At 40.7% G+C, this 66,572-nt stretch overlaps 3 protein-coding genes across 4 annotated transcripts; all 3 read right to left on the bottom strand.

The window, feature by feature from the left end:
* Positions 1 to 15,803: 15,803 nt before the first annotated feature.
* On the bottom strand, positions 15,804 to 19,773 carry LOC147800048 (small ribosomal subunit protein uS3). The gene is made up of 6 exons (XM_087133145.1): positions 19,695 to 19,773; positions 18,391 to 18,615; positions 18,022 to 18,116; positions 17,414 to 17,601; positions 16,675 to 16,946; positions 15,804 to 16,052 (listed from the first exon to the last, which is right to left on the bottom strand). Exons 1-5 carry the CDS (start codon positions 19,722 to 19,724, stop codon positions 16,696 to 16,698), a joined length of 789 nt encoding a protein of 262 aa, XP_086989271.1. The 5' UTR covers positions 19,725 to 19,773; the 3' UTR covers positions 15,804 to 16,052; positions 16,675 to 16,695.
* A 627-nt stretch (positions 19,774 to 20,400) lies between these two features.
* On the bottom strand, positions 20,401 to 50,935 carry eif5b (eukaryotic translation initiation factor 5B). Its single transcript, XM_087133480.1, has 24 exons — positions 50,718 to 50,935; positions 49,992 to 50,099; positions 49,553 to 49,664; positions 48,752 to 48,783; positions 48,127 to 48,268; positions 46,604 to 46,829; positions 45,870 to 46,010; positions 45,071 to 45,196; positions 44,457 to 44,623; positions 43,421 to 43,625; positions 42,774 to 42,986; positions 42,282 to 42,538; positions 41,563 to 41,670; positions 40,349 to 40,459; positions 29,318 to 29,527; positions 28,681 to 28,812; positions 27,737 to 27,919; positions 27,231 to 27,392; positions 26,215 to 26,346; positions 25,405 to 25,536; positions 24,900 to 24,976; positions 24,264 to 24,567; positions 23,465 to 23,629; positions 20,401 to 22,923 (listed from the first exon to the last, which is right to left on the bottom strand). The coding sequence occupies exons 1-24, from the start codon at positions 50,765 to 50,767 to the stop codon at positions 22,816 to 22,818; spliced, it is 3,603 nt and encodes a 1,200-aa protein (XP_086989606.1). The 5' UTR covers positions 50,768 to 50,935; the 3' UTR covers positions 20,401 to 22,815.
* A 1,151-nt stretch (positions 50,936 to 52,086) lies between these two features.
* LOC110984117 (transmembrane protein 144-like) lies at positions 52,087 to 65,662 on the bottom strand. 2 transcript variants are annotated; one of them, XM_022243943.2, is made up of 10 exons: positions 65,069 to 65,662; positions 64,326 to 64,544; positions 62,542 to 62,664; positions 61,189 to 61,288; positions 60,449 to 60,529; positions 59,805 to 59,937; positions 58,749 to 58,840; positions 58,253 to 58,350; positions 57,182 to 57,399; positions 52,087 to 56,303 (listed from the first exon to the last, which is right to left on the bottom strand). In XM_022243943.2, the coding sequence occupies exons 1-10, from the start codon at positions 65,145 to 65,147 to the stop codon at positions 56,169 to 56,171; spliced, it is 1,278 nt and encodes a 425-aa protein (XP_022099635.2). In that variant the 5' UTR covers positions 65,148 to 65,662; the 3' UTR covers positions 52,087 to 56,168. The 2 variants fall into 2 exon arrangements, with proteins under 2 accessions (XP_022099635.2, XP_022099637.2); XM_022243945.2 differs by lacking the exon at positions 59,805 to 59,937 and adding an exon at positions 60,010 to 60,094 and having other exon boundaries at positions 65,069 to 65,653.
* Between the last annotated feature and the right edge of the window lie 910 nt (positions 65,663 to 66,572).

The raw sequence follows: 66,572 nt of genomic DNA, 5'->3' as shown, positions 1-66,572 counted from the left end.
AATTTTAGACGCTGTTCAAAGAAAATAGATACAAGAATAAATTAGTTTTCCCGAATTTGGTTTGAGTTTGGTGCAGGGTACAGGATGTTTCTTCTGTTTGAAAATGACCTGGGTGGCCACAGAATTGTCAGTGACATTCATCAACTGAGTAAATCTTCAGCCCTTAGACATACAAGGTGCACATATGAACAGGTCATTGTCATATTAAGCGATCAGTTGCCTTGTCATAAAGTATACTTCACTTTTTTGTACTACTTTATTAAAACCTGATGAATGTTTCTTCCTCAATCATGTTAATTTCCATTTTGAGGATTTAATTAATGTTGCCGACAGAAAAATAGCCAAGTTTTTCTTCATGTAAATTTCACAACCCATTTTGCAATAATCCTGTACCCTGCCATGTCTCAAGTTCCTTGTCAGAAGAAATGAAAAAAGTTACTGTACAAATAATCATCAAAGTTGTACTGATCCAGTTAGGGCAAATTGTTAACTCGTTGTGATTTGCCTTTGCTATGGATCCGGTATGTGGACGACACTTTCGTCGTCTGGCCACACAGCCCACAAGACCTCCAGCTGTTTCTTCAACACCTCAACAGCCAACACAACGACATCCAGTTCACCATGGAGCAGGAACAAGACGGTCGCATTGCATTCTTGGATGTCGAGGTTTCAAGATCACAAGATGGCACCCTATCCCGCACAGTGTACAGGAAGCCAACACACACCGACCGCTACCTGAACAACCGGTCTTTCCACCATCCCAGCATCAAGGCCTCCGTCAACAGAACCCTCGTGCGTCGAGCATACAACATCTGCGACCAAGACCACCGGCAACTGGAACTTCATCACATCTCCACAGCACTACAGCGGAACGGATTCAAGTCAAGACAGATCAAGACCCAAGACCCTAGACCCCCTCCAGACCAGCGGGTCTCCTATACCCAAGGTCAACCCATTAGGCACATTAGTTCTGTCACCCTCCCCTACATAGGCAATACCTCCCACCGGATCCAGCGCATCCTTCTACACCATGGCATCAAAGTCTTCCATACCGCCCCCAACAAGATCCAAGCAGCTCTCCAGTCACACAAGGACAAGCAAGACCCCAAGACCAAGCCAGGCGTCTACAGGATCCCCTGCGAATGCGGCAAGGTGTATATCGGCGAGACTGGCAGAGATCTCACCACCAGACTCAACGAACACCGAGCCCATGGACGACGGGGGGATCTCGAGAAATCTGCCATCATCAAGCACTCCAGCACTGAAGACCACCAAGTCCACTGGCAACAAGCCCATCTCATTGCCAACATAGAACAATGGCATCCACGCCGTGTTCGTGAGGCAATTGAGATTTACAAGAACAGAACAGTTCCGCAAGACACAGGCTTCATCTTCAGTGACATCTGGCGCCCCATCCTCAACCCTTCTTAGCTCGCCTTATGGGTCATCTATACCCCTTGGCACCCTGCCCCAGTTCTTCCTTTAGTCTGCCTATGGGTCCTCTATACCCTTAGCACCCATGTTTACCAATCCACACCCCCAACAGTACTGCCACACCTGAGTAAGTTTACCGCCACGCATCACCGAGCCAGCCTAATCCCTTCTCCAGAGTTCCCGCCTTCACGCATCATCGGACTAATCCCCTGTCTCTAGAATCCTCCACCAGACTACTTAAGCTCCACTCCCAGTCAGTATCCGGCATTCTCCTGATGACGAGCAGAGCATACTGCTTGAAACGTTGAGTACCACTGGTTCTTTTCAGAACCGCAAATACTCACAAAAGAGATACGTCCATGGTGCTACCGCAAACCTACTTTCTATTGTGCCTTTGCTAAGATGAGCCTATCCAGTCTTGAGGATGACAGTTCCACGCTGAGGTCAGCAACTGCCCAAGACATCACCGATCAGAGTCGACATCACAGACCAGAGTCGGCATCAGGGTTGCCCAAGAAACCTACATCATAACAGTCACTCATTGCTGAGTGTGCATGCAGGAAAAAACAAGAAGAAAATTTCATTCGTTTTGAAGCTTAATTTTAAAAGTGGCAGGGTGCAGGATAAATGATTGGAAGCCACTGTGACCAAATGTAGGATTAATGTACGCAAGCCACCATAAATTCAACTACAGCCACAAATTGAATCCGGAAGATGTTTTCAAAAATGGTTACTAACTTTAACATTTCATTTGTCGTAGATGCAAAATGGTACTTAACGTATCAATGGTAAAGGGGCTAAATCAAATAACATATTCAGTACATGTATATTGATGATTTCAATTGGAATAAGTTCCAATGCGAATGTCTGGTTTGAGAGGCTGCTAGCTTGTTACTTTATATTCATCCTGCACCCGGCCTGATCCACGGAACAATTTTGATTATCTCCTCAAATCAGTGTAAAATTAAAGTTAAAATTTCCCACAAGAATATAAACCATGTTCTCTTTGTTTTGGTCAAATCAGTAAACACTTCAACGCAAAAATTTGATCCAGTTGCAGTAAAGTTTCAGGATTCGTGGATGGAAACCCTTACTCACTTGAAGTACCTTACATTGGGTGGAATTAATGTAATTGGTAAACTGCATTAGTTACCATTTACAATATTTAATAGCTAAAATATGGATTTTTCCAAGAGTGGGTGGTTGGGGTGGTGGGGAGCACTCGGCGGTTTTCAAGATTGAGTTTGAAGAGACGTGTGTGTTTACAAGCACTTTTTTCCAAGCAATGTCTTATTTCATGGCTGAATATCATAACTAAAGAGTAAGAGGTGTTGTCATTTAAAGAACAAAAGACTGAAAAATACTTTTGAGTGTTAACTTAAAAAACCTGAATGATCCAAAAGCATAAACATGTTCAATAAAAGTACATCAATGGACGTCATGGACAAGAAAAAAAAATTGGGCAAGCGAGAAATAAGCACAAATAAGAGGTATAAGCAGAAAAGGTGTCTCTAACAGAAAGAGAAGCTGGGCAAGTGTATACAAGTTAAGATAAGCAAGATGGGAACAATGTCAAGAATATCTGTCAGATCAGTGTTAATAAAGACACCATGACTAAAGACTGCAGTCTAGGAAGACAAAAAAGCCTGGACAGGCTTATAAGAGGGAAGCCAGTATTAGAAGCATCACATGTCCAGCTCTTGTGATATTTGAGGTGGATGCTCTGATGAAGGTGGTAGAATTTGTTTATGAAAGGATCAAAGATACATGTACATGTAGTTGGTTAGGCATCAGAATCTAGAATCGTCCTATGTCTGGAAAGATAGCTCTCAATATGAAAAAGAGAAATCCAATTCAAAATGATTCTGTGTACCTAATTACATGTATGAAGCTGTGAAAGACATTGGTCATTCAGCTGAAAAAAAAATACTCAAAGCTTCCACTTCACTGGGAAATTTTCATCATTATTCTGCCTGTAACAAACATGATCTTGAGGTTGCGAGCATCAACATCTAAGATGAATACCTGAAATAGCAACCACCTTCAATAATTGCTTCAACATATTATATCTTGTACATACAGTCAAACCTCGTTAATAAGAGGTCCTTTGGACGTTGCAAATTACCTTGTTATAACATGAACCTAGTATTATCAGGAATGAAAACAATGAAAATGAAAGGATTTGGACGTGACAATTTCCTTGTCTTAAGCAGAATCTTGTATTAACAGTGCTCTTGTTAACGAGGTTCGACTGTATATAAATACTCAAGTTACAACACTTGTCACTTTTACAAAGGATGAAAGAACATTTCAAGGTGTGATACACTCCATTCCTCTGCCAAGCATGAAATCCACTTATTTTCTCCCTAATTTGACCTATTAAATGGCCACCCTCCACATATTGAAATTGGAGGATTTGGGATTGTTAGGGTTTTAAAGCAATAAATCAACATTCCGGTCACACTGCTTCACTACCCTATAAAAATAAATGAAACATTTATAAACATATACAAATACATGCATATTAGATTTACTTCAAAGTTGATGAAGGTTTTCTTTCCACCTGAACAACTGAAATAATAGACTTGTTTTTTTAATATTGATGCATGATTCAAAAGAGGTATTTCAACCATTTAACAAGGAGGAAAACTCTAACTCCGCCAGCTGAGCTGACACCCTGAAGTGAGGCTATTCCAAAGAGAAAGAGCATTCCACCTGTTCCTATTCATGTAACACAACTGATAAAGCAATGATGGTTGATCCTGTGAAGCCCGAGTCACTCACTTTCCCTCATGAAAAATGTAAAATTCAAGCTGAACACACATGCTAGCCCCTCAGGCCTACAGACACAGAACCTGTTACTCTTTAGGAGAAGCATAGCATGGTCAACTCTCACAAGCTGGGTACTGAGATGTCAGATGGAGGCAACTGTTAAAAGTCCTCATGCGCTTGCTACTATACTGGATAGAGATGTCACTGAGATGAAGCACTGCATACAGCTAATTGTCTTCATTTGCTACTGGGCGAAGAGACACCACTGTGGTGAGTGTCATGGTTCTCCATACACTGGATGAAAAGATGGCATTGTGATCAACTGTCACAGGTCTGTGAGTGTCACTGGGACGAGAGATGCCATTCTGGTGATGAATTAAGTTTCCTGGCCAGTGATGGACAAATCCCCAAAGGCTTGAGAGCCACTGCATCAGAGTGCATCCATCCCCTCCTTCCACCACCCAGCAATGAATGTTGGAGGGCAAACTTGGATATGACATGTCTTCACCTGCTGCTGCAAAGACAATCTACTGCACTTGGTGTCACTATCCAATGAATAATGCCATCATGATGAATACTGCATGAATACATCTTCCTTCTCTGCTCTGACTGTTGACACCCCTCGGTAGTTGTGCAGATTCTGATGAAGTTGTCCTACCTCTATGTCTCCAGTGCAACAAGATTCAACAGTACTCAGACTATCATATAAATAACTTTCTCCAAACAGCTAGTTTTAAAGGGCTCAATTTTAAAGGGCTCAGGTACATGTACTTGTTTCAAAGTAAATTCCTGAATGTTAAAAGTTAAGTTGAAACTACTGAGTTGCTGTTACAAGAGGAGTCCTACTACTAAAGATATAGTTTCTAAGGATCTTTCAAAAGGCAATGCTTTTTTCAGATTCTACATCTCAAAAAACTAAAACATAAAACAAAGTACAATTTTTCAAACACATTTTTGCAGACTTTTTGTCATGTGAGGTCAGAGATCTCATCACTACCCTCCATTAAAAACAGACAGCACTGCATAACTCACAAATGGACTCAAAAACAGTCACATAAAGAAAACAGAGTGGGTAATTAAAATGCAGAAACTGTGCATGCCTTATGTCAATTTTTAATCAAAATTCTAAACTGAGTAATACATTGAGAGAAAGAGAGCTCAGTTTGCTCTTTCTAATGCAAACAAATCAAATTACCCAGAACTGCCCTTTAGGAAGTGTAAAACAGCATTACTGTAGCTCTATCTTTTCTAGTATGGGTATTTCTTCTAATTAAAAAAAGACCAAAAAATGAGGTTCAGTTCATTAAAGGGAACTTTGTAAAACGTTTTCATGAAAATATTCTAAAATACAGCACTTTTTTTACAAACTCTGACTCAAATACATGTATATCACCAGAGTATTCATGAAAAGACAACTTGGCTCCAAATCATGTTTACTCATATTTGTTTTGGAAAAATCAAATAGGCTATGTGATGCCTTCCACTTGGTGTTTTCATTTTTACCAAATCTAATGAAATCACCAAAATCATGATGATCTCAGAGAGGCAAAATTCAACTAATCTGCATTTTTTGTTTTCACCAAGAGACCAGTTGTCTTTCATAGATACAACATTAGCAATAAAAGGCAAAACCATTTTCACAAAGACAATTTTGACCGCGGAAATGTATACAAATGTACCACTTTGCACCTAGTATGTGCCACAACAAAAGCATGTACAGTATGTACTTTTTCAAGACGAGACAAAAGTCACATGAATTTTAGCATTTCACGAACAGACAAATGTGTTTGTTTGGCAAAAAAAAGTTCACTTAACTTTGAATAATATTATTTTGTATACCCAGCAAGAAATGAGACCGAGGGGTACCCCCCAACATGTCCAATCCCTACACACATTCCAGACTATTGTTACTTAACACATCCCCCCAAGATGTCTGAAAGGAATTCCCCAGATTCCTGCGATACAATGACCAACACAAAGCAGGGGGGTTCTCTCCGTCTCATACCTTGCTGCATGCTATTTTGGTAGTTTTTACTCATTTACATGTAAGATCCCATCTGCAAGAACCCATGGAGTAGCATTGGTTAAATCAAAGGAATGCTAATTGTATATGAAAAGAGACCAACTTCACATTCAATTTTCTCGAAACCTTCATACTCTGGTGAAACTTTTGTCTCTTCTTGAAACCGGTGACAATATGATGACCAGAATTTGGAGTCATAAGAGTCTCACCAAGACTTTGCTAACCACTTGCATAACAGAATTGATGGTACATATTTGAAATTCTTGGACAGTGATATAAGTGCTACTTCCAACTGAATATGGATAAGAGGTTTTACATCATAACATAGTCACCACAGCACATCACAATGTTGTCATTACATTGATCGATAAACCTTCTTCAACCATCCACTCCCCCAACAAAAAACTTTCTGGTATAACCTCACTGATGGCAAAATATGAGCTGAACATCAGCTGTTCATACATATTTTCTTTTTTTTGTCAGACCAGAAATACTCCAAATAATCAGGATTACTGACCACCCATTGAATTACAATCATAAAACAAAACTCCCGTCCATTTTTTGGCGATCTGGTTTCTGTTGGTCCTTTTCATGAGTATACAAAACCAGACAGGGAAGGGTTTACAGTCAAAGTGTACTTTTTACAATCAGTTGTCATCCTTTTCTTGGATGCACATACATTTCCTTGGGGGGAATTAGGTCACAGGAAAAAGTATGTTTTGTGCACTCATGAAAAGGTTTCATATAGTTATTAATTAACAAGCAATGATTTGCAAATGTAGACATTTATATGCACGCTACTTGTTCAGAATTCATCATATTATGTTGAATCAAATATTTGAAAACAACATCATTACGTCTCTTTTTGAGACAACCAATGATAATTTGAATATAGCTTCATGTGCACAGCTAAAGGCAGATTTAATGATTTCCTGAACTAGGAGATTCAGTGGTAATTTCGTTTTGGTTTGGCTGGCAATCCCAAGGCCAAGAGAGGTAACAGGTGCATGGAAAATTTGATGCATGTTATTACATGTACATGTATTTGTTAAAACTTTGTTCGACAAAGAAAGCCAGACATGCTTTAGATGACATGGTTTCAGGAAAAAAGCCAAAGTATGCATTGAGACGGCAGAAACAATTTTAGGATGGGATGCTATGTAGCATAGACAAATGTGTAGATGGAAGTGAAGCCCTTAAGTGATAGAGAATGAAAGAACCTTTGATGGTTCATGAAAGTGAAAAAAGGCAAGATGTTTGTACATGGAATGAGTAGTATAAAAAAAAACAGATTGAAGAATTTCAGAGATAGTTCAATGGGCTGCTAAGTGAGTATGGTCCCCAAACTTTCAAGTCAAAAGGTCCCAAATTGTGAGAACTGAAAGAAAATGTCGCAGTGCAATAGAAAAAGACAGAAACAGGGCAAAAACACTGATAATTGTTGGTTTTTGATATTAGTGTCTTGCAATATTACTGCAAGTTGGTGAGTGGACTTTGCTCCCATGTACAAGATAAATTAAGGAAATAAAGGAATAAATAAGTCAAAATTTGAAAAAGTGAACAATGTGGAGAACTGTCTTGGTGGATAGCACCATGAATTGATTTTGATACATCATGTAAATGCATTTTAAACTTTTTGTCATACAGAAAGACCTGGAAAAAAGGATAGCCCAAAAGGGTCTTTTTTTTAATCTTAAAATATTCAATTTATGGTAGACAAGGCATCCTGTGTAAGAATAACTCTATGGGAAAGTTATTACATTATGCTTTGTTGGTACGCATTCTAAGAAGGAACTTGAAAAACAGGGAAGAAATCAAAAAGATTTCAAAGAGGTATAGCATGGCAAAATGTGTGAAGGATAAGTTGACATACAAGATATAAGACAGAAGTGGTTTGGGAAGTTTTGTGAAAGCATCAAGTAAGCACATCGTAAGTCAGAGAAACTCAGTTGAAAGACAGTGACAATCAAGTAACTGTGAAATGATGGAAAGATATGAAATTAAGGGGCATTTTGCACCCATATTCAAGTAGATCCATGCACAGTGGGAATAACCACTATGTAAAATTAATTCAATTGAGAAAAATTGAGCAATTTTTGTGCTTTAACTGTGGTGGATTTAGGCTTTTTTTGCTAGGACAGTGGGGCCATACATCGATAGATTCAGACAGCGCATAATTTTATGTGCATTCATTTGAGATGTTTCTTGGGCTAATGATATATGAGCAGAAATCAGCGGAATTCCACGGTGACAGATTGAATGTAAAGAGCAGATCTGAGACATCACAGCATTTTTAAAGAGCGAAAAACTGGATCAACTTCAATTTTAATATATCAAGAAATATGAAGCATCTGTAGGTATATTTCACATCGATCACAACAGATCGAGGAATTTCAGAGATAATTTAATGGGTTGGTAAATGAGTGTGGTCCCCAAACTTTTAACAGAGGGACTGATTAGCACAGAGCATAGAAAATGTGTGTTTTTCAAAAGATTTATTGGGAAGAAATCTTTCCTCGGCTTGACTCAAATATGGAAACTCTCTAATTTGGAGGGTTTGGATTTTGCAAAGAGTCTTTGAAGTGATGCCATTTGTGAAATTGAGTTCCTCAATATACAGTGAAGCTATCATTTAAGAGACAGTTCACAGAAATTGTAGGATGGTGATGAAAAGAAAAATATTCAAAGGCTTTGTGAGGTTTTCAGGGAGCAACTGGAAAATGTGACATATATGAATTCTGTGGGAGATGGTAAGACAGAAGCTGTACATGTAGGACAAATTGATCATTTTGAAAGAATAAATAAGAACTTCTTTGAAATTTGTTGAAAGCAAGAACTGATCATTTCAAGTCAAAAGGTCCCAAATCGTGGGAACTGAAAGGAAATATCGCATTGCAATAGAAAAGACAGTAAAAGGGCAAAAACACTGATAATTGTTGGTTTTTGATATTAGTGTCTTGCAATATTACTGTAAGTTGGTGAGTGGACTTTGCTCCCACATACAAGATAAATTAAGGAAATAAAGGAATAAATAAGTCAAAATTTGAAAAAGTGAACAATGTGGAGAACTGTCTTGGTGGATAGCACCATGAATTGATTTTGATACATCATGTAAATGCATTTAAAACTTTTTGTCATACAGAAAGACCTGGAAAAAAGGAGAGCCCCAAAGCGTCATTTTTTCAATCATAAAATATTCAATTTATGGTAGAAAAGGCATTGTGTGTAAGAATAACTCTATGGGAAAGTTATTACATTATGCTTTGTTGGTACACATTGTAAAAAGGAACTTGAAAAACAGGGAAGAAATCAAAAAGATTTCAAAGAGGTATAGCATGGCAAAATGTGTGAAGGATAAGTTAACATACAAGATATAAGACAGAAGTGGTTTGGGAAAGTTTGTGAAAGCATCAAGTAAGCACATCGTAAGTCAGAGAAACTCAGTTGAAAGACAGTGACAATCAAGTAACTGTGAAATGATGGAAAGATATGAAATTAAGGGGCATTTTGCACCCATATTCAAGTAGATCCATGCACAGTGGGAATAACCACTATGTAAAATTAATTCAATTGAGAAAAATTGAGCAATTTTTGTGCTTTAACTGTGGTGGATTTAGGCTTTTTTTGCTAGGACAGTGGGGCCATACATCGATAGATTCAGACAGCGCATAATTTTATGTGCATTCATTTGAGATGTTTCTTGGGCTAATGATATATGAGCAGAAATCAGCGGAATTCCACGGTGACAGATTGAATGTAAAGAGCAGATCTGAGACATCACAGCATTTTTAAAGAGCGAAAAACTGGATCAACTTCAATTTTAATATATCAAGAAATATGAAGCATCTGTAGGTATATTTCACATCGATCACAACAGATCGAGGAATTTCAGAGATAATTTAATGGGTTGGTAAATGAGTGTGGTCCCCAAACTTTTAACAGAGGGACTGATTAGCACAGAGCATAGAAAATGTGTGTTTTTCAAAAGATTTATTGGGAAGAAATCTTTCCTCGGCTTGACTCAAATATGGAAACTCTCTAATTTGGAGGGTTTGGATTTTGCAAAGAGTCTTTGAAGTGATGCCATTTGTGAAATTGAGTTCCTCAATATACAGTGAAGCTATCATTTAAGAGACAGTTCACAGAAATTGTAGGATGGTGATGAAAAGAAAAATATTCAAAGGCTTTGTGAGGTTTTCAGGGAGCAACTGGAAAATGTGACATATATGAATTCTGTGGGAGATGGTAAGACAGAAGCTGTACATGTAGGACAAATTGATCATTTTGAAAGAATAAATAAGAACTTCTTTGAAATTTGTTGAAAGCAAGAACTGATCATTTCAAGTCAAAAGGTCCCAAATCGTGGGAACTGAAAGGAAATATCGCATTGCAATAGAAAAGACAGTAAAAGGGCAAAAACACTGATAATTGTTGGTTTTTGATATTAGTGTCTTGCAATATTACTGTAAGTTGGTGAGTGGACTTTGCTCCCACATACAAGATAAATTAAGGAAATAAAGGAATAAATAAGTCAAAATTTGAAAAAGTGAACAATGTGGAGAACTGTCTTGGTGGATAGCACCATAAATTGATTTTGATACATCATGTAAATGCATTTAAAACTTTTTGTCATACAGAAAGACCTGGAAAAAAGGAGAGCCCCAAAGCGTCATTTTTTCAATCATAAAATATTCAATTTATGGTAGAAAAGGCATTGTGTGTAAGAATAACTCTATGGGAAAGTTATTACATTATGCTTTGTTGGTACACATTGTAAAAAGGAACTTGAAAAACAGGGAAGAAATCAAAAAGATTTCAAAGAGGTATAGCATGGCAAAATGTGTGAAGGATAAGTTAACATACAAGATATAAGACAGAAGTGGTTTGGGAAAGTTTGTGAAAGCATCAAGTAAGCACATCACCAGTCAAAGAAAGTCAGTTGAAAGACAGTGACAACCAAGTGACTGTGAAATGATGGAAAGATCTGAAATTAATTTAAGGGGCATTTTTGCACTCATATTTAAATAGATCCATGCACACAGGGAATAACCACTATGTAAAATCAATTCAATTGAGAAAAACTGAGCAATTTTTGTGCTTTAACTGTGGTGGATTTAGGCTTTTTTTGCTAGGACAGTGGGGCCATACATTGATAGATTCAGACAGCGCATAATTTTATGTGCATTCATTTGAGATGTTTCTTGGGCTAATGATATATGAGCGGAAATCAGCGGAATTCCACAGTGACAGGTTGAATGTAAAGAGCAGATTTGAGACATCACAGCATTTTTCAAAGAGCGAAAAACTGGATCAGCTTCAATTGTAATATATCAGGAAATATGAACCGTCTGTAGGTATATTTCACATCGATCACAACAGATCAAAGAATTTCAGAGATAATTTAATGGGTTGGTAAAAGAGGGACTGATTAGCACAGAGCATAGAAAATTTGTGTATTTCAAATGATTTATTGGGAAGAAATCTTTCCTCGGGTTGACTGAACCATGAAACTCTCTCATTTGGAGGGTTTGGATTTTGCACAGAGTCTTTGAAGTGATGCCACTTGTGAAATTGAGTTCCTCAATATACAGTGAAGCTATCATTTAAGAGACAGTTCACAGAAATTGTAGGATGGTGATGGAAAGAAAGATATTAAAAGGCTTTGTGAGGTTTTCAGGGAGCAAGAGAGGGTCTCAGACTCATTGCAGAAAGTCAAAGTGTTGGCTCTGGTGCTATTAGATACTATGGCCCGACCACAATTTCACTGTTTGCAGCAATACACTTTGACTCAATTGAATTACTCAACCCTTGAGAAAACAAGGGAACATTTAATCCTAACCCCCAAGGGTGTACACTGTATATAAAATTGTATTGAAACTGGAGGATTTGGGAGTGTTAGGTGGGAAGTGCTGCTGTGCAAATACAGCTGAGTGGTTGCCAAAAGTACCTAACATACTACTAGGGAAACCACGGCTGCAATACAGCAATGAGTGAAAAGACATGGGAATGCTGATTGGGCAAATTGGAATACTGAATGAATATTCATTCCTAAGAGGTCTTCAAAACCTGCTTAGTCTGAGTTTCCTCCATTTGTAATAATGCCTGGAGCTTTCAATAGCACACTGTGGGTCCTATTTTGAGATTTCAGGGCTTTGGTAATTAAGTTTACTTTCATCTCTGTGGCTGATTCTATGATAATGAAGCACCAAGCCCTGTACTTTGCTGCATGTTTATTTTTAACACAAAAGTTTAGTGTTTTTATCAGTTCCACATGTCCAACAAAGAAGCAAGCAAAAAAAGGAAAAAAATTTAAAAGGTATCTTTCGTTCCAGATTTTTAGCTGAACTTCTTGGCCATTGAAATTCTAATTGATACTCTTTGAACTATCTGGAGGTGCCCATCTCAAGAAATATTTACCAAGGAAAACCTCCTCAAAGTCTTTGTGTCAATTTTAGTCACGCGTAATATTTTCATATCACTTTGCACAATGCACACTTATCCACCATGAAAAGTCACATTTTGTATACTTAGGGCTAGTCATGCGCTGCATCTGCAGGTTACACATAGATGGGGACTATTAACAAGCAGAAGTAATGTTGCAACATGACTAATTTATGGCCATGCATTATCAACAAACTTCATCAATGCTGAACAGATAAAAGGTTCTGAACCCTAGTACACTTGGCAAACACAAGAAAACCAAGCCATCAAGCTCGTACCATCACAATTTTTTCTAAGGTGAACTTCTAAAAAATTGTCACTCAACATGTAAGCATGAGGTCCAGAGCAATTACTGATTTGAGTTCCAATCTTCATGATAAAAACCCCACTTTCTGCAACGGAATATTTATTCTTATCAAAGTTTTGCAATATGCTGACTGCATGCTAGTGGCATCTTATAGTGAATTGGGCCATATCAGATGCTGGACTTACCTTTTGTTAACCCTCATAGCAAATGCAGAGGAGCTGCCCATTACAGCCTCAATCACAAGATATGTTGTCCTGCCTTCAGCTCCTTCTGATTTGGAAGTCTGTCCCCTTTTCTTTTCCAAAAGCAGACAGCTTGTTGCCAACTCCTAGCCACAAACTCGAGATGAGGTAGAGCACACACGGCAGCACCCCTTTAGTTATTGAAGAATCTGGGGGTGAAAGAAACAAGGAATTTGGCTTTCTTAAATTTAGAAGCTGTGATTATGACATTACACAAATTACTAACATGTGTGTTCTTTGTGTAGTCTTGGCTGTGATAAGGGAAAGAAAATTGAACACTATTTTGTTTCATTAGGTTAGGAAGGGTTAACCCTAACACTCCTCAATCCTTCACCTGTTGGAGGACTGAGGAGTGCTAGGGTTAATCATCCCTCATGAGCGTCTACTTTAAAATTTTGAAAAATATACACTGTTACACATTAGAAGCACATGAAAGAAATGAGGTTTTATTTTAAAACATTTAAGGAAAGAATCAGCAAAGAGTTCCATATACAGACTCCACTTGACACCCCATGCACAAATCCCATGAGACTAGTCTGAAAAGTTGTATTTTCTCAGTAAACGACTTGGTATTTTCTCTCCTAATTTGAACTTTTTTGGCTTTCTGATGGCTAATAGGTCACTGTAGGGAATAATTACTGGCGTCTGTCTATGGAACTCTTCCCCTGAGAACAATTAAAATTCATGCAAAGTGGAAAAGAATGACTATTTAAGCGACTGACGTTTGCCAAAGTCCCCACTTCACTCCAGTCTGGGAAACTACCTCTCGGCCTTATGGTTTGTGCGAAAGAAATTAAATCTTTCATATCCAATGTCTTTTATTATCAAACCCAGCATGTTTTGAGGGCATTTATGGTAAACTGAAAAAAAAAAAATATCCAACCATTTAAACATTGCTTGTCGCAATTGCAGGTACTGGGTTGGGCGGGGCTTGACACACTAGTCTAACCGTTTTTGTGGTCGTGATGACATCAATGAGTATTGATTCTTTTCTCTGATTGGTCAATTGGTGGCCATATTTCCCACTCGAAACACAAAGGGGCAAAAATAGTGTTGTGGTGTATTAGGAAAATCTGAATAATTATTGACTGAACTCTTTAACCTTTCCATCAAATAGGCCCTATGCCCGAAATTTCACTGTTTATGCACAACGAATATCTTCCACACAATACCAAAAAGGTTTCAGTTACTTTTATAAATGCAGCCCAAAAAATGAGGAAAACATGCAAATCCCTGTACAAAGTGAATGGAGAGTAGCCCCTTTATCCAGCCCTGAGTGCAATAATTGGAACAACCTTCGACCGCGATAATGCTAACGCTACACCTACAACTTAAGGCGAACTGCAATGTCGTAAATATTCAAGAGAATTTGTATTTGGTTAAAATTATGCTTGGTTATAAGAGAACACACATTTCACAATTTATGAACAATACATGATAGATAATATAGCTCATTCGACTGTAAAAAATTACCAGTTTAATTTGTTTCTCCCTCCTGCGAACAACGTGGCGACATTTTTCCATTTTGCGTCACGTGCACATTTAGCGCCTAAAAATTGAATGCAATGCGCAATGGCATGCACAGTAGAAGCACCCACTATCTGTCCATGTGTATAAGAGGTACGCACAGAATGGAACCAGACTAACATCATATGCACCCGTGGGGTGGATGCATTTTTGAAGAGGGGGTGTAGAGACACAAACGGGCGATTTGATGCGATGCAGTTAATCTTCTAAATCTGTATTAGAAACGCACAGGTATTGATACTATTAGCGACAGAAACTTACTTACCATTGGGATTCAACAGCTGAACAAATCGTTGGTTGGCTGTCCCCACAACATATTTCTTTAATACATGTATACCCCTAAAATTACCGATCGTCGAAAGTGATAACTCCCCAAATGTCATTAATTCATCAATTAAAAGCTGGAAACTCACAAATTGGAATTATACAAACCAAAACTTCTCATTTGCATGAAAAGTGTGTCGGCCAAAAGAGAACAGTTTATTCCAAATTCCGATTTCAAAAGTCTCTCAGTTTTGAGCTGCACCTCTTTTTTACATCAGTACTTTCATCCCTTTTAGGTGAAAGGTTTTGCTCCAGGTGGATCACAAAGCTAGGCAGGGCCCATTTTAGTCCAGCCTGGCGCATGCAGGCCGTCCAGCATGTTTAAAAAGCCCCTGCAGGCGTTTCCATGAGGTTTGTGAAAGCCCGAGACGGACGTCCCTGGTCAATGCCCCCTCCCAACAAATTGGCACTCCAGCTCATAATTCCATTTTCCTTCCACATGCCTGCCCCTTCATATTTGAACGAATTCTTTGAATCAGTAGGGTCTACTTACATTTCCCAGGAACTGTTTTAAAGAAATAGACACTGCCACCACTTATTCTTAAAAGGGTCAAGTCATATTCAAAAAGCCCCCGGAAAATTTCAAACCATATTTAATTATATGCATGGCTGCATTTGTAGACCTTTAAATTTAAACCCTTATTGGCTTTTATGTTTTAGTCCATGTATTGTTTGCTAAATACACAGTACACAAGACATAAGGAAGGAAAAAAAACACTCGGGAGACACTGAATTTACTTTGACAGAAACCTTGTTAATTTATTCAATATTGGTTTGTCAGTCTGCGGCTTGTTCCTGGTACAATCCACTCGGGATTATGGAACCATTATTTCAAAATTACATCGTGGTTCTTGGGTTGAGTTTTTGCTGGTTGGTTGTTGCAAACAAGCATCACATTAAAAGCTTGAGCCCACACCGTCGATACGCTCCAAGTTGGTGATCGGTACTGTTAGCATTTCCAGTTAATATCCCGCGTCTTGATCTGTGTTGAGAAAACAGGAAAAAAAAGGGATCTAAATTAAGAAATACATTACACTCATTGGTCCTTGTTAAACTGAGCGTAATTTACTCACTTTGAAAACTGAGCAATGTTCCTGCTCATCGCAGAGTTTCTGGCCTAAACACCCCCGTGGATCAGGGTTAATGCAAGTTATTAAAATAAGCTTGCCTCAAAGTACTATTACTTGCTCTCTGAAACAAGTAGATTGGTCAAGCAATTTGGATGCAACTGAAGTCTTAATGGGATCCCAAGAGGAACTCCAAAAGGTACTAAACTGTGACTATCATGCCAGGTACTGACACAGTTTCGATACTTAAATATTTCATTATAATTGAATACATCATTATAACAATTAAGGTTAATTTCCAATGACTGTAACAACCATCGACAGTATGCCAATATATCAAGATGCAGACAGACTTGAAAGAGCGACAGAGAATTTTTTGTCCTCAACACCTGCACCACGGGCATCTACATATACAGCTGTCTGTGGGGTAGGGATTTGTCACTTTCATTGTCACAAACCCTTCAGCTTAGAGAACGCAGCCTAGGGTGGGGAATGACGGAAAAACAGGTGCATGAGAGTGAAGTGAATTCTGCTCACCTCAAGGGGCAGGCCATCATCTTAAGCCATCTGGGGTGCTGGAGGCTGTTGAGGGGGTACCATGGCACCAGCCACGGGCACCTGCGGTTGGGGCTGGACTTGGGCCACAGCCTCCATGGGCTTGACACCCTTCTGCTCTGAGTAGGGCTGGGTGGGCAGCTCCTCTTCCTTGGGCTCCACCACACTGACAGCGTCGGGCAGCGGCCGCTTGGGCCCGCTCTTGCCTGTGGCATCCCAGGGCAGCATGATCTTGACCTTGATGCCCAGCACACCTGCAGAGGGGGAAGTATTGGGGTTAAATATTCTGTTAATCTTCGTTACTGGACCAAGTGCAAATCATACAAATTGAAGATCCTGCAAAGGAATGTTTAGATGTTGACATTTACTGGCTATAGGGTCATCTGATTATGTTTCCAACTTACAGAAATTGTTTCCTAACTTCCTCATGGATTTCACAAATCTTACAGGGTAAATTAGGGTAAACAGATACTAAGCTGTGTTTCTGTAACTGGCATGCCAGAGGGATTTCAGAAAAAATGCAGAAATTCCAAACTGCACAAGCGTTTGTAGAGTGCTTTTCAATTTGGAACAGCTTGTGTGACATGTAAAACGAGAAAATCAGCTAGAGGAAAAGTTGAAGGCCTGTATAAACCCCACTTGAAGGTGACAGAAGAGCTATCATGGATAATAGTTCTCAAACACAATCCACCATATACATGTACAATGTACATATACTCACCCTGCCTGAGCATGACGTGTCGGATGGCTGTGTCCACATACTCGTTGACGGGGTCACCGCTGTGAATCATCAGGCCATCCACGAACTTCATGGACTTGGCCCTCTGGCCACGCAGCTTGCCTGAGACCACCACCTCGCATCCCCGAGCATTGCTCTCCATGATGAACCGCAGCACACCGTAACACGCCCTGAGTAAGAACAAACGACAGATGTTAATAGTTGTGACCCATCCCAACATCATGAGTCAAAAGCCACCAGAGTTACTTCCAAGTTCTAAGCGTAACAAAAATTTTGTGCAATGTAAATCACAAAACCTCACAACGAAAGGTTTCTTTAATTCTGAGGACATCACGTCAGGGCTGCTGCCATCATAAAAGATATCAACGTACAAATCTGTGAAAATTGGGGCTCGAAATGGCAAAACAATAATGGTCAAGTAAAGTACATTATATGAATTAAAACATAAAAAGTTGAAACTCTGTTGACAAGTCTATTTCCTGATTGACTTGCACAAGGCTAAGAAATATGAGTGACCAGGTCTAGTCCATATCTTCAAAAGGCCCTCCGCATACATTCCTGGCGTGGGGACAGACCTGTGTAAAACATACCTTCTGACAGCCAGGCCTCCGATGAGCTTGTAGCGCAGTGATTCACACTGTGCGATGGCACACAGACCACGGGTAGCAACCTTCTCAGCATACAGCTACAGTGATAAGACATCAGTTAACTATGAATTTATGAATTAATTAATTCAACAGGTTATTGATTGGGTTTATTAGTTTCCATGCTTTTCTAGAACCCAGAAGTGAACACTGAACAAAAGTGAAAATCAAAACTTGATCCCAGATGCAGACTTGGAGATACATACGGTCAAATAATATTTGTTCCAAACACTATTTCTAACAATTTAAAAGCCCCAACTGTAGCCCCAACACAAGCATTTATTTTGAAAAATTACATCATATTAACGTTCCTACCTCAACAGTTCCCTCGGCAAAGTTGAAGCGCTTCTGCACCACAGCTGTCAGCTCTCGGATGCGACGACCCTTCTCCCCAAGCACGTTCTGAGTCCTAGTGGCCATGATGATGATCTCGGTACGCGTTGGGGTAACACGCACCTCCACGCCGCTGTAACCATCCTCAGCAAGTTCACGAGTCAGGAACTCGTTCAGTTCTGCCTTGAACACTCCATCAGCTACGAACTGCGTGGAACAATTCAATGTATTTCAAGGCTCGCAGTTTGTGAAAATAAGCACTGGACAAAAGGTCTAATATCTGAAAAATCTGAATAGACCTGAGCTAGTTTTACAAGACCTGAACAGGTCACTCTTTAAGCAACGTCTGAGTTATCAAACTACGACTGGTATTGATATAGCATGCCGAAGCGAACACAGCGAAGGGAATGGCCTTTTTCAAGACATGAAAGAACTAAGACTAAGAGACTTCTTGCCTAGCCCCGGCTGTTCCATGTCAAGATAACTAAACTGCTGCCAAAGTTTTGGAAGAGCCCATTGGTACATGTAGTATCTTATTGCTCAGTCCGTGTATTAAATATGTCTTGACATGGAACAGCTGTTGAGACGATGAGGGGTCAAGTGACGTAATGCTCAACGACCTTGTTTTAAAGATGGCGACTGAGAGGGCGAGCCCATTAGATTGAATGGATAAAGGCAAAAAGACTGGAAAATACCTGAATAACGTCAGTGAAATCATTCAATAAATGGTTTTTAGAAAGCGGAAAGGTCAAGAATCGTGTTCGTGTGCAAAAGAAATTGCACCCACGATGATAAGTGGGTGCGCCGGAATGTTCAATACGCTGACTGGAATTTGCGTAGACGGATATGTGGCTAAAGATAAATCGGGAGTGATCCGTGCCACACTAGGCGGGGTTACTTCTTGCCCTCCATTTTATGGACTTAGGCCTACTTCTTTGAAAGTCAACACTCCCCTGCATTTGAAATTCAACACTTGACTTTGTTTGAACCATTCACTTACAAGCAAGAAGAGCTGAATATGCTTTCAGGAGGAAAAAGCATGCAAGGAAAACTTTGTTTCGTTTACAAACTAAAGCAAAGGCTTTACTAAGGCCTAACCTAAGTGAACTTGCAGTCACGTTTAGTGCACTAACGCATGACGAAAAAAATCGCCCAGAATCTTTGCTTAATTAGGATCATCAGTCAAAACAAAAAACACTTTCCAGTAACTAGGTGCTTATTATTTATTTTAGAGCCAGTATTTCTTTTATTTTTGTTTAAGATAATGAGAATTTAGGCCGATTTACCTTTCTCTTTTTAGAGATTTGAGCCGCCATCTTGACAGACGGAATAAAAGAGAAAGATCCCGGATGTACAGGCAGACAGCGGCGCTTAATGCATGAGGGCGCTTTTTACAACGACCGCTTTGATTTGATCAGGAGGGGGCGTGGTTAGGTCACAGGGTAAAACCGCGATCAGGGAGGCTGGGTACGACTGTCATTTTCTTGAGACTTAAAATTCGCATTATGCCCCTAAAAGATGCTTTGATACAAATTTATGGATATGGAAAACTGCTTCACTTCCTCAAACATAGTTAAGGGCGGATCCTGAACTAAATCTGCGAGCAGGTGGAAATCTGCTTTTTTTTGCGGGGGGGAGGGGAATTTTGGAAATTTCATATAGCCTTTTGTGGTCTTTATAGGGAGTTAAGTGAGGCAATTTTTTACACAATTTGGGAAGAAATGAAATGAATTTGAGCTGAAATCTGCCCTTGTACATAAATCATGCATATTGATTTCGCCCCATGTAGTCATTGCAATTTCACTTTGGAATATCCTGACACCTTTAGAGCAGTTGAAAAAAGGCATTTTGTACTTTTTTGTCTTTTCATTTCATTTGTTAAGGAATGTTTCAAAGCCCGCCCCCCAAAAACAATAAAACAGAACATAAATTTAAAGCTCACGAATGGCTGACGGTCAACACAATAGCCCGTTAAGTATATTCAAACACTGATTATTATTTTTTCATATAGCATTGTTTATTATTAACAACTTCTGTCTTAAACTTCAACTTGCTCCTGTCTTAAAAGCAAAGATGCAGACATGTTTCGTTTGCTGCGTCATCTTGAAATTTACAGAAGTAGACAAATGTTTGTGAGCCTGAGGGTTTTAGAAAATATATATCTATCTCTTTGCAGTGTTTAACAGTAAGACACTGGAAGAAGATCCAAGAGGCCTGTGTATTGATGATGTCACACTTCTTTATGTATGAACTTTTCTATGCAGCCACTGGGGCCCACAATCCACAGAGCATCACAGAAAAACACCAAGTGTGGCATCATCAGTAAAGAGGTCTATTAAAGATCCAGGAACGGGGACTATACAATTCTGTGTCACGTTCAATGGAAACCACATAAAGCAGTGTTTCAGCAACGGTTGAAGAACTTTCAACAATCTTCTCAGCTGACAACATGGTTAACATATAACGATTAAAAGCATAAATACCCTAAATCAGAAAAAACAAACGTGGGGAGTAAGGCAAGAGTGGGTAACTTGAGGGGGTGATACATCGAGATAGATTAGCACACTCTCAAACCAGTTGGTTAATTATGATGCTTCTTTCAATCTATTGAGGTTTTAAAATCCACAGAACATGATCGGTTTTGGCGAGTACCAGAATGTCAGGTGTTGGGGGGTTACACGCAAAAATGAAGGAAAGAGAAGTAAACACACTGTAAATTTTTGAATTGGAGGTGTCTCGTTAAAAAAAAAAACCCACCTCATAAACAACAGAGAGATCGATGTGGGGCCTTCCCCTCCACAAATTTACATAAAAATATCATTACACAGTGGTGCTTATCATATCATCCAGTACATGTTTGATCCACTGCTGTCACAGCTCTGCCATTGCACAATTTAAAATGCAAAGGATCTGCCAATGACTACAGGTACAAAAATATGGAAATAAAATTGCCCCCTAGCACCATTTCCTGCAAGAAATCCCTGAAAAACTGGCATTATTATGGTCTGTAGGTGAAATTTTAAGAGCTGATCATGAAATGTTTTTAAAAATATGAAGCCATGCTTGTGCTATCAGAGAAATGACACTGAGAATGTTTATTTACTCGCACAAATACTGTTGAACTTGTTACTTTAGGTTCTGCTTTGAGTAGAATATGCAACTGTGGCTGAACAGTGCATACTGCTGTCATTTGCAAGAAGAGAAAATGAACATTCGACTTGTTCCAAGCTTTGTTTCATCTTTCCTCAATACAAAGGAACTTTGCACTCTTCAGGCATCTTTCCTGTCTTGGTATTCCCTAGTTCCTGCAGTTCACCATGATTTTTGAAACACAATGAAGGAGTGCAATCCATTCATGAATAGGGAATAAACGGCAATACATAATGGCCACTGAATTAAACTGCACACGACAAAAAAATCATAAGACCAAACAAGGTGACAATAACAGGGTCAAGAAACAGACCATCCTTGCCAGAGGTAAGAAAATATCCCAAATAATTCAGAGCGATAAAAACAGGAGAAGACAGAATCTAATTTCACGGAAAAAAGTTCACCCCTTTAGGGTATATCTCCTTGAAAATGTGCATCCAACAATCAAAGACACACAAAATCTCAATGTTGGGAAGGTCGTCCAATCTAAATTGAAGGACAATATGAAGAAACCCATCCTCAATCAGACTGTCCTTACTTCAATGGACCAGAAATACCCAGGTTAAGTTCCCCTACGACTCCACCCATGACTTCTGTTGCGTGTTAAACATGTCTATGTAAAAGTTACGAGCAAAGGACATGCTATTCTGTGACAGGAAATAAACGAAGCCAAATCTATGCTATTTTTTCAGATTATGAGCAGCACACAGTTCTCTTTGCTTCATTTCTGCCCTCCACTGGAAAGCTGGCAGAACCATCTTCCATGTTTCATGCCTGTTTTTTGGTGTTTGCCTCACATAGCATCATCTCCATTCAAAATGTGCCTCCATCAATCTGTCGCCCATCTGACTCAATGCCTTTATAAGTCTTCCAGGAAGCACTGATCAAATGATGGTATGCTGTTAGTGTGATGTTAAGGCTAACACCAAATCAAAGTTGCCCATGATGGTGCCCTGCCTTTTTCTCAAGTTCACAAGAGTCATCATTGTGACTGAAATTTCACTGATCATCTGTTTCACAGGTAGTGTTGTAGCCTTCCTGGGGTTTCCATACAACTATCAAGACTTGCTTCTTTTCATTTCCTATTATCCACAGCTTTACTGTCTCCCCCACGCCTCCTTTACATAGTTCCTGTGTTCAGTCACAAATGTTGTCTGCAGATGTTCTGTACTGCACCTTGTAGAACCGTTTTGATGACAAATCTGTAGCGGGAGATTTCCAGGTTAGATCGGGAGGCAGCACTGAGTCTGTTTTTCTTCATATGATTCCCAAGAGTTTCTTGAGTTCTATCATTGTCTGCCAGTCGGCCTTTTCCAGGTCATCTCGGAAGTATTTCTTGACTGCGTTGATGGACTCGCGGGATATCTGCAAGTTAAAAGTTAGAATCACAGAAATCAGGACATGCTGCAAAACGCACACCTTGCTGCTTGAAATGAGTGGCAAATTTCAAGTGCAAACGATATTGTGCATTTACAGACAAGACAGAAATCAGCTCAGTGTGCAAATTACGGACTTCCTCAATGACTGAACTTCAAAGTAAGAATCAAAGGTGGGAATGAGGGAAGTGCTCAACCACGCCAGCTGGTCTGTGACAAGACTGCTGACTGGCCTGAACATGCTGTCGCAACGCGGTATCTCTGAAAAATCCTCAGGTTCCGAAAGACACTGGTTCATCTCTCTATTGTGTGGTTTATCCATTCCCACTATAAGCAATCCCACAAGAAACCATCATGTTTGATTAAATTAGGCTTCCATTACCACTCGTCTGTTTAAATGGGTTTCCATGCTTACATTTCTAAGCTTTTTACACCTGCCCATATTTGATTGGTAAGCAATTTGTAACTGAGAACGGGGTCCCAACTGAGGACCCAATGTCCTCACACATGTCCAGACCAATCATACCTACCCTGCTGATGAGAAGGTCCTGGCTGTCAAAGTGTCTACCGTACATCTTGGGTGCATCACCGCTGCCTGTGTGTTCAATCTTGACACAGACTTCCTGGCCTTTGTGGGCTAGCTCCACACCCTTGTGATTGACCTCTATGCTTGATATTGCCCCAAGAAGGATATTCTACACAGGTTGAAAACAAGAATAAAGTGTTAACAAACACAAATGCCCTGTTAAGCCTGTGCTGATATTCTGCACAGGTTGAAAACAAGAATAAACAGTTAACAAACACAAATGCCCCGTTAAACCTGTGCTGATATTCTGCACAGGTTGAAAACAAGAATAAAGTGTTAACAAACACAAATGCCCCGTTAAACCTGTGCTTAAACCCGTGACTTTAAAAACTTCTATTGTTGTAACAATTATGACTTCCGTCTACTATGAAGTCTCTATTCAATAGGCTTCCATATGACATTAAAGACCAACCCACATGGCAAATTTGAAGTTGATGTTGAATATTTCTTGACTTATGGAGGGAAAATGATTTCTTATGTTCCAACCATAATGACCTTAACCTTGGCCTTATTAAAAATTCATCAAAACCTCTAGTAATGAACAATAATACGGTCCTTGCCCGTATGGAACAGAAAAAGACAGAGAGGAAAAATAATAGCACACTGATCCATTAACCAGTTGAGTGAATAGCATTCAAAGTCTAAGGAATATATCTAATCTTTGTATGGCCAACACCACAACAAAACCTTTGTTGAAACCTTTGCTCTCCTCTCCACCTAGGAGGGTACCGCCCCAAACTTACGTCTTTGGAAGGCACACAGATGGGTGTGCCCACTTTGCAGATGCCACTCTCCACGTTGACGCCCACCACGATGGGGTTGCGGGCGTTGAAGATGTACTGCGGCAGGATACGCAGCTTGCAGGGGAAGATGGCGATGTGCTTGTTCTCCTCTCGTTGCCGCTGCCGCATCTCCTCCCGGTAGGCCATGAACTTATCAAAGAGGTGGTAGATAATGTCGGCCGTGAAGATCCTGATGCCCTCCCGGTCCGCCATCTCCTGGGCGTCCCGCTCCACCTTGACGTCAAAGGCCAGGATGACCGCGTACCTACACGGTAAAGCAAACCACAATGACTCGGTCACTTTGCGGACTGATCACAGGACTTCCATTACTGCGGTGGCTCTCGGAGCACTGAAGTGGATACGTCACATGCACAACAAAATTTGCAAAAGGTATTAGTGCCAGAACCACCGTGTGAACCAACACATGCATGCATACTCCATTCCCTTGCACTACACTTCCTGGTTCAAAATGATGCCACACTTCGGTGCTCTATACTTATGCATGAGTTCTAAGACTACTTTGCACTGGAGGTCATGTAAACACATGACGGCTATCTGTGTACATAGGCATGACTGACAGGTTCAAAATGTACTTACTGGCTATCGCGTTCCAGCATGACCGATGCTTTCATGACATCTTTCTTGTGAACCGGTCCAATAGAAATACCAGCATACTGTCCGAAAATAAACATACATAAGATGTTGTTTGCATGATTCAAATTCAGGATGCATGGTGCATGAAAAGGATCAGTTTGAAATCTGCTCAATGGGTGTTCCATGTAAAGAATGTCTTCTACACAGACTGTAAGAGAAAACCTTCCAGCAGTGCAGCAGTACTGTATCGCCCATTGCTGGAGCACTTTTGTCCCCACTGATAATCTACGGGCATTGAATGCTGCAAACAGTGGTAAACTGTTTCAAAACAATGACGGATTACCTCCGCTAATGACAGCTGAAAAATGATGGCCCTTCCCAGCAGCTCGGTCTTCTGTTCCGAGTGCAGTCTTTTGTTACAAGGCCCAGCTCCTTTGTCCGGCTTCACATACAAACTCAAGGTACCCCATACCAGAACCCCAGCACCGAGTAGTTAAGCTTTACTCACTGGTATTTGAGAGGTTTTGAGGAACTCCAAGAGAGCTTCTAGGGATCCTAGTGTGGAAGCCTGGACATACACCCCTAGGTCTGCCAGTTTGATGGAAGTCAATGCTTCTTTAAGTAACTGGGCTACCTCGTCCTGAGGAGGAAAAACAACTGAGATCAGAGTTGGCAAGGAGACTTCTCTTGCCACTTCCATTACAAGCACTGCATAGTGCTCGAATGAATCCTCGCTACACCGATCACTGTTGTCTTAAGACAGACTCCGACAAAATGGCTCAGGTGCTATTTCAGTTTTCTAGTTTCAACCTCTTCCAGACCGTGTGCAAACACACCAACGGTACTGCATCTGAGCCTTGATCAACATTCAAGCTGGGTTTGTGTGAGCATGAAACAGAAGAATCCTTATAATTGGTAGTAACCAGTGAAATCTCAAATACTGGCCAATGCCTGTCCTCACTGTATGAAATCAGGGAACCAGTTTAAGCCCTGACAGGTATCAAGGTTTTAACCTTGCCAAATCCATCTGCACACTGTAACAGAATTGTTTATAAATGACACGTAAATACCATGTTGTAACTTGAGGGGATAAGAACTCAAAAGCCCCACTTAAGCTACTACTAGAATGCTTTGACAGGGTACAGAAAGCCCCCCCCCCAAAAAAAAACCCAAACAGTTTAATTTGGAAGAAGTGTGAGCAAAGAAACTGAGGTGGCTTTGGTATTTACCCGCAGTTTGAATATTGGAATTTGACTAAATACGTGGCAGCTAGAAACAAAAAAAGGAACTCAACTAAAAACAGCAGAGGCATCCATACCTTAAGTGCGTCGACTTCGTCGGGATGTTGAGCGACTAGCAGTGGCATGCCAGCTAGAGCCTTCTCCAAGTCCCTGGCTAGTACCTTGACTCCCTGAGCTCCAATCACCTCCTTGAACTTCTTATACTGATTCTGAGGGGCAGAGACATGCAGAATATTGAGAATAAATATCTGACATCGGAAACTGGTTGCAACAATGACAATAACATAATGCTGTAACTTTTCAGGGCTTAGCCCTAACCATGCTGAACCCAACAAGGTTATGCAGGATTTTAATGGTCCCTGGGGGTTAGGCTTAAAGAGCTAAGGAGGCTCAGGTTTTCTTCCATGTGAACCTTGCACTTGGGTCTTTGGTTCAAAGTGCCACAAGACCAGTAAAACCTGGACAAGTAAACCTCAACCTATCCGTGATTTTGAGGTCACCCACAATTTAAATACGGCTGTTCTTTTTGAGAGTTAAGAGTGTCTGACAATGCCCTTTTGACCCCCAGTGAAATTGTTCCACCAAGGTAAAGAAAAGCAAAAGCTCACACAAATGACTGTAAAGCAGTGTGTCAAGTTTGCTAAGTCTTGGAGTGAGATTTGGAAGCATAATTGTTCTTGCAGTCTCAATACAGAGCTGGCCCACATTGCCTTTGAGTCCCCAGTCAAATCATTCAACAATAACATCAAGTAGAGTCAGGCCTGTTGCTTGCGTTGAGTCCCATATTATATTTGGCTTAAGATGAAAATAGAAAAGGTGTTCAATCAATTCTCAACTGAACATTACCATTTTAATTTATGAACATCACAATTCATAACAGAACCTGACAACCATGGTCATAAAAATCATCCTACAATTTTTTAAAAACTTTACAAGTGCTTCTTGTTTTAGACAGCCTCGAGCCTGAAAATGAAATAGTCTGGGTCAGATCACGTCATTTCCACTGATGACTGAGCCATTTGGGGACTGGTGACTTCAGTCAATCCAAGTTGGTGATTGGAGTTATTACAAATGGCTAGAGTCTGCATCTTACCTTCACTCTGAGCTCTCTCAGGGGCTCCGGCATGAGCAAGCCCCTGACTGGTGTCATGATGGGTCCCTCCTGACCAGCTAGAATCACGGTGTCACCTTCGTGAAGCCGACCGTTCACCAACACCACGTCCACCGTGGTCCCGAGACCTGGTAGCGACTTCACCTTGAGAACACAAAGATCACAAGTCTTTTTCTCATCAGGCATTTCTACATTCACTGATAAATATACCATGTCAGGGGAGATTGCAAGTCCATGAGTAGTTAGTGATTTGCAGTGTTAAGTATACAGGATAATGTTCGCTCCTTTGGAGTGGTATGGTTGCAATTTTCATTAGCATGTACATTTGAAAAAACCCAGAAAAGGTAGCCAAGATTTCCAGCTGCGAATACTGTATTGACATTTAAATTGCTCTATTGGATGAAGGATCAAGCCATATATTCCCAACACTGACACCTGCTCCAACAAACTAAACCTTGAAATCTTCATTCAGGTTTAACAGCACCTACCTCTAGTGTTGTGCACTGCAGTTCTTCAGAGAAAGCTAGTCTCTTGGCTAGCTTTGTCTGGCTGAATTCTATCAGGAGGGCAATCAGGTTGCCCATTCCATCCCCTGTATGGGCAGATGTGGGCACCAGGGAGACGTACGTCTTGGTGTCTGGGTTCTCGTAGAACAGGGCGGCATTCAGACCCTGTTGGTTTGCAAAGAGAGAGAAAAAACAAGGGCCTGAGAAAGCCGCAGCCAGATGATCTGGATACAACGCCCGAGGATGTGCGGTTTCAGAGAACTACAAAGCAGAAACTATGGTCTGCAAGGTTCCCACAGAAATCTGAAAACCACATTCTGTGACTTTTCCAGAACTTTCCAGGACTAAAATATGACAATTTTCATAAAATGGAACACTATTTTGCAGAGAAAGGTTGTTTGGTATTATGAACTGGACAACTGCCACAGTTAATACTATTGATTTTGACAAGGACAGCCTGTAAATTTATCATTATTCCATTATCCCATCAAAAGCAACCAATCCAAAATAACCCTTGCATGATCTTAATTTCCACAACTGTTTCCATGACTAAGTTTCCTCTGACAACAGGATTCCAGGACACCCTATTTTTCCCGAATTTCTCATGACTTCTCCATGACTTCCCAGGACCATTTTTTTCCAGGATTCTCCAAAACCATAGAAACCTTGGGTCTCTAAGTTTAAGTGCTTAGCAAGTATCAGCAACTAACCAGTCACAAGCAATACACATGGACTAGTATTCGGATGGTAGCCTGTTTGTACTAAGCAAAATTGTACTTAGCAATGACCCGTGCCTAGTAGCTAAATGAAAATGGTCCCTGTCCTTTATTAGCTCTGATGAGCAGATAACTCAACATCCTCTACAGCTTATAAACAACATCCAATGACACTTAGAACAACAAACGCCTGTGTGAGGATTCACGCACCTGTTCAGCAAATGCCGTGATGGCCATTTTGACCCGCTCCTCGAACTCATCTCTGGTGTGCTTTTTCTGTTTCTTGATGGTGTTGGCAATGTCTGTGTGTGGACTGCTCTTCCATTCATACAGCACATCAATCTTTGTGGAACGATGAAAAAAAAAAAGATTGAATAACAGACCTGTCAAATGTTGGCTGGAAAAAGCACTGCAATCGCTGCGTAATTATGAATGTGTCTATGAAAATTAAACTGCTACATTCTGTTCTAAAAGATTTGAAACAATTCAGAGATTGCTCCAAACAAACTAAGCAATCACCTCCAAACATGTAGTCCTAAACAACTTAGGGTAACTATTCTACAGCAAAAATAAAAATCCCAAGGTCAGCCATCAAAAACTGGTCACCTCATTTCACCCTATTCCCGATTTTAGCTGTTACGGAGTAGCACAGCAGCAAATCTTGACTCATCATCTGTTAAAGGCAATATTGAAACATTCCAGACAGTAACCGTTTTTGTTTTGAGTCATGATGCAAAACCCATTTCCTGCAATCCTTATGATGTGTCTCTCAAAAACATCCTGGGTTTTACACTGGCACTGGCCCGTGATTGGAAATTCAAGAGGAGTGTAAGGACAGTTACCTCACCTTATTTAATGCTACGATAAAAGGCGTCTTGCGCGAGCGGAGGAGGTTGAGGGATTCGATGGTCTGGGGCTCCAATCCGTGCATGATGTCCACCACCAAGATGGCAATATCGCAGAGGGACGAGCCTCGTGACCGCAGGTTGCTGAAGGATTCATGGCCGGGGGTGTCGATGATCAACAGGCCAGGGATTTTCAGTTCTTCCTTGGCAAACTTCATTCAAAAGGGGGGAAGAGGAAAAAACAAATTCATGAATAATATTATCTGCAGGAAGAAGAGATGGTGTGATATTACATGTCTATAGCAATGACGTCCCTTTGGTGAGAGTTCAATGCATGAGGAGAGAGTTCAAATGAAGCATAAAGTGATCAAATTTTAATCAAAAGTTACAACTCATCAGAACTTGTACAGGTTACCCAAGTCTCTGATTTGACGCTAAAGTAATTTTGAGAAATGAATATTATCAACCTGTCAAAACGTACACATTTTGTGTGTATATATATTTTCATTGTATATATTTTTATAACCTTTTAACCCTAAACCAACATTATACTAAAAATTATAAATTTGTAGTAAAATGTAACAAACAGCGCTGTCACTTGTTGGTGTACATGATCTCATTGTTCTCAGAAGCCATAAAATACAATAGTAAGACAATGTACCATACAGTGCTGTGAAAAAATGAATGCATGGAATTCAACGTGTAGTTGATATACTTCTGTTCAATGTTACGTTGTTATGTATATTAACAGTGAGTAATTTTAGCTGATGTCAGAAACTGGATACCAACCAGTCAGCATAAGAACTTACACTGTTTGCTCAATGGTCTAAGCATTTGATAGGAAAGGTAGAAATCTGTCAAGTATATGAAATTGTCCAGAGACTCAGAAGGCACTTTTCTGCAGTGATCACTGAAGAAGAAGATTGAATAGAAAGGTAAGAGCGCACTGGATAAGATTGGTACAAATATATGTAGCTATGTATTCACCTGTGGCTACCACTTTGTGCCTAATATTTTGTTATGTACATATATGAGTACTTATGAGGCCAGTACTTCTATCTGAAATCATATTTAAACGGTTGGTGCTAAAAACTTGTAGCTGTTAAAATTTTAAGGCACTTCTAAGGCCTTTTGAAATGCAGAATTCTGGTTAAAAAATCAATCAACAAATACAAAAATTATGAAACAAAATAGTCCCAGTATTAAAGCCATTCTGTGGTCATTCATCATGGCCTAATCAAAATGTCACAGCAAGAAAGTGCCAAAAAATTTCACACAGCAATTAGTTTCCAACTTGTTCTCTTCCGGCAAATTTTGATGTTACACACTAAAAATCCATTTCTCTGTGCAGCGGGGCTTGCTCATGACAATGGCTGCCGAAAGTGGACACTATGAAAATCTAACAAAAGAAACACAGTGCACTGAGCATCCACCGTTATTGCACCATACTTCTTTTGTTAGATGTTCATAGTGGGACCTACCCACTCAATTAGGAAGGTTGACCAGACACTAATGACACAATAGAAGCGGGAGTAACTAGAGCAAGAAGTTATCTGAATTTAATTAATTTTTACAATCATGGCTGCCCCATTCTCTGATCTATGCCTTGCATACTTTTTGGACTGATGCCATTAGTTTGCCAGAAACTGTGATGTTTACATGGTTAACTTACAAAGAAGGCACAAGCAAAAACACCTAGTTGGTGGTTGCATCAGTTAATGATAGCTCATCAAACGGACAAGAGAACATCTCACACGTTGGATTAGCAACAATGTATTTGGAGGCTCAAGGCATTCTGTTAGGAGGTTTACTTGCTCTGATGGTTGGTATCCACAGCACTGATGCCATCTGCATGAGCTGCCCACAGGGATGGATATACCACAATCAGTCTTGTTACATCAAGTTCCTTGATGAGGAATTTAAAATGTCTTGGCTTGATGCTTACAAGACATGTACCAGCCTTGATGCTCAACTTCTTGTTCTCAACTCCAAACAAGAAACAGACTTTGTCAGCAGAATGGTCACAGAATATTTCCCAGAAACTCACTACCCTAAACGAATCTGGCTGGGCTGTAAGGAGATAGATGGCAGGCGGGAGTGCTCTGATGATAACCAACAGCAGCTAGCAATACTTGACAAGGAACAGACATGCATCGTACTGAGCCCTTTTACTTCAGACTTTGCTGAAAAAAGGTGTTTAGAAACTATGCGAGTTACATGTGAGAAACAAATGAACTACAAGAAAGGCCACACTCGGTGCCAAGCTGTGATCAAGCAAGATGCTGGCCTGGTCACACCCCACTGCCTGCTGGGTCATGCCTACACGGTCATCCCCATCAAGCATCCCATACAATGCTGCAAGGCCTGCTACAAGGATCCTAACTGCCACTCCTTCAACCTGTCAGGGAAGATGTGCCATCTTAACAATGTCACCATCTCCCAGGTTGATGCTGACAAGTTTGTTACTACAGTGGACAGCTGTGCCCATTACAGACTGGACCAACACTGAATAGAAAAATGTAACATCTTCTAGAGTGATGACTCAAAACTGGAAAGATGAATTTGTGAATATTATAAAACGAATGCATTTTCTTAACAACAATAGACTGCCTTCTGTTTTTCACTCAAATGACTAAACAGCCGTGAAAAGGTGTGACAAATTCATCAAAGATGAAGTCACCTGATCATCTCCTTCAACATTTCAAAAGATTAACCCTCCTTTTGCTGTAACTGTCAAAAACAGTCAAAATTCCTTCTTCCACTTCCCCTGTACACTACATAGATATACATGTATTAGATATGTCACTTGACTGATGTTGGCTAATAGGTCAACTGCATTGAATCTTACCGCGTATTTTCTACACATCATCAAAATTCCCCATTCACTGAATTTCGGGTGCAATAAAGCCAGCTTACATGTATCTTCAAACAAACAATTTGGCCTCGTGTGTTTTCAAAATTGACCCAGTTGGTTGTGGGAAAAAAGTGCCTCTGACTTCTTTTATCTTAATTTTCGGCCGATGAATTAATTGAATGGTTTTGGGGTGGCCAATCATCTCCCAAACCCTACATGTCAACATAAATGTATTTGAAGCCTTTTGGGTACCTCCAGTAAAGTATGAGGCCTTTTAGCACAATTGTGAATCAAAGATACAAAGGCAAAAGTGTGAATTTCATCAAACAAATGCGTTCTCTGAACAGCAATGATAGCCTGTCTCTTCATCTGCAATCATGTAAAGTAACAACCAATGAAAAGGTGAGGCAGTTTAAAATTTACTGTGGAAGTCATGTGACTGTCTCCATCAAAGTTGCCAGACTTATCAATGTTATTCTTGCAAAAAATTGAAATGCTTTTTGGCAATGTCAGGAGTGCAGACAATTGCATGATCATTTTTTGTAAGCACACTACTGACAGATTCTAAGCAAGTTTCTTTAACATAAAGTTGATATACTTCTGTTTAATGTTAAATGTAAATTAAAAGCAGACACTGAGAAAGAGTACATTGTAGTTTTAGCTGATGTCTGAAACCAGGCACCAACCAGTGAATAATTAAGAATAAAATGTACATGTAATGCTGAATGGTCTAAGCACAGGACAGGAAGGGTGGAAATCATGCTAAGTACGTGTGCATGAAACCTTTGACACATTCTGAATGCAGTGTTTTGAAGTCATGATTCCATTCAAGAAGAAAATTGGGTTGGAAAAATGAGACTCCATCAGGTGAGATTGGCACAAATGTAGGTAGCCCTATTGGTTGTCTGCAGCTACCACTTTGTGAGTTATTTGTGCCTAAAATATTTACATGTGCTTAGAGTGATAAATGAGTATTGCAGTATTCAAGGACAGAGAGACTTATTATTAATTCAGCTGTTTTCAGTGTGTAATTTCATGCTTAAAATATACATGTGACTGAGATATCTTGAGCTGTAAAGAACGTGCACTTTATTGCAGCCTTGATATTACATGACGGCATCGACGGCGATTCCCGTCGATGCCTTCAGCCATTGCCCTGATGTGATGCCTTTCAAAAATGCCCATTTTCCCGACAACAACTTGCCGTACCTTTCCAGAGCACTGATGTCATAACCTCAAGTCCCAATAAGGCCAGCGGCTGGCAGGCAAAGCCGTCATTTTAGAAAATTTGTTTTTGCACTGCGATGTCAAAACATATGCTACACGTGTATCTGATGCCCTAGAGACAGTACGCAGCACACGTCGGTTGCTCACTTTTGTTGGTGTCGGCAAAAAATTGAAGTGTCATTTTCAATATGCATCTGCATGCAAGACCGGCTAACTCCCATAATATACATGTTTGGTGCCATGAGCTGCTCATACACTTTATGTGTACAAGAAAATATCTCCAACAAAAATGTATCTGACGATTGAAAGTATTCTGTTACGGAGACTGGCGTGCTCTGATGGTTGGTGCCCACAGCACTGACGCCATCTGCATGAGCTGCCTACAAAGATAGATATACTACAATCAGTCTTGCTGCATCAAGTTCCTTGATGCTCAGTGCAAAACTCCTTGGCTTGATGCTTACAAGAATTGTAGCAGCCCGGATGCTCAACTTCTTGTCCGTAACTCCAAACAAGAAAGAGACTTTGTCAGCAGCATGGTCACAGAAAAACTAAATCTCCTAAACGAATCTGGTTGACTGTAAGGAGACAGAGGGCGGGTGGGTGTGCTCTGATGATAACCAACAACAGCTAGCAAAGCTTGACAAGGAACAGACATGCACAGCATGGAGTCCCTAAAATGCAGAGTTTGCTTAACTACATGTACCTTGTTCAAAGAGCAAACCAGTGATCATGTCAGAAACAATAGCACTACAACAAAGGCCACACTCATCGCACAAGGATCGTAACTGCCTCTCTTTCAACCTGTTAGGGAAGATGTCACCATCTCCCAGGTTGCTGCTGAGAAGTTTGTTACTGAGGAGAGCTGTGCTCACTACTGCTTTGTTTCAAGAATGACCAGTAAGCTCTGCTTTACTGATCTCAAGGAAGCCAGTTATTCTTTTATTAATCTAGCCAAACATGAGCTCAAGGAAACAATAATGAAACCGTATGGTGCATGTACCTACAGATGCTGCCATCAGCTTCACCTATGAACAGCACACAGTCATAAATATCTGCAATCCCTTGAAATCAACTGTATTTTTTTTAAATTAAATTAACAATTTCAAAAACTGTTCACTGCTCCAGCCCTGTTACATTTCATCAACTGCAAAATAACTTCTGTCCATAGACTACATGAAGATCTTTCCTCAAGTTGACTGACGTTCAATTGACAAAGTGAAGGCATTTTTGTCAAATTTTTAAGAAACTGTGTAGTTCTGGTTATTGCTTTTCTGCTTGTTACCGGTCTATCAAAATTATATAGAACTTTAATTGCCAGGGCGTATTCATTCTTTGTGTGGAGACATTCCATGTAAGAGTTAAGTTTTCTGGCTCCTTCTGTGCTGGCCAGATTCTCATTATAATTGAAGTCTGTCGTTTGAAAGCTATGATGCAGTGACTGTTATTCCTGCTCTAATCAGACATCTTTGCTCAAATGTCTACATTTACAAGACCGTCAGATGGCAAAGACGGCTAGTTTTACTTGGGCAATAACTCATCACCAGTTAATGAAGTGCCGCAACACACCAGAACGAGTACCGGATACCCCAGACACTGGTCAATGTTTCTGTGATTTCAAGTTCAAACTATTGTCAGCCTATCATAAAATGTGATGAGGAGGTTTCCATGCTAACTGTCTCACAGCAACAAACAACCTTTGCTGGTGGGAGAAATGTGATGATCCGTCAGTCCCGTTAGCTTTTCATGTGAACAAAACATCTGGGAGCCCTCTCAGCACTGAGATGCAAAAATGAACTTTTTAAGCAAGTCACAGAAAATTCATTTGGAAAGTATTTTTCTACTCGATTTCTTCTGGATAATTTGTGGTTTGACACATGACATCAATTTATCTGAGCAGCCAGACTCACTGATTAAAATGCTTGCTGCAAGTGGCCCACCTGCTCAAGTACAATGTAAGTACATGTACGGTTTCAAAGATAATGCCACAAAAGAAGCCACTGTAACCGGAGCAGTTACACTGCAATTAAGGCTGCACCATTCTTTTATCTATACTTACTGTAATTTTAGTGATATACATGTATATTCCAACCTGCAATATGCTGAGAGGTTTCCATGACAATGCACCATTACAACAGATGTGAGGAGATCCAACTGGTGGTGAGACCTATACAATTGCATCAGCATACCTGCCAACCTGTCAACTCCTTCCTGAGGTTAGGCATTATCACATAACAGATTAGAATTTTAAATGAACTGAGGGCTCATTTAAATACTTTTTCATCTATTGCATGGTATTGCCTGACATCAGGAAGGAGTAGGCAGGTCTCAATCAGTCAGTCATATATGAACCCACAGCTACTTATGCACCGTATGTACAAGAAAATATACCAAAAACCGAATAAAAACAATGTGTCTGAGGATGACAAGCATTCTCTTTGGAGGCTGGCTTGGTCTGATGGTTGGTATCCACAGCACTGATGCCATCTGCATGAGCTGCCCACAGGGATGGATATACCACAATCAGTCTTGTTACATCAAGTTCTTTGATGAAAAATTCAAAATGTCTTGGCTTGATGCTTACAAGACATGTACCAGCCTTGATGCTCAACTTCTTGTTCTCAAGTCCAAACAAGAAGCAGATTTTGTCAGGAGAATGGCCAAAGAACATTTCTCTGGGACTAAATCTCCTAAACGAATCTGGCTGGGCTGTAAGGAGATAGATGGCAGGCGGGTGTGCTCTGATGATAACCAACAGCAGCTAGCAATGCTTGACAGTAAACAGACATGCACAGCCTGGAGTCCCTTCACTTCAAGGTTTGACGAAAGATCTTGTTCAGAAGGAAAACGAGTTGTCTGCGACAAACAACTGTACAACACATACACTCACTGTCAACCTTTAATCAAGCAAAATGCTGGAAAGACCACACCCTACTGCTTGCTGGGCCACACCTACGTGGTCATCCCCATCAAGCATCCCATACAATGCTGCAAGGCCTGCAACAAGGATCCCAACTGCCGCTCCTTCAACCTGCTTGGGAAGATGTGCCATCTTAACAATGCCACCATCTCCCAGGTTGATGGTGACAAGTTTGTTACTGAGGAGAGCTGTGCTCACTACCGCATTGAGTGATTTCCAAGTTTTGTGATGTTTCCAGAATGATTTGTAAACTGTGAGTCACTGATTCAATATTGTCAGTTTTTCAAACATTACGTCAAGGAACAAGCTTAAAAGAGTGTACCAGTACTACCTACAACTGAGTCATCAGCTTTGCCTATGAACAGCGCAAAGTCACTAATATCTGCAATGTCTAGAAATCAACTACTCTTAGACTAGAACCATATGTCCATGTACAAAATCAAAACTGTTCACTGCTCCATTTAACCCGTTAAATTTCATCAGACGCAAAATAACTTCTGTCCATAGGCTGCAAAGAGATCTTTCTTCAAATGACTGACGTTCAATTAAAAAATTGAACAGAAGGCATTCATCCAATTTTGAAGGACAGAGTGGTCCTCAAAACCGCTTTCTGCTTCTTAGTCTTCACAACAAATATCAAACCTTAATTACATGTACCTGAGGGTACTGTTTGTTTGCCTGGAAAAAATTCCAAACGGCAGTTAAGTTTTCTCACTGGAATTGAAGTCTGTGGTTTAATTGAGAGCTATGATGCAGTGACTTCTTCCTGACATTCAGACATGCCTGCTCAATGCTCCATACAATGTGCAAGACCTTCAGGAGACAAAGACAGCCAGTTTTATTTGGAGCATAACCAATCGCCAGTTAATTAGATGCTGCAACACACCAAAACATGTACCAGATGCCTCAGACACTGGTCATTCAAAATATTGTAAGCCTATCATAATATGTCATGAGGAGGTTTCCATGCCAACTGTCTCACAGCAAATCAAAACAACCTTTAATTGAGGGGAGAAAGTGAAGAATCGTCAGTCCCGTTAACTGCTCATACAAACGAGACATCTGGGAATCCTCTCTGCGCTGAGATTCCAAAGCTGACTTTTCAAGCAAGTCACAGAAAATTTAATGGAAATCAGTTTTCTACTTGTTTTCTTCAGGCTATTTTTGTAGTTGGACACATGACATCAATTTATCTAAACAGCCAGATTCACTGATTACAAAGCCTGCTGCACTTGGACCCACCTGCTCATGAACAACGTACTGGTATTTAGTATGGTTGCCAAGACGCTAATGCCACAAAAGAGGCCAGCGTAGCTGAAGCAGTTATAATCCAATTAAGGCTGCACCAATCTATGATTTATGCCGAGTTAATATTGGGAATATATATTAAAACCTGCAGTATGCTGTGAGGTTTCTGTGACAATCCACCATTACAACAGATGCAAGGAGATCTAGCTGGTGGTGAGACCTGTGCAATTGCATCGGCTAATTATACACTGTATGTACTAGAAAACATACCAAGAACTGAATAAAAAAGAATGTTTCTGAGGATGACAAGCATTCTCTTTGGAGGTTTACTTGCTCTGATGGTCGGTATCCACAGCACTGATGCCATCTGCATGAGCTGCCCACAGGGATGGATATACTACGATCAGTCTTGTTACATCAAGCTCCTTGATGATAAATTCAAAATGTCTTGGCTTGATGCTTACAAGACATGTACCAGCCTTGATGCTCAACTTCTTGTTCTCAACTCCAAACAAGAAACAGACTTTGTCAGCAGAATGGCCACAGAATATTTCCCAAAAACTCACTACCCTAAACGAATCTGGTTGGGCTGTAAGGAGATAGATGGCAGGCAGGTGTGCTCTGATGATAACCAACAGCAGCTAGCAAAGCTTGACAAGGAACAGACATGCATCGTACTGAGCCCTTTTACTTCAAATTTTACTACAAAAAAGTGTTCAATAAAATTGCGAGTTCTATGTGAGAAACAAATGAACTACAAGAAAGGCCACACTTGGTGCCAAGCTGTGATCAAGCAAGATGCTGGCCTGGTCACACCCCACTGCCTGCTGGGTCATGCCTACATGGTCATCTCCATCAAGCATCCCATACAATGCTGCAAGGCCTGCTACAAGGATCCTATCTGCCACTCCTTCAACCTGTCAGGGAAGATGTGCCATCTCAACAATGTCACCATCTCCCAGGTTGATGCTGACAAGTTTGTTACTGAGGAGAGTTGTATTCACTACAAACTGGACTAGGTCTTATCAGTGAGTAGTAAACGTGAAAAATTCTCTCGAGTCTGTACACTGGGTTTGAAAACATTTCACTGTACACAGCACAAAGGATGGTGTCAATTTCTTGCATGTAGGAAATTAAAGTTCCATCCCTAAAAACTGATACAATTTAAGCCTCAAAATGCTCTAAAATATGACACAGGCCTATGCGTATGTATGTAGTTGATGAAACATAATTTTGCGCACTGCTTCACAACTATTTCTGGGGAGAATTTTGTCACTTTCCTCCTTTTTTGTTTTCCCCAAATTCCTTTAAAAATCACATCCTTTGCATCAAAGGACAGTTTAAATAAGATTGAAATATACACCCACATGCACACTTGTGAAGAAGTTGTGTTGATTTGCACTAAGGATAATAGAGATGTTACTTGCACACTTACTTACAATTTAGTTGAAATTTTGTCAAGTTTTAAATGTGGTGGTAAATTTGATAGGAATTCAGCCCCTCTTCATTCCAAGGATAGAAGTGGTTTAAATACTAAATGCACATGAGTTTTTCATTCCTGGAAAGAAATTACAGTCAAGGTAAAACTGCACAGATATATGAAATTCATTGTTTTAATGGGACATGTGTGACATGTTATTATTTGTCGTAAAAGAGTTGAAAAAGCCATAAAACTACATAGATAGGTGAAATTTGTTGTTAATAATGGGAGATACGTGTAACATTGTGATTTGTTGTAAAAGAGTTTAAAAGCCATAAAAACTGCATAGATAGGTGAAATTTGTTGTTTAATGGGAGATGTGTGTAATGTTGTAATTTGTTGTAAAAGAGTTTAAAAGCCAGAAAACTGCATAGATAGGTGAAATTTGTTGTTTAATGGGAGATGTGTGTAACGTTGTAATTTATTGTAAAAGAGTTGAAAAGCCATAAAAACTGCATAGATAGGTGAAATTTGTTGTTTTAATGCGAGATGTCTAATTGTTGTAAGTGAAATTCATTATTTAAATGGCAGATACCTCTAGTGTTGTTATTTGTAAAGTAAAGAGTTGAAACTCCATGCGATTATATATATCACAGAGAAAACTTGGATTTTGAGACAAAAATCTGGGGTTCCATCCCTCATTCTTGCAAAAGCTGATCTACTTTAGAGAACCCTCTAACAGAACAGGACTGCTGAAAGTTTAGCCTTCAAGTGTCAATCAGAGGAATGTCAACTTTGTCTTTGCGACTTCCGGGTGTCCCAACTGCATGTCAACCGGGGGACATGAGCAAAACACTAAATGTTTCACATTCCTGCAATGGAAAGAACACTTTCATTCGGTGACAGCTGGAATGATCATTCCACTTGGCTTCACCAAATAAAGTGTTTTCCTACCACTGTGCTTATTTGTGTATTAACTGGCACTGTTTGGTTTCTGAGGCAGCCCTGGGTATAAGATCCCCTGTGACCTCTCAAAGGTCACTGAGGATACAGCAATAAAGTAGTGTCAGTTAATACGCATACATGCAGTGGTGAGGCACCTTAGGCTTAACAACACCTGAGGACTACTCATGTGAAACTGTTACTGTGATTGTAATGTCAATAATTGTGATGATTATTGAGCAGTCCCTGAGAAGTACTTTAAAAAATTAACAAACAAAAAAAGTTTGGCTTGGAGGTGATTTCGGTACACTGTGATTTTCAACGTGATTATGACATCCTGTGGGGGCAAGACAATTGCATCGATGCCTGCTAGGAAGAGACAAGAACCAAACTGAACCAAAAGGTGGAGCGTCGACACTTACCTGCCGGCACATCTTGGTCTGCTCCCTAATGGCCTCTGGTGGCACCATGGTAGCTCCAATCTGCTGTGTGATGCCTCCTGCCTCACCGTCTTGGACATGGGTGTGACGGATCTGCAAATGGAAAAACCCCGAAAACCACAGTGACGGTGTCATCAGGGATGCGGTGCTACCATGGACACAGTATTACCATGGACACAGCATCATCATGGACATGGCGTTACCATACTTAATCCACTGGAACTTTGCTACACATATCTGTTTGTTTCACGTGGATCTGGATCTCGATCAGAGGTCCCAACGCTGGTTTGCTCCATCCATCAGATGGGTTCTGGTGTCAGTGAACCTACAATGGATTACTGACAGAGATGCGGATCGAGGTGAAACAAAAGGGTCCAGAGAGTCAGAGAGCAACCAGTGCATTACCCTTCTGACATCTTAAACACAATTAACTTAATTGAAATGCAATTTACATGCACACACGTGGACCATATTGTGACATCAGGGATAACATAGAATGTTCTGATCCAATCCAAGACAGGGTTTTGCTCTTACATACATTTTCATATACATAAGTCTGTACACAAGCATGACTCATCTTGCAGTCGATAGGAAAAGCGAACACTTTCCGTGAACAAGTCTCAGTAAAACTTAACACTTTGGGGTAACAATCTGTCCAATTTTCCTAGAACTGATGTCAAAATGAGCGCACACCACCAGCAGAAAGTACATGCAGGTTCAATGTGATTACAAAAACTGTTGAAGTGACAGAAAAGAAAATCATATAGACCATCCCCTCCGGATTAAAAATCAACTATCACAACCTTCTCAACTTGAAGAATATTGTTCTTGACCCTCCTATGCTGAAGTCACTCTTTGGGTCATTTGGTGAACACCTCAAAGAAGCACAGCTGTGTTGTGTTGTGCACTGCACCAACAGTCCCTCACAGGAATATCAGATTGCACTTTTGTGCTGCCCAACAACTGTGCTTCACTGTTTCATGTGCATCACTGTGCAGTAAACCAAATGCAGTGAAGAGGACTGCACAAAAGACCCTGGGTCATTTTGTGCTGGCAACCTACTGTGTACACACTGAGCCTGTGCATGTTTGAGTTCCATATAGAAACTACATGCTCCCCAGTGACTGTGGGCATTTGTGCACATGTGTGCTGTGAAACCAACGGAGGGTTAAGAGAAGAATGAAGAGGCAGCATACCTTGTCTAGAATCTTGGTCTTGCCGGTGTCTACATGTCCCAAGACTACCACCACGGGTGACCTGAGATTGTCTGTAGACCTCTTGGCCTCTGCTTCTTCCCTTCGTTTCTGAAATGAACCAGATCAGAGACACGTTACAGAAAAATCAAAACTCTAGAGAAATTCAATACCTGTGACAGTCAAGGTAAATAAAGAATTACACTGGATGTCAAATGATTTTTACCCTGATTTCAAGGAGAACATGTTGGAGCCACAGCCGATGCTATTTTGCTTGTTACAGTTTGAAAGCAAACACTTGGAACACCTGCATATATATGACTTTCAAAATGGCCGCTGCTAGAGTAAACAGTACATCTAGTGAAAACTGGACTACGTATTGAAAATGTCAAGGTCAACAACAAATGCCATGCTCTTTCTATGTTCACAGCTTAGTCCATCAGTCTGCTGTGGATTTCCTACCCTTTACAATCCTCCAAAGAGGATTCATGATTCAAAACCAGCATTACTCATGTTTCAGCAGCGGTCCATGGAAAAAAAACCTCTTTGACAAGAGAAAAGATGGTTGTTACCGGTGAATCCACAGATAAGGCAGGGCATGGACTGATACCCTGGAGTCGCAAAAGGTGCAGAAACAGGTTACCAGCCAAACGCCGTGTGATGTAACTATTACTAGCAACTGGTTCCCCGCTTATTTGGGAGCTGGTCTGTGACCGACTCACCTGGATCCGTTGTCTGATTTTGTCCCTGGCTTTCTCGACCGCTGGCCGTTCATCCTCAGAGTCTGACTCCGATTCCGACTCGGATTCACTCTCCGATTCCTCTTCCTCCTCCTCTTCCTCTTCGCTGCTGCTCGCCTCTTCACTGTCTTCCTCCTCATCTTCATTCTCGTCTCCCTCCCCTGCGTCCTTGGTGGATTTGGTGGTGATTTCAGTGGTTGGGATGATGACTTGGGATGACTTCTTATGTTTATCTGCAACTGGAAAGGCACACACAAAAAAACAGTCTCTTCTTGCTCAAGGCTCAATGCCACTATTCTATTTTAGTTTCCATTCTATTTTTAGTTTCTTTTGTTTTAATGTGCTTCAATTCGTTTATGGATAATATGTAGGGCCTTTTTGTGGGTGAAAAATCTTCGTTTGATTTGTGTCCTACGGCCTTTAATTCAAAGCTGACTCGGCTGACTTGGAACTCATTGGCAGAGCGTGAGTTACCTTGGTCATGGTCCTCATCTTCATCCGAGGCTTCTGCATCCCACGAATCCTTCACTTCTTCCTCCTCCCCAGCCTCTTCCTTGACTTCGGTTTCCATAGCAACCTCATCTTCTGCCTCTTGTTCTTTAGTCTCCTCCGATTTCTCCTCTGAGTCTTCACGCTGCAGCTCCACGCCCTGCTCTGCTGACTCTGAAATTTGAGATGGCTGGGTACCTGGGAAGGATTCAGCACAAATGGATTTGGAATTAAGACCAACATTATTCATGTCAAGGGGGCCATCCACGGGCTACAATCACAACAAAATGGTCTGCCTTATTCCTGAGCAATTGGTGAGAAGAAAACTGTATTGGGACTGAATAACAAAAGCGTGTTGCGGCAAAAACGTGCATTTAAGTTTAAAACTCTGGCTTTCTTTAACATGTACCAGGTGGAACCATGCATGCATTGTCAAGATCTCAAAGATTTCTGACTCATTTGTTTGCAAACAAGGAGACGACAGTGTTAAGCCAGGCTAATTGGATAATTACTTGTCTTCAACTTTGTAAACTGAGCTATTCTTAGGAAGTCTCAGCCCACTGAGTGCATTGTAGGCCATGGAACTTGACTAAGAAATTAAGATGTGCTGATATAAGGTGGCTTATACCTACCCTCTATGTTCTGATCTTTCTTCTTTTTTCTCTCCCGGGCACCATAGCGGACTTTCTTCTTGCTCTCCTCCGTCGCCGTCTCCTTGCTGGGCACTTCCACCCCTTGCTGCTTGAGGGCTTCAAGCATGGCTTCGGCCCTCGCCTTGTCCTGCTTCTGGCTCTTGGTCAGGTACTTGCCCTCCTTCTTCAGTCGCTCGATCCGCTCCTGTCGACACAGAGCAAAGAAGTGGTCAAACACAGGCTGTGGCTTGGTGGGGCTTGGACTGTGTGGATGTTGAGGGTAGGATATGGGGGGGGGGTGGAGTTGTGCAGTCAGGCTTCAGCAATGACTGGCTCCAGTAGGGGAAGAGTTGAGTTTGAGATGTGGTCTGGTGGGGGAGGGTTGGTGTTTGCACCAGGGCCTAATGCAGATGAGATGCTGGTGGTGTGAGAGTCAGGGTGATAGTCTAGAGCAGTTAGGTTTGGGTTTAAGTGTGGTACAGTTAGATTGGCAGGAAAGTGGGATTTGGTGCAGCTGGTTTGGCATCTGTGTCAGGTTCTGGTGTAGGTGAGCTGCTGTTGGTGTTTGGGTCAGGTTGGGGTTCGGTGCAATTAGGGTGGGGACCCGTGCGAATGAGTCTAGAACTGCAATTGGGGCAGGGAGTCAGGTTTGGAAATGATGCTGAAAGAAAATGGAATTTTGATGAGATGGGTGGGGTTGGGTCTCTAATCCTAAATTACAAAACATTCTGGATGGGAACCTGCTGCAAACTTTCAAAATATTCCACTGTGCATAAAACCAATGATGGACACCAATAATTTTAAAATTCGAGGGGGCACCAAGCCCCATGGAAGGTTATACTGGTCAGGCTCTTCCTTCCTCAACCCCGCAAAGTCCTGTATGATTTCAACAATCAAGGGGTACCCATCCTCAAGAAAAGTTGTACCAGACAGCTTTCCCTTCCTCAAACTGCCCAAATCCCACCAAAGACCTCCTAGTGGATTCTATAGGATCTGGCCAGGTTGCACAGGCTAGCCACCCAGTCAGTGGACCTACCTTCTTCTTCTGCTTCTCTCGTTCCTTCTTCTCCTTCTCCAGCCGGAGCTTCTCCAGCCGTCTCTCCTCGGCCAGCTCCGCGGCTTTGATCCGGGCCTCCTCCTCTGCTTTCCGTTTCTCCTCTTCTTCCTTCATCTTCCTCAATGCCTCCTGCATGGCGCGCACCGCTAGTATTTTTCCAACAGCAAACAGTACAAAGTGAGAACAGCAAAACACATGCACAGTTACGTTGAAAAAGTTCCAACAGCTACAAGGAAAATTTAAAAAAAAGATTCAATGCAACAGCTCCACACTTAGCAGGTAATAACTATACCACAAAATAAGCACACCCGTACCTACAGTTTCTACAGTTCATGTTGAGACAAAAAAATATGTTTATGGGAAAAAAATGACATAACGCATCATCTTCAAGAGGAAATGCCCCAAGTCTGAGTTGGGTAAAGACCATCTTGAATGAAAATCTGATTGATTCCTGAACTTGCAAATTCTACGGGACCCAGAATGTCAGCCGTGCCTAGCTGATGGTCCAGAAGGAAACCAAGGCTGTTGACTGGTCAACAGTTGTCACCTGGGGCTTTTATTGATGAGTTACGCATCCTCCTTGGCTTGCTTACCTTTTCCTGGTTTCTTCTTCTTCTCCTTCTCTTCCTCTTCATCTTTTCCTTTCTTCTTCTTCCTTCTTTTCTTCTTGTCTCCTTCCTCCTCATCTTCCCCTTTTGCAGCATCTTCTTTGCCCTCCCCTTTAGTAAAGAAGCCAACAATGAGCTGACGATCATCGTCATTTCTTTATTCGCAATCTATCCATTTTTTAAAATGTAGCAAAATGCTAAAACTAGTGAGTCTTCAAAGTCATTTGAACAATATTTGTGTGATGTGTCTCACTACAACTTAATAATTTGCAACACTCTGAGGCCCCGCAACAAAGCAATATTTCTAACAGGCCGTGCAAAGCAGCAAAGATCAACATGGGGTCCCCCTCTGCAGATTCCACGAATGATGTGTGGTTACAAAACAAATAAAGGATAAGTCAACTTATCAGCTACCCATGTGAATACTGACTGGCTGAGTTTGTCTGCATGACCTTTGGCTTTCAAGTCAACTAGGTATCAACTTTACAGTTCTTTTCAATAAACTCAAGACCAAGTAAAGGCCTCCTTTCTGAAGACACGGAAAGGGCGACTGTGGCCCGGTGATTACAGCTAGCGAAACCAATACCTGAGGGTCACGGATTCAAAACCAGCTGATGGACCTCCAGTTGTGGGTGTAGACTGGCCACTTCACCCCTTTTGGCCTCTTTCGACAGAGGAGTATACATAAGTACCAGCAGTAGTTGGGGAGTAACCTGCGATGGGGGGGGCAGAATTGCATCCAAAAACGTACTGCTTTTTTTGGCAAGCTCAGCAATGTAAGTACCTTCATCTGCTGCTGTGATTTCTGATGACTCTTTGATTTCTTCGGGTTCATCGTCTTCATCTTTGCCCTTCTTTTTCTTCTTCTTCCTCTTCTTCTTGTCTCCATCTTCCCGAGCTTCTTCGTCCTCTAATTTGGCCTCAGCTGGATAAAACAAGACAGGAAAGCCAAGATGATTCATCTCTGGAATACCCCTTGGAATGTGGCAACACCAAGATCCACAATACACTCCACAACGAACAAATAAGTTGGTGAGTTTCGTGGAAAAAAGAATGACCTACGTGCAAAATGGCATTTTGGGGGGAACGGTTTACGGCGAAATTGTTGCCTACGGACATTCTACCGTAATGCCACACCTAGTTTTGGTAGTTTTGCTCATTCGCATGTGGCCTAAGACTGTGATCCCATGTGACTGAGTCTATGATTTCATTTGTACTTACAGACTCATATCTAAAGCTTACAGGAATGGAAAACATGCAGTCATTATCACGTAGATATGCAGCACATTTCACAGTTAGCAGTTTCTGATAAAGCTATTCATGTCATTTGGAATTAATACCATTTGATGTGGTTCAAGGAGGTACCATCTTCACAAGGTGTTTGTCATGAGGGAAAACAGGAGTTTACCAGCATGACTGCCAGTACAAAAGAAGGCAACATTTATTCACATCATCAAGTTCTCTGGTCTGGGAAGTTAAAATCCGATCACACCGTGCAGAGTACGAGGGCTGCCCTACCTTGGGTGGTCTCTGATGCTGCTCTGTCACCCTCAGGCTGTGCCTCCTCTTTGTCAACATCCTTGGTCTGTTGCTTCTGCCGGCGGATTCTGGCCTCAGCCCGCTGCAGCTCCTTCTTCTTCCGTTCTCGCTCCTTCTTTTCTGCCCGCTTCTGGGCGGCCGTCTTGATCACCGGACCATCTTCACCATCCTCCTCATCATCATCTGTGGGCTTCTTTACATTGTGCTGTTGGTCAAATACCAGGTTCACACCAGAGGAAGATTCAAAGCATCAGTGAAAACAGTCCTACTAACTTCTCAATGTTTCAATCATTTTTTTTTGGCTCTTGGTGTTCATGTCACACTTTTCATGGTAGAACTCTCCAAGATTACTGTTACTTTTCCCATTTTGAAACCGGTAAAGACAGAGAATGGTCCTCTCGGTTAGTACTTCAACCTGCCAACCTAAATAGAAAACAACTGCCATGGTAAACCTTTCTGAGACACAAAGTTTATCGTGCAAAACATTCAAAACCTCCTGACAAACTTTGCAGGGTCTTAGGGGGTAAGGTTCAAACAAGACCACGTACTGCTGGAAGATTGACAGCAATTTTGGCATGGCTTCAAAGCATGTTGAAATTGCAGCCAAAATGATTCACAATGAATCATGGGGAACTGAGCTTTCCATGCAATGCAATGGACGAAGACTTAGACACTGGCACAGCTAACTGACTAAAGTAAAGACAGTCCGACTGATTGATTGATGTACATCCACCCGCCCGTTTAGCGTCATTTACAGGCTGATAATGAGTGAAGAAAACAATGAAGAAATGTTCAGTTTTAAAGGTGGGAGGAGAACCCGAGATAAATGGTTTTGGGGGAAACCCACCGACTCAGGTAGGAACTGTAAACCCAATCCACATGTGGACCAAGCTGGATTCAAACCCAGGCCCCCTGAGGTGGAGGGCGAGGAAAGACACACTACAACAACCTGACATGTTACATGCATCGCATGTTACAATTTAGACAATACCTGCGTAAATCCCTGTCATCTGATTGGTCAATCATTTTTCATGTCATTGAATTGTGTGTTCAATTCCATGGTGCCCAGTGGATAGATAACTCATTTCATGCGACTGGTTCCTGTTCCAATTTCACATCATTTCATTTCCAGTAATAAAAGATGAAAATAATGTAGGGACGGGAACCAGTCTAACACTGCACAATACATGTACTACCAGTGGATGGTGTTTCAGACACAAATGTGTTTCGCCCGACAGAAGAGGATTCATGGAGGTATTGTATGAACAAAATAATGAATATTTCACTTTTGTACAATGGTAAGAATAATTTCATTCGGCGACAGATAAAATGTTCCACTCTGTCACCAAATGACATTATTCTGACCACTGCACTCATAAACATTTAATATTGGTACACTGAATGCTTCAGATAGCAAAACTAAATTCCAGGAGCTGTACCAGTCACAGGTGCCCCTATTTCAAATCCAAAGAAAATGCGGTGCACCACATGCACACACTTACGTCCTCAGTCTCTTTGTCCTGATCACCTCCATCCATGTCCTCAGTTGCTATGTTCTCCACTTTCTTGTTTCCTTTGTCTCCTTTCTCCTTCTTCTCCTCCATTTTGAGGTCTTCAAGCTCCTTAGCAATATCATCCACTTCCCTTTAAGACAATGAAAAGGCTTTATCAGAAGTTGGTCTACACTTAAAAATACAAAGACTTGGAAACACTTGTTAACATTTCTACTCTTTGAACAGTCGCAGGCAGTCACAAATCCAATCCATGTCCCCAGATATTCCAAGAGGTTTAATAGTATAAATCATGTAGAATTAGTGTTTTGGATTCGGCTGGTTAGGGTTAAACATCAGATCACGAAAGACTTAGCAAAGTGACTGGTCATATTCTGTCAAGAGCCAGAGTCTTGCTTATACATGCACAGAATTTCTAAAACCCCCCCACAAAATTGTACTGTTGATTCTCAATGGAGGGGGAGCTTTGCTCAATTTGTCATGGAGAATGGAAATTAAAAACACACAGTGTTTGGTCAAGCTGCTTCCAAACAAAGTACTGCGAAATGTACAAAAAGCTTCTCATGAAATAAATTTCAACAAATGTGGCTGCAATCTCTACTGAAGAAGCTCTTACCAGTCATCTTTTCTTTTCCGTCCTTTCTTGCCCTGGAGGTGACAAAAGAGAGGGAAACTGATTATATATAACGGGTTTGCCCTTACCCAACGTATATTTATAAGCACTGTATGCTCAGTGCTTGTCCGAGAGCTTGCGAAAAAAACCTCACAAGCTTACTCGGGTAAAAAAAAAAAAAAAAAAAAAAAAATACATCTTGATAAGAGGGAAACTGTATACATGAATAAAAGATAACAGCAAAAGCTGAACAAAAATCTATCACAGAGGTGAGATATTTCAAACATAAATAATTTTTGAAATAAGGATGCACAGGATGGCTTTAAGGGAAGAAAATCTGCAAAACAAAACATGGGCTCAGTACAATGATGTACACCTACAGGTACATCAATATACATGGTAGTCCATTAGAAAAATCTCAGTAAAATCTGTAAATTCCTTGGAAAATGTCAAGTCATTTGGCACACTGAATAACTTCCAAACATAAGTTCCTCAAATTGAATAGTTTTTATTTTATTAAACAAGTTTTGAGTCAATAACTTTCACTGTGGCCCAACTGCTGCCCTTCACATGCACTGTTTCAAATCGGCAGGAAGTGGTTATTGCTCTGACTGTGACTTTGACTGAAGCCTCACATCAGTCTAATCTTCTGTTCTGAGAAAGTAAAAATCTCGGAAGTCTGAAGCCAAAACAAGGAGTCTGGTTCAAACGCCGATGAGTTTCAAGGAGCTGAACTAAGTCCTAAAGAGCAGTTACTGTCAGGCACTCTGCCAACCCTAGACACAGAGAGGTTTCTATGCTAACCTTCTTCCCTTTGGTGGCAGTTTCCTCTTCATCGGGGATGTTGCCTGACTCCTCGGCCATTTCCCCGTCTCCACCCATGGCTCCCAGCTCATCAAACAACTCATCAACATCCCTGCTTGACAACAGAGAGCAAGTTTTTAACTCTCCTCAGTGGAACTCAACTTCTTATGGTGAACAAGTTTAACAACCATTTTTCTGTTCCGATATCCCAGTGACAGTACTGTCACGACCCTGTGACCCTTTGATAACATCTGCATGACACAGACAGGGCTATTCAAAGTTAGGTAATACAAGTGGGTCAGTTAGCATGGTTTCTTTGAAATTTTTTCCACTTGGCGACTGGCTAGTCCGGCTGGCATTCATGTTCATGGTGTAACTAAGTAATGAAAAATCATTCTTACGTTTAAACTGAATGATCAGGCCTATTTCCCACACTTACTTCTTTTTCTTCTTTTTTCCCTTCTTGCCTCCAGCCTTGGCACTTGCAATGTCGTCGTCAATTTCCTTCATGGCCTTAGCAATCGGGTCCAAATCAATTTCTCCATCCCTGCACAGAAATCAATCCATTCCAATGTCAATCATCAAAATGAACAACACTACTCAGTTTGTGTTTAAAGATTCACTGCCTGGACACACATTTTTGCTCTGATCTGTAACTAAATCTGGCAAGAAAGTTGCACCTTGGAAAACATGGATAATTTTGATTGTTTACAGGTGTGCACTTTTCAACGCATTTAACCAAATAGGAGTGTGTGAGAGTTTTTATACATTGAAGAAAAGTACAAAGATGCAGAAATTGTGTCAAAGAAAAATTCATTGCAGCTAGTCCTACACTTTAAACAGGTTTTCCATCTGTGTAAACAGTAGGACTAGCTTAGCATGCACATGGTGCAGGTACTACTGTTAGTGGTCACCAACATCGTGACATGGCGCCCCTGTTGTGCAATATCGCAAATTTCAGCAACTACTGGGTTCCATACTGCATGTGCAAAACAAGTAGGCAACTAGTACATGATTACATTGACGATTGTGTAAATAAAGCGACGCACTTTGCGGGATCAGGACGTGTAGAAAGCAATAGAAGTACACATGCATATAAAGCGCATACACACGACACACGAGCGTGTCTGGAAACAGCTCAAAAATACGGCGAAGAAAAACTTACGAATCTTCGTCGGCGCCTCTCGTGTTCCTTCCTTTCCTCGGTTTCCCCATGACTCTTAATTTTGACAGAGTTTAGTGGTCTTTTCGTAAATAACTACGTAGTGTTTCTTTTTTTGTTACCGTATGTCCCCGACTCCACGGACATGGCACGCACTATACATGTTACTAATGGTAGGTACTTTGTACATTGCAAAATCACACACACACATGTCGAACTTCAGGTCACCTCGAAAGGTCGCACTAGGACAATCTTGTTCCCAGAAGCAACTGTGCTGAAACCGCAGGACGCAGCGAAGTGTGAGAACGAATCAAGGAGATTTGCGCAATTTTTCTCGTCCCCACAGCCTGAGCGCTGGATGCATGGAAAGGGCAAATGATGCACGGTAAATACTACAAAATTTTGTGAACGAAAAGGTCAAAGCTAGCTAACATCACGCCAGCCTCGTCGCCAGCTTCAGGCATTCAGAGGGACCCACAGTATCAGTTGGGGGGGGGGGCACATCACATGAACAAAATGTCTTTCTTTTTTCATGGTTCATGGAGTGGGGTGATGGGGTGGGCCAGTTTCAAGCGGGGGGGGGGGGGGGGGGGCGAGTCGACGACGGGCCCGGGGGCCGGGACTAACCTGCTGCGGGTAATCAACTCTTATCCAATGAGCGTTTGGAAAACTTACGTCATGCATTTGCCCTTCCCGCGCCTGCAGCCATCGAAGTTTGTGCAATGCTATCGTGGGTGGGACGAATGGTGGTGGTGGAGGGGTGTTGTGGTGGCAGGGTGTTGAGGTGGCGAGGGGAGAAAAATAGAACAGGATACCTGCAGAGCAAATGTCCTAAAACTGACCCCTTAAAATTTCCAGCGTGAAAGGGGAGGAGGGGAGCTTTTGGTGACTGTGGGAGGTTGGCGGAGGAGAGATTGAAAGAGAGGTGTGAACGAGCCTCCCAGTCATCTTTTAAGTACACTGTGTTGTCATCCACCGAATCAGTCTCAGATTTGTTGGCCTCTTGATCAACATGTGCACTTTATGAAAAACTTCAGTTTCCGTGATGGCCGTTCGGCCTGGTTCTATTTCTGACATTAATGTCAGTTTAGGACCTTTTGTTGTGCTGCATCATGAATGATGTACAGCATATTGAATAGGGGAAATTCTACAAAAGCTGATCTATAACAGGTCTTTCTATAAAAAGCTAATCAAAAAAAATTATCAAGACCTTAAATAAAGGTATCAGGCCAATAATTAATATGAATAAAAACTGAAAATTGACTTTCTGAAAATATAATTGATTGGCATATTTTCAATCAATTTGAGATTCTGCATTAATCTTGTGCTTACAATGGTGTTGGGGTATAGCATGACTGGCACGGTGCCTAACTTACTAAGAATTATAATCAGTATTATTAAGAATTCCAACTCAAATCATCCATCCAAATATGTAAAAACGAATACTGTTTGTTGACTGTTTTCCAACAATACACTGCAAATTTGGCCCCAATCCCCATGATTAATATAATGGACAAAATATGGAGCTCAGAACAAAAGCTATAGTTAACTTGCTTTATATGATCTATAACTGGCCTCGCACTCCTTGGTAAATATTATTCAACTTTCCAAGATTAACACCATTTCATTTGAGTTTTAAAAGTTGACCACTTGATAGCTAATAATAAAAGAAACTTTTTAAACTAAAGAACCTCTATTATCCAAAGTAAATTCTCACATTGTAATACTATTTATGTTAATGTTGATGTAAACAAATTTAAATATCCCAATTCAACCATCAGATTCCATTACACTAAAAATATAAATATATATCATTTGACCAAATTACTTACACATCATAACTAAATTCTAACTGCTAAAAATACTTCAATATATAAAATCAACATTTGCAGCATAAAATTAATACGAATCTTCATCAGTACTGACAATGACTTGGCATCTTTTTACTTTACACCAATAAAACAAAAGATTAGTTGTGCAAATTGAGCAGAATTTTCTGTAACATTGGGGTTTCCTTTATGAATCTATAGTTCTGACATATTTTTAACCTGGATAGAAGATGATCTGTAAAGGAGAAAAACAAGAGGGAGATAATAACATACTTTTCCCTTAAAAAAATCTTAAGATTATCAATTTCTAAATTGTTTTGTTGGTAAGAAATTCCAAACAGGCTTGTTTAAGAAATTTTTTTTCTGGTTGGAGCCAAAAGCAAGGCTCAGTCGGAAATGAATTAACTGCAGATGTCCTTCAGAGAAAAAATGCAATGGCCATGGGTGTACTTTTATGATTTTTTGCTTTCTGCCTGTTTTTGTTGGTTTTGGTTTTTCTCTCTCCCTGTGTCTCAACAAACCCTGGACTTGGTCATGTAAATTACTGAGGTCATTTTCAAATGATAGTTTTTTTTCCAGCTTTGGGACCCAACACACTTCACACATTGCCAATGTGTTGTTTCAGAATCAGAAAGTGGAGTTCCTTTGAATCAGAGGGTGTCCCTCTCAGGGACTGAATTTCAAATGATCCCTGAAGCCAGAGTCACAGCCAAAGAGTCAAATTGAGCAGCAATGGCTAGACATAACTAAAACCTTTGGAAAGCCACTGGCTAGTAGCTGTAGACACTTCTCAAAGACAAGTCCCATAGACATGATCGTCTACTCAGACACTGCCCAGTTTCCATATTGATATGAAGCAAATGCACACAGTGTCGCTGAAGTCTCCCGTAATACACAATCAAAAGAAAACACTTATATCATCACTGTTTTCAAGAAGAGCCACACATGTAGATTTTGAAGAAAAACCGGCTTTTCCAGAAATCGCCTGAGAAGCTTTTCAAATTTCCAAAATGCAAAAAATACCAATATGGACCAAGTTTATGAGGTAAAATACCCTCAAATGACTCTTTGAGAGGTACACTTTTGCTTGAACCAAGTAATCAAAATGAACACTGTGGTCAATTAGCCAAAATCAATATGTAAAAATACCCTTCCGTTTGTGAAATCAAAAAAATGTTTTCCTACTTTTTGGCCCTTCCGTGCAATGTATATTTCCATAGGGAAGGGGAACACATGTTCAAGTGCACGCCACTGTAAATGTAACAAAGATGTGTGGCTCTTTGTGAAAATGAAAAGCTTACTTGACCTACTTTTCGGCCTTTCCAGTCAATACGTTTTATGTATGTATGAAGATTTGTGTCTCTTCATGAAACCGCAAAATGCACTTATCAAGATTTTGGCCCCAACGACTTGAACGTAATTTATATAACGGGTTTTGCCCTGACCCAACAAATATATTGATAAACACTGTATGCTCAGTGCTTGTCCAGAGCTTGCGGAAAAATTCACAAGCTTACTCGGGTGGGATTCAAACCCACGACCTCCTGCTTACTAGTGCAGACGTCTTAACCACTCGACCAATGAGCTTGCCAGGGTCGGCTGGCCTGTCTGAGTCAGGTGTAGCAGCAGGTATCGCAGTTTCACAAATGGTACCCGCTGCTACGGTACCCGATTACTTGAATGTAATCGAAATTTTAAAAATGCTACTTCTGACATGTGGCTCTCCATGAAAAACGGCGACAGTATGTGACTGACTCAAACGTAAATGCACGCAGTCGGCAAAGTTATGTTCAATTTTCTATCAGGTGATGATAAAATCACACACGCACACTGGCATGACAGGCAACCATTTCACTCTTGCTCGAGAATCACATATTTATGCCCTAATGGCCAAGGACTGAAATCCTAATTATCCACAGGAGAGCAAATCAAGTAGCAAGCCAATTGCATGTGGCACATACTGACAATGACAATGTTCTTGATAACTTGGTTGTAAATCCACTCTTTCATCAAGATGACTTGGCAAAATTGGCTGAGAGCTGCCTGAGAGTATGTATACTTAACTCTATCAAGATCAATGATTTCTGGAGCTCAATGAAAAGAAGTTATGAATAATTTCATTTAAGACTCACTTGTTCCTCAGTCTTTGTGTCTAGTACTAAACTTTGAAAAACTATGCCAAATTCTCAAAGGCACTTAAGAATACTGATATAAAGACTTATCTCAATTCTTCAGACAGTATAAAAATACCACTTTCAATGAAAACATATATGAAAACATGAATCATACAAATATTACACAGATTGTACATTACCAATCAAAAGAAAATATTTATAATACATACTGTGGAGCTCATAGTAGAAACTATTTGTAGGTACCAGTTTTAGACAAATTTTGATAATTTAGTGCAATTCACATTGATTTAATTATGCACTAAACTCCACCAATGCAACATTAGGAATTCTTTGGAATCAGACTAAACAAACAATTCAATACAACCCCCATAACAATACACTTATTCAATCAAAAAACGTACCTGACGAAACTTTTAACAAAACTAATATGACAACAGCATACAGTGGCTTTACGGCGAGGGAGGCGGGAAATGGTAGACTTCAGTTGAGTTTTTTCTGCAATCATTTTTCCAGTCTTTAAGCAAACATTTAACAGACTGCACCAGGGCTGCAATTGTTTGTCAAAGGGTAAGCTCGACACAAAAAGAGGCAAATTGCATGGAGCTTCTAAAGTAGCCAACAGCCTTGCAACTAAATGTGCTAAACACAAATCAGCTGGGAACCAGTCACACGCAACATTTGCCACATGACATTTTTCATGGTAACCCTTTTTGCTAAGCAGATAATTTCTGTATTCAGAAAGTTTCTCTGGCTAATGGCTCCATAAAATTGGCTTTAGCCCTTCTCCTTATTTTAATCAGTGCTGGGAGTAAAACAACTGATAATTTTGAAGATACTACTACCTTCACATGTAAAAGTCAACTTAGGGTATCTGCCATGGGCCAATGTCAGTAGAGTCGTACACAGATCAGCTACTAAAAAGGCTAGTTATTCTGAACAATAGATGGAAGCCATCACTGGGGGCTGTACAAGCTGAGAGTGGTCTCACAGTCAGATTGGTCTAGTGTGTCTTTGTCAAATGACAAATTCAGCCTCTTTTACACAACTCAGAAAATGCTGCAAAGATGGTTGTCACCTAAAGATCCGGTGTTTCAACAACAATCTCTCTATTTATTTGGTTCATGTCGCTGCTGTTTAATTTTAATTTTGCAGACGTACAATTCAGCCATTATGCTACAAGGTGTGGACCTCCAAAGAACTACAAAACAATAATTTCCCTGAATTCTGCATTTTGGTAATAGTGAAAAACAGTGAATCACTGGTGTTGTCAGTGACGACACTTTATATTTTCCTTATTATTGCGGTTGCACTAATATAGCACATTTCTTTCCCTGACTTAGAATTACATAAAGCAGCATTTGGAAAATGCGACAGTTATGTGTCAACCCATTCACACCTGTCACCCAAAATGTCACCCATGTTGTCAACCCAACCACGAAAGTAGTAATATGCAGGAATCTCTGCCATAACCTTGAGTCAGCACCTATTGATTACTTGGACAGCGCGGTGAAGATGGCCCCAGTGATGGTGATGGCAAAGGCAAGGAACAGCACCAGGAGGTTCCTGACACCCCGGATCTCACCAAACAGAAGCACTCCCCACAGGGATGCTATGATGCCAGGGCCCTGCAGGAAGACAGAAGAATGAAGCAACCAATGCGGTATTAAGTCCTTACACAATGGATAAGTAAGGCTCGGGAGAGGAGGGGCAGTTTTCAAGAGAGGCGTGGCATACAGCTCTGGGGTAAAAGGTGGAAAGATCAAAGGTTAAGGTGCGACAATCGTGGCACTGAGGGAGTTTGATGCAGAGTTTCTGAAGTAATCAATATCAATTAAGTGACTTTTTATGTAGAAACTTAGAAAAGTCGATGCAAAAGCATAACAGGCAGTGATTTAGTCCAGTCCATTATAAGTCCTTGCAAGTCCGTCACAAATCATCCACTCCGTAGTCAAGAAACAAACTATTCAACTATGTCACTGTTCACTCTGGTACATGTACTTATGAACAGTCTTCTGAGAGGGCTTGTGACAGGACTTGTGAAGTGACCGGTGAAAGGATTTGAGATAGGCCCGACTGCAAGACTAATAACCGCCTGGCTCTGAACAATTTACAAATCATCTGATATTTCCAGCACGGTGCAACTGCCATGCAAGTTTCTCACTGCATTTTCATACAGAGGGGTTCCGTTTCTAAATTTATCCCCTGTGACAGACATTCGCATTTGTCTAATGATACACCTGACAGACAACCTGTCAAATATACAGGACATTCATGATGTCGCCTGTTAATAAAGCCACTCACTTCATCAGATACAGCCACTGAGTCTGAGACTGGCCAGCAGGTCACTGTTATTATGACCTCAGACCTCACAATACACATACCTATTGCTCCACTTCAGAAGCTTTGAGGACACCTGCATGTCCTCAAATAATGTATCATATAAGGTCAAGTCTCCATCTGGTCAAAACCATAACAAATGGCACTCATCCTATACCCAATTTACCGTAGTGATGATGGGGAAACTGACGCTCTCTGACAGGTTGAAGTTGGCGATGAACCACCCGGATTGTGCGATGCCCCACATGGCACCCGACACCACACTGGGGATGATAAGACCCACACCAATCTGGGGCCGGTTGCGCATGTAGATGCAGTACACCATGAAGTACACTGACGATGTCAAGATGATACCGCAGAAGTGAGCAAAGACGTAGTCCAAACCTGCCAAAGATTTCATTTACAGAAGTGTGAGAAGTGGTAACAGCCATATACATGTATCTTCCAATGCTTCATTGGTAGCTTTGCATGATACAAGGACGGATCCAGGATTTTCAGAAAGGAGAGTCAAAGTTGAAGGGTCAAATGCAAGGGCGCAGTGAGAAGGCCTTACTCACAGTGTAAATGCAATGGAGCCCATTTAAAATTCACTCTTGTGCAGGCAGTTGGGGGGCATGCCCGGTGTGCCCCTGTCTAAATCAGCCACTAAAGTAAAAACACCTCTTTTCTTACAGCCTGACAGGCAAATAGATATCATTAAGTATTGAACTGTATGCATATTTAAGTCAAGTTGACCTTGTATCCAACTTCATCAAAGCCATGTAAATGGCTAACAAAAGACTACAGTGTAATTTTTGTTTAAAAAGATATATACAAGAAATCAAAATGATTAACAAGTACATGTACGCAGAAAAACTGTCACTAATGACACAAGTCGGGTTGGAGCCTTTAACCAAAGTACATTATGCGAAAATTCATGCTGAAAGCCAATCTGCTGGAACTGCCAAAGAATTTCTCCAACACCAGGACTCAATCTTTTTTTAATACTGAACTTTCTGGAACAAGCACTCTTTGCTGGAACTTTCTATACACAACAATATACATGTACATGTAGCTGCTAGTTAAAAGGAACTGCACAGTAAGCAATGAGAGAGTGGATGATTTGGAAGAGGTAATCATCTGTAAGAGGCTAACTGTACCAATGATAAGTGTTTTCATCCAGGCAAAAGCAAAGTAGTGAGCTTTTATGTGAATCCTTGCTTTTACCCTCAATTTATCCTACAAATGCACTACGTACCATTTTGGCTTGCACCTTTAACATTGTCCTGGATCCAGATGCAAGGCACGAAGTTAAACCCATACAAACATCCAGCACCTATGGCCATGATGATGCCTCTGTTGAGAAGCAGCAACAACTTTGATTTCAGGATACGGCAAAGGGTATTCTCAAGATCTACGTTGTCAAAGTTCTAGACCTCTAGGGGCAACCTTCGCTTCACCTCTGTTCACCAAAAATGGACAGGTGAAACACAATCCCCCTCACCACATTTGGTTATTTCAAAATAGTGGTTTTAGTCCTCTAAACAGAAGTTTGAAGCATGCTTCAAGTTGAAGTAAAGTAATTTTCAAAATTCTCTTGGCAAAATATCTTGGTTTTCTTCTTTTGACAATGAATAAAGGACTTTTCGGTATTGAGGACTTGTTATTTTCAATAATTGACACACATAAGAGAGCATTTTTGCATATGAACTGCATTGACTATATGTACTTCTTGACCAGCATTAAATCCTTACACAATTCTCTTCTGAAGGGGTGGGAGCTTGTCCACCCATGATGCATCCTTTGGTTGGTTTGCAGGGGCGTACGCGGCATTAGCACTGTCTGTCTACGATAAAAAGGAGACCAAAAAAGCATGTTAGGCACAGCTCAATGGAGGCTAGGAGAGAAAGGAGGGGTCAGGCCATGGAGGAGGAGGGCCTTATCAATCAATATCGTTACACTGCACCATCCGACATTGAAGATACCATAAACTACAACTATCAAACTGCAGTTAAGCAGAATGAATACACGAACCGTATGAGGGTAATTCCAGAAATTAAGGGCCCATTTTTTTCGTGTCTCTGTCACATCTGACATGATTTTGTAAGTTCAGAGCACATTTTCTCATTTCCAAGAGTGATGAATTGATGCAAATGACCTGCCAAACAAATAGTAATAGTTTGAAATCGATTCCGGTGATATTTTCCATGTCAAACAACAAAGGTCAGATGTAACAGGGACACTAAAATGTCTTACTTTTGGACCTCCAATTTCTGGAACAACCCACAACAGGCTTTGGATTTATGAAACTGCTATCCTCAGTGAGATACAGAGGGTTGCTAAAGGGTTATGGATAATACACAGTGTTGGAAATGTTATTCATTTGAAATATGAGTAATGGATGATAAGCAGTGGATATAATAACCAGAAAATATACAGTACTAGTGTGTAGATGCTATGCCATTAAATGGAAAATGTTTCTTACAAATGTATTTGCACGAAACCATGGCATTATTAGATTGGTTTGGGGTTTGGAAAGGTTTGGATTTTTTTAAAGTGCAGATTAATCCAAGTTTACTAGTGCACACAATTCTTCATTTACTGTATATTAAACCTTGGCGTGCAGAGTAAACATTTTATTTGAAAATTTGGTCGGCTTAACACTGGAAGTCAATACTGCATTCCAAATGAACATTCTGACTGATTGCAACTAAGTAAAGCCAGTCACTAGTGAGAATATCTGTTGCCAGTGGCAGGAAAGTGAACCCCCCCCCGGAACAACACTGAACACTGTAAAAGAGCTCAAGTACCTTCTGCCTGGTATCAGCCAGAAGAGGCGTTGTTTCAAGGGCTTGCGACTCATCAGGGGAATCATTTATCTGTCTGGACTCGTCTGCTTGCTCGGCCGCAACTGTGGGCCTTATACAAAGTAGGGTGACTATCCTAAAGAGGATGTGGGAGAGGGGTAGTGGCAAAGAAAAACGGGAAAAAAAAATGAAAATGAAGTTCACTCACGCTGTCAACAAGAGTGTTATGCTCGTCGTCAAGCGAGGGCGCTGCTTGGCTCACTTCAGGCTTCACCAGCAGATATAACAGAGCGCTAGGACAAAACAAATGTTGATATTTCCAAACAAGTGGTTAAAGTGGAAAGTTCACAGCAGCGCATCAGTAATGAAACAAAAGAAACAAACAATCGGCAAAAATAACTTATCTTGACTATTATTTGTGTCAACAATATTTGTACAAACGAAAACACGCATATGTGCACAAAGTTGATGAGAGAATGAAACACCGTTATACAGGCTGGCCCAGATTATGAAATAACATACACAATTGACATTAATTAACAGCATCATCGTGAAATTATGCAGAATGAATTGGTTGCTGATTACAAATTCACTAGTATTTGAGAGAAAATGACTCAACTAATACATTTGTGCATTAATGCACTCACCTCAGAAATGCTAACGAAACGCCAACATAGTTGAAGGCTGGATTTTGAAGTTTGTCTTTATTTATGCCAAAAAGTCCAAAACTAAATGGGGGAAAAAATGGAAGAACTCTTCAGTATTTACCACAAGAAAATATCCAATTTGCACAGAGACCACTGCATGTACATTTATTTAAAATAACTAAGGTGAGCTGCCTTGTACACGTACATGTACTCCAACAATTGCTAAAATACAAGCAGTAATAATAGTCCCTTGATATGCAAATGACTCTCCCCTCATTAACAGCCGATGCCATCCCTTCAAGTCGCGATTGTTTTATCTGCCTATGTGCACTGTCGGATGTCACACTTTTGGCTTTGGGACGTACACACTGCCATACAAGTACAATTTCATAGAGGGTAGAAATTAAACTGTTCCATATTCCGCTGCACAATTTAAAAATCTTTGGACAGCACCATATTTCATGCATTTTTATGCTCAACCTTTTGACCTTTTATACAAAATACATTTCTATCATCTTTCAAAGGTCAAAAGCACATTTGTCTTTTGTGTTTATCCCGAAGTCAAATTCACCCCATCTCTGGTATGTACATGAGCAATTGGCAAACTGAAATGGCCTTAGTGGCATGCATGCCTGGCTGACCGGCAGAACAATTTTAAAAGATTTGAAATATGATTTGTTTCAAGATTTGATCACTTTCCCATGTTAGTCATGAAAGAGTAAAGTACAAAGTGAACTTACTGTCCACTGGCCCATCCCATCAGGAGATTCAACGAGCCCCAGATGAGAATGCCCAGACTGAGCCCAATAGTCTTGATGATTGGAACAACGGTAACATTGCCTAAAAAACATTCAAGAGCATAAAGAGGGCATAAGAAGGATAGATACTGGGAACAAAAAATCATTTCTACTGACTCCAGTTCAGACCAGATTAACGATTTAATAGTCAATTTGGGTTAGATTTTGAACATAACCCTAAAAAAATTTATTGGTGCGTTTGCTAATTTTTGGAATTTTTTTTTCAACACAGATAATGATGGAGATAGCAGGAACATTTTGGGACCTGAACATTTACTGTGGCATTAAACAGTAATACCATGCAGGTGGCGACTAAACTTGGACTTCACAACAAAATTTAATTAAAAATTTAATTCCAATTCCAACTGAAACTCAGCATTTGAGGAGAGTCATTTTCACAAGTCATCCCTGGATTATTTCAAAATAGAATTGGCTTTTCAAACCTCCCTAATCAAACATAGGCATAGCTTATGTACTTTTGATACGAGTACAAGACATTCCCATTGTTTTAATCCATTAAAAGAAAGGACAAAATGAGATTTGGATTGGAATACATGTATTTCATTTAGATCCATTTCTTTCAAATGAGAGCCTGGCATTTTAGCAATGAAAGTGTGTACGGTACAGTTAAAGTGTATTTAAAGAGGGTGATCATCCCCTACAAAGGTCATGTATTTAAACACGAAGGTAAATGGACAGATTTCCAATAATCTGTCATCTGTTGGATGGAATCATATGGTAGCTTCTACTTGATCAGGCATGATAAATACATTCTGGCAAATACTGCTGCAAACCTAATGGGTTTCAATTAAAATGAGAAATTTTATCCTATTACAATGCAGTCCAGAGTAGTCAACATCTGCACAGGATTACTCTTTCTGCTACACTGAATTATTCAGGTACACTTGAGTCAGCAAAAACAAAATGTGCCTTTTCTTGACATTTGGGTAGGCCACACCGTGGGACTAGCGATTAAGTTTTCAAAGGAAATTCAGCAAATTTTCCCATGATACACCTTCCTTGTTAATGACACGAATGTTTTAAAAACACAACTTTATTCACAATTTGGACAGCTTTGTGTAAGTCACTCTGTTAAACCATTCTAGTTTTATCTTGACATTACTGGTTTAATATTCAAGCTCGTTTACCTTGCTCGGAAATGTGCATTCACTATGAAACTACAGGCACACGTGAGCATAGCTCTTGCAAATGCAAACTAACGTGTACTGAATGTCAGTATGTTTATTGGAAGAAACCCACATGAGAAGTTAAATGGGCATACAAAAATGCTCCTACCCGTGGTCCATAAGAAGCCTCCAAGCATAGCCAGAGGGTAGAAGGGGGGAGACCCCCGGATGAGATGAACGATCAGACCCACGTGCCATATCGCGATGCAGTCTAGCCACTGGTAGAACATCCCTGCAAACACAAGGTATACCAAACAATCAGATGCTCATGCCATACTCATTCCATTGTTGATCCATAATACTGGGCTTGTCTTGGGTCCTTGAGAAGACTCCCCATCATAATTTGTAACACTCCTCTTGAAGTCTTGGTGCCTCTTTATCCTGGTTGGCTAAACTATGGTCAAGTGGGGTTGACTAATATAGGCCAGTGCATGAAATTTACTTGAACATAAATTAGGTGTATGTCAAGATATCTCACACAAGTAAATTTCCAATTATGGTTAGGCACCAAACTCAAAATCTTTGACTGATTAGAGCACCATTAAATCAGGACAACAGAGAGAAGCAACTCAAAGACTGAACCTAGGGTAACAAAAAGTGTTCCTTTATTTGTTGAACTGCTTATGAGTTTAATGGTTACATTAAAATAGTTCAGTCAGAAAACCCTGAACAGTTTTTTCCTCATTTTGGGCAAGGGTGTGTTATAAAACACATGTAGACTGGCATAATTTGGTCACTCATGCCCTCCTTGGGCCTGCGAGTGACCAGAAGAAGGTTTAATTTCCCTTGGACATCTTCCTTGGGAAATGAACCCCCTTCTGGTCAACCACAATCCGTCGGGGTGCACAGACGTGCACTGGTGACCTTCTTGTGCGTCCATGTGTATTGTGGTGAAGATAATGGGCAAGACGTTTTTTGCCATTACCGAGCAACATTTACAGCAATCTTTCCATGGCTACACTACCCTTAGGCTTTGGTTTCTAATACAACTCCTTTACCTGCTTTCAATTTGGTTGGTTCTGTCCTTTCTTATCACCTGTCTATTAAAGGGTTACTGCACACCTGATTTCTCTCCCATTTTTCTGCTTCCAAATAATTTTTGCCTGTGTCGATGCTCACTTCCCAATCCCCAGACCGCACTCTGAACTCTTTGCGTGTGCCCAAGTATAAGAGTCAATTTGTGAGTCTGCGTTAGGGCTGTGCCGATGGGGCAGATCTAACAGGCAAGTCTGAATTACCCCGCACCTGCTTCACTTTGGGCATGAAATGTTGGAATACTCGACTGGCTCGTTCACTGATCTCTAACTTCATAATTAGGCCACTTAAAAAAAAATGATAGTTTAGTATCAGTTGTATTGCAAAAAACGAGGAGGGAGGAGGGTTTTTTGTTTTTTTAAATAGAAGTACTTTGGTATGAATGATTTTGTCCCTTTGTAATGTTTGTATTTGTATAATTTCTTGGCTGTAATTTGTATGCATCCTGAAAAATGGAATAAATATAAACGTAAATGCTGATCTGGACTGCTGCAAGCACAGAACGAAAGCGCCATGTTCACATCAGACTCGTGCACAGAAGTGCACATGACATTGTGTGTATGTACTCAGGTCACATGTTGTGCATGCACAAAGTTGTGTGGGCTTTCTGAGACTACGGGGGACAGCTAAGAATGTCGGAGAACACAACTTTTACAGAAAAAAAAACAAACATGTGGCAAGATTTTTTGAGGCGGGTGCTGATACTAAACTAATTATTTTTTTCATGTGGTCTAATGAAATGTGTGAGAGGGTATGGGAAAGCAGCTTGCTCTTGCACTTGAACCCTCGTCCCCCGTGTTTCTGGCTTTTAGACTCCGGAGAGGACGGTCGTGGAATTTACAGAGATTGAACCCTTACCATCTCCAGTGTCTGCCTTCTTGATGGGGACGAGGTTGGAGCCAAAGAAGAGAACTGCCACAGCTGCCCCAATGAAACCAACTGCTGTGGAGCTGACACCAGTGTTGTTTTTGTTGGTGTTGTTTGACAAGTTGTCCCAAGTGAAATCATCTTGGTCATCGAGGAGGAATGCGTTGCCATCAGCCTCAACTTCAGCATCACGAGGGTTAGAATTCAAACCTGAAGGACAAACATCAAGCAGCACGTCTTGAGGAGAAAGTTGATTGTTATAGATAAGTTGTTAAAATCCATATAGTATTACAGCTGAGATTTTAATTCTGTTCTTTACTATTTGAATATTACAATTCAAGAGTAAAAAACACAAAACTTTTCCGCACTCTTTAAACCTTAAAAATAAACCCAAAACAAACAGTTGAGACACACACAAAAACAAGAAAACAAAGTGAAATGTATATTTTGCCATCATCCAGTTGCACCTTAAAGTGTTTTATGCAAACAGAAAAAAAAACGAACTGTAAAGTTGATTATCCTTACAGTTCTGGAAATACAGGACGAACTAGAGGATACACTATCCCAGGTGGACTCCCTGACCGTACTACGTAATGAAATCAAAACAACGTTGACTAGAGGAGACACACTGACATGACTGAAAAAGTAGCCTAATCTTTTTAAAATTTGCACGAAACAAAATAGTTATGTATTCCTAAAATAGAAAGCAATAATACTATTGTAGGCATGCTTACCTGAAGATATCACGGGAAAGCAGGACAGAACGACAACTGCTGACACCAACATGGTAAGCGAGTTCATAGGAGCGGCCATTGCACTGAGCCACAGGGCCGACGTGGATGGGTCCAATTAAAGTTTGTGTGCTAATAATCGATAATATTGCATTTGGCTTGCACCACACAGAATGTAATATATGAGCGATGTTGAAGCCTGATTTTACACCATGGCGATGAGTCGCTGGTGCTGAGAACGACCATCAGCAGGGAATACTCATAATCAGAACTCTTCACAAACTGCAGTACTCCGCCGCTGTTCCAACTTTTCAGGGATTTCCTTGGTCACGAGACTTGACGCGCACGGGCGGGTAGTGTCCTTCGAGTTTCGGGTCACATGTGGGTCACGCAGGTGGGAGAGCCGACCCCGTTATACAATTCCCCTGAAGTGGCTCGAACAGGTGCACCTCCGGACGTGACTGGCTGACTGGCGGCTTCCGTCATTTTTCCGTATTAACGTGCGTAAAATTCCTAGCCAGTCTCATAGCCAGCTGATTACGACGCGGGAAGTGTGGCCAGCAACCGGCAGCCGCGCCAGCAGGTACTAGGTAGCAACGAGAACTTTGAATAGCGCCACCAGTAAGTGACTTTCAGCGCGGTACATCGTGTGTCTACTGGGTTCACGACCCGGTGCAGATCACACAGCCACGGGCAGTTGTCATAAATAACTTCCAAAGATGGTCAGGCTTAAGGTTGCAGATCAGTAGGTTAGCTGCCATAGACAACAGTGATAAATGCCTTTGCTTCAGAAACTCGCGAAAATACTCAGACGTTTCTCACGTTTTCAAGGCATATCAAATTAAAGCTCATTTCTCATCTTTAATATCCTTTACATAGTGACTTAATCAATGACTTTTAAAGATACTTCTTTCTAGAGTGGATCACCCCTAAAAGCAGTCCTGAAGCCCACCGCTATTTGAAAGAATGTCATAATACCCGGTAGACACTGCATCACAGAATAAAGCAATTTGGAAGGCGCTATTTTATCCAATACTTTCAAACATACAAGCTGGAAATCCTACTGGTAATTTTCTTTCCTCTTTTCTACAAACAATCTGATCCACGTGCCACCAAATGATTTAATAGCGGAGAACTTCTGCAGCATAAATGTGCAATTTATATAGTTTGGAGAAAATACATCGCTTTTTGCATGAAATGCCCCTCAACCTTACGTATGTATGGTGGTCCTGAAAAGGCATCACACATCGAATATTTTTGGTCGCACATTTTGTCGCAAATATCCTTGCAAAAACTTTGCCATGTCGCAAATTTTATCGCAAATATTTCAAGTTGCGAAAATATTTACGACGTTGCAAATTTTGTCGCATACTATGCTGCATAGTTTGCACATTTTACCGGGCTTTTTTTCAAGAAACTAGACGCTTTTAGATTTTTTAGTGTCCCAGCCTTCATTTTGTTCATTAACGTGTGCTTACTGGAGAGGGTGACAACCCTGGAGAGTAGT

This window comes from Acanthaster planci, linkage group LG02 (assembly GCF_054643075.1).
Source record: "Acanthaster planci isolate LZ-2023a linkage group LG02, COTS_SCS, whole genome shotgun sequence".
Lineage (NCBI taxonomy): Eukaryota > Metazoa > Echinodermata > Asteroidea > Valvatida > Acanthasteridae > Acanthaster > Acanthaster planci.
Note: the sequence above shows the minus strand (reverse complement) of the source record. Positions and strands in the feature narration are given on the sequence as shown.

Coding starts and splice junctions, on each gene's coding strand:
- LOC147800048 (XM_087133145.1), bottom strand. CDS start 19,724: ATGGCGGCTCAAATCTCTAAAAAGAGAAAG. Junction 17,602..18,021: donor GGAGGCCTGGCTGTCAGAAG/GTATGTTTTACA, acceptor GTTCTTACTCAG/GGCGTGTTACGGTGTGCTGC. Junction 16,947..17,413: donor ACACGTCATGCTCAGGCAGG/GTGAGTATATGT, acceptor CCCCCTCTGCAG/GTGTGCTGGGCATCAAGGTC.
- eif5b (XM_087133480.1), bottom strand. CDS start 50,767: ATGGGGAAACCGAGGAAAGGAAGGAACACGAGAGGCGCCGACGAAGAT. Junction 50,100..50,717: donor AGAGGCGCCGACGAAGATTC/GTAAGTTTTTCT, acceptor ATTTCTGTGCAG/GGATGGAGAAATTGATTTGG. Junction 29,528..40,348: donor AGACCAAGATGTGCCGGCAG/GTAAGTGTCGAC, acceptor TTTTGAATGAAG/TTTGCCAAGGAAGAACTGAA.
- LOC110984117 (XM_022243943.2), bottom strand. CDS start 65,147: ATGGCCGCTCCTATGAACTCGCTTACCATGTTGGTGTCAGCAGTTGTC. Junction 64,545..65,068: donor CTTTCCCGTGATATCTTCAG/GTAAGCATGCCT, acceptor TTTGTCCTTCAG/GTTTGAATTCTAACCCTCGT. Junction 60,530..61,188: donor ATGGGATGGGCCAGTGGACA/GTAAGTTCACTT, acceptor TCCCCCATTTAG/TTTTGGACTTTTTGGCATAA.